Source organism: Gordionus sp. m RMFG-2023, chromosome 2, assembly GCF_954871325.1.
Source record: "Gordionus sp. m RMFG-2023 chromosome 2, tfGorSpeb1-WG-v2, whole genome shotgun sequence".
Lineage (NCBI taxonomy): Eukaryota > Metazoa > Nematomorpha > Gordioida > Chordodea > Parachordodidae > Gordionus > Gordionus sp. m RMFG-2023.
The window spans coordinates 26,763,599-26,835,687 of NC_088776.1; the positions used below are offsets into that span (position 1 = coordinate 26,763,599).

The window sequence follows — 72,089 nt, forward strand, 5'->3', positions numbered from 1 at the left end:
AAACTTTGTTTCAAGCTTAGTAAAAAGTATTAGATATTAGAATAAAATTCTAAAACTCTAGTATCTAGTATAAATTAATACTGCTATTATTTTTTATTCTTTTTTTTTAAAAAATTTTTGGTATTAGAAATGAGTGATATACGATTTATAGGAGATTGGTAATGAAAAGACTGGAGAAGTTGCTCAGTGGATCCTACATTAAAATTTAAGACGGTATATAAATTTATTCTAGAATAAATCTTTAAATGTCAATCTATATGCAAAAATATTTTGAAATATTTAATGATTATAAATTTTTTATATCAAATTTGGAAAATGTTTGTAAGACAAATAATTTTTAGCAAATTTTGAAAACTATCTTAATTTGTGATTTTTACAAACATTTATGATGTCTTGATATTATTTAAAACATGATTAGTAAAGCGAGTGTTACTGGAGCTTGCTAAACCCCAAAATACTTTCTACCACTAATTAAATTATAATTCAAATTTATATTTTATCTTTGATAATTGTGTAGATAACTTATCCGAGATTACTTAATATAATAAAAAATTACAAATAACTTATAATATCTGTCCTAAATGTTTAATAAATTTTTGAAATTTTATTTTGATTATTTATATTTTGTTAACATTTTATTGTAATTCAATAATAAATTTAAATATTTTGCTTCATTATAAGGCTGGTCTGTTTTATGAAACCGCATTAGATTGTTTGACTTACAAATTTATATTGGGCAATCAAGCTTGAACGTTTGACGAATAGCTTGTATATAAATATAGATCGACCAATATTTATTTTAAAACGTGTTTAATTTATTTTATCTAAAATGCATCCCACAACTGCCAAAAGCATAATATTCTTGCTTAAGAATATTATCGCAGATCAATGCCAAAACAAATGAAAAAAAAGTTACACGGATTACCAGGTTATGCAGATCCCAGATCCAAATCATTTAACAACTCTACAAAATCAAAATTTTGCGCACATATATTTTACCTAAAAATGCAAAGCTATTTAAATATTCAGGCAAAAATATCGAAAGAATTTTAAGTTATAACGTTTTTAAAATGACTGGTGTCTGCATAGTCCCACCTGTTCAACGAAGGGTTAAAATTAGTTATTATCATTTTCGAAAAGAAAAAGGTGAGAGGAGTTCATAAATATAAAATTTTTAACTCCTAATTAGTAGCATCTCTTAAAACTAAATGTTTTTAAAATTTTGTCTGATATTATTCTAATTTTATGCTTTCTTCAATTTTGGGATGTATATTAGATGATTTAAACACTTATAAATATTAATCGATCTATATTTATATACAAGCTATAATGTTTATCGTTACATTTTACGCATGTAGTTAAAAAGTAAAGGCATTAGTAATTTCTTACTAAAATGATAAGATAGGCGTGACTCAATTAGGACAAATTCGAAACTATAAATACTAGCAGGCGCGTACGCAGGAATTTGGTATGGGTAGGAGGGGGGATAATAATTAATGTGAATTATAAAAAAATTATATGTATAAACCGGCAAACTATAAAATAAATGTGAATTAAAAAATATTAAACGGATATAACTGGCAGTATATGAAACTATAAAAGAAATGTGAATTATAAAATATAAAGTGAATATAACCACTATAAGAATCACTTAAATGACCCAAAATAAAAATTTGAATTTTTTGAGCCTTTAAAATTTATATATAAAGTATAAAAAATTTTCTTAAAAATAATTGTATTTTGTATGTTATATATTTACAATGTAAAATCCAATCTTCGTTAGGATTGTGCTAATTTTTCAATTATCTCTTCCTTGCTTGTCAAATGCTTATGAATATTCAAAAGATCCAAACCTTTCAATCTACTTTCAGAGGATGTACTTTTTGGAATGTTTTTCAGAGACCTCCGAATTTTAATTTTTTTAAATATACCCGGAATGGGCCCGAATTTTTTTTTAAAAAACACACGGGCCGGGCCTAAGATTTTTTAAAAAAATATCCAGGCCCGTCTGTATATTTTAAAACAGCCTATATTTGAAATCGTTATTATTAGCTATAAAATTCAAAAATAAATATAATTTATTTTTAAAAAATCCGGGCCGGGCATAAAAATTTTATTTTAAAAACAGCCGGTCCGGGTCTGAAATTTTTTAAAAAAAACTCGGGCCGGGCCGTAAAATATTTTTAAAAAAATCCGGGCCGTGCCCTGAAATTACCTCTACATGGCTCTGTTATTCTTCTTTAAAAAGAGAATGTTCTTTAATTAGTTTATTAATGGGAAGAGTTGCTAAGATATATAAACCCTTTTAATATAATCTAAAATGTGTTTGAAATAATGCAGAGCATCCATAACATTTTTTGGGACTATATCATCCATAGCATTTTTTGGGATTATATCATCCATAGTTAATCATATAAACATAGTTATTCAACTAATAAGGCATCATAAGATACTTTAACATCTTGATGATAAAAATCTAACAAATATTTTTTTCTATCACCATCTGAAAAAGATTGCAAAGACTTTTGTGTAATATTTTCAGATTGGTAAGTCTTGCATGATGAATTAAAAACCATTCATTTATTTAGGTTATAAATATATTTAAGATATACTCTTCTACTGATCCTATATTAATGTTTTAACGATGAGCTTGCCTTGCTGCAAGTAGAGGGAGACAAATATTAAACACGTATAACTCTGCTTTTGACTCAACAATAATTTATAAAATATGAAATTTACATCAACATTAGCCCTAATATCCTTGAGTTCTAATTAAATGCTCTCCGCTATTCTCATCTTCTTAATCAAATCAAGGTCATGTTTTGGGAAAGTAATACATAAAATAGTTGTATAATTAAATAATATATTCTAATGAGAAAAAAATTTGGAATTAGCATTGAATCCAATAATTTTTTTGCTTCTGAGGAAATATTTCTTTCAGACCATTGTGATATTTCAGTAATAGCAAATAATCGGCTCTTCCAACTCCATAAAAGCTGTCACTGCTTGATGGCGGAGAGTCTATCTCGACAAGGTTGCAATTTTTTTCTCCCTGTTGGACAAGAAGTTTCAGAAATAATTATTATTTGACTAGAAATTTGAAAATGGTAGATAAATATTACGCGACTAAAAATTTGAAAATAAAGTAAATATTACCCTGGAAAACTTGAAATCGAAAGTAGATAAATGTGATAATAAATGTAATTAAATATATATTTAATATGAGATAGGAATAAATATTAACAAATATAAATTAATATAAACAATAATATTTTTGAAAAATATATCCGGCATCTGCATTTTTTGGCTTCCGCTGCGTACGCGCCTGAATTCTAGACTTTTTTTATTATTGATTTCCTTTAAAAGAAAATTGTTGATGCAAATTTAACTAGAAGATGCGCCATAGTTCAAAAATAATTATATTTATTCGCTTAAAAATTATATTTCTTTTAATATTTTGAGTCCATACAATATGTATTGATTTTTTTCCAAATAAATTTGCTTCATAGAAGGAAAAAAGTAAAAATTAAAAGAAGTGTTAGGATTCTAGAATATCGTATGTAATTGGGAAATTAATTTTTGGAAGTATAAGTGGTAATATTGTATTGTATGGATAAATCATCAACAAAAAATAATACTATATCATACTGACCAGGCAAATTTTTTTTATTTAATCATCTTTATTTCAGATTCTATTAACCTTAAATCTCAATATTGATAGCAATCATAAAGACTTACACTAAAGAATTTAAACTTAAAATCAGCCACCACCCACCTTTAAAGTAATTAACTTATTCTACAGTTCTTGGGCATAGGCTCTTTTTCTTAAAGCCTATGGACGTCTGTAACAATATTCGAAATGTTGCCCATACAATACGTGCGGCTTGCCCACACACGTGTAGAAGGCTCCTCATATTTTTTTTAACTTTAAACCCCAATTAACTTATGTTCCAATTAGATAAAAATAAGGAAAACCTAGCGTAGCTCTGTTGTTTATTCAACGTCAGAGGGCATATGCGTTATATATCACGGATCACGGAATATATTTTTTCTAAATTCTTTTTAGGAAACTATTTTGCAATATGCCTGATTTTATATGTACAATAAATGTTATTCGGTGCAATATGATACATTATTTTTAAACTTTTACAAAATTTAAACAAAAATATAACATAGAAATTATGACCATTATTGGTACTTTCAAAAATATTACAAATCGCTAATAAACCAGGTTATTGCCTATGGGGAGCTACCCCATCTAATTTTAAAAAATCAGCGTCCCCAATAATTTCTTTAAGAAAAAAATATGAGTACAGTATGTTTCTTAAATTTTTGATGGCGTTATTATTGGGTTACAAAATATTTACGATGCTTTCTAACTTGCATAATTTGAGCATTATTATGGATTAAGTAAAAGTCGTGTTTTTAGTATTTACAATAACATAAAATGGCAATCCTTATCTGGCAAAAGTTAAATTTAAGTAACAAATCCCAATTTTTAAAATATTTTTGTGGGTTGCTAAATTGATTGATTTGGTCAAATTAGCATAATTTTTGGTAGAAAATTTGAGCCAGATCCAACTCAAATGGGCAGATATGGTTGACAAATCTATCATCGATCCAAAACCAACTTCATGTAATATTTTACTGTGTATTTTTTGCTCAATTTGTCATTCATATTTTCATGACTCAATAATATCGTAATAATTAACTTGTATTAATAAATTTGAATATTTACTTTTTCAAAATGTTTAATTCTAATATTTATTTTTTACTTTACTCTACCAACTCGAGTCACGAAAACCTTTATTGTAAACTTGAGGAAATAGTTCAATATTAAGATCGAATTAATTATATTATATTAATAAATTTTGAATCCTTATTTTAACAGATTGTTCGCTTCTTAATCGGCAAATATAGTATATTTTTTACTTTACATTACCAACTCAGAAAGGACGAGCAATTCTTATCAATATTAACATCGAATTCGAATTAATTATAATACTTTATAATAGGGTCGGGAAAATAAATTAATAACCGAGAAAAATAGTCTGTTTCTGTTTAATAATTTTTATAAAATATAAGGAGAGGCAAAGATAGAAAATATATGGCATCCGGATATTATTTTTATTCAACTATTTTATATTAAAATGTTCATATACCTATTTTATATTATGAGGAAATTTTAAAAAGTCAAAATTTATTTAATAATTTTTAGGAAAAAATGAGATAAATTTAACCGATGTAATTATATTTTGTTTTTCTAGTAATTTTATACTTTTATAAACTCTTTTCCTTTATAATGTTGAATCTTTTTTTATTAAAAAATTAATATATTAAAAAAATTTTTTTAAAAAAAGAACAAATATATAAAATTTAAAAATAAATTAAAAAGGAGAATGCTAAGTGAATACGGGACAAGAATTTTTGAGCTTTAAATAATTGGAACGAATTATTGTGATAGCAATGTTTTGCTTGAGTTTATAAGAGATATATGTTTTTTTCTTATAAATTTGGAAACCGTGATGAAAAGATTTAAAGCAGCATGAAAATGAGCAGGATGACCTAGCTATGATAGGGACAAAGTAGTATCACCCATCAGGTAAAAATATTTTTGACATTTTAATGACTCAGTCCTGAGAAGAGAGTCATATACATTATTAGAGGGGGAAAGGGGGTCTATGCAGGTAAGATCCCAGACCAAATGATAATAAAATTTTTAACCGATTTGTTACGTTAAAAATATTTTCGGGTTCCTAGTCTCACATCTCACAAATTTAGGATTACCAGAAGTCCTCTTTGAAATGTCCTAAAATATGTCTGATATCTATTTTCATTACTTTAATTTGTACTCTTTTTTAAAATAAAATTATTTTTTATACATATTACAAGAAAAGTATTTTCACAATTGCCTATATCATAAGTTGCGTTTGTTTATATATTTTTCATCGTGTTTCCTCATCATATACTTTTCTGAATTCGTTGAGCTTGATTATAAACAACTTATTATCACTCAAGAATAAGATGACTTTTTTATTTCCTAATGTCCAACGATTTCTTAAAATTTAAGAATAAGAAACTTTAAAATCAAATTTTTTCAATAACAACCTACCAATTATTAGAAAATTTTTGAAATGGTTATTAAAATGATTTCTCAAAAAATTTTCCTATGGTACATCTTCATGAAATTTTAATTTGAAATTTTTACATTCCATTTAACCCATCTGGGTGAAACAAACATCAAATTTTTTTTAAATAAGGCTTACAATTGTCATTTATCTGTATATCTTCACCGAAGTTTTATTTTAACATGTTAGAAATACTTATTTTAGTCCATTTACATAAAAAAACTTAAATAATATTGACAATTTTCACTTATCTATGATACATCTTCATGAGATTTTAATTTAACATGTTTAGAATCTATATTTTTATCCATTTGCGTCAAAAAACTTAAAAAAAACGATTATGACAATTGTCACTTATCTGTGGTATATCTTCACTAAATTTTTATTTTACATGTTAGCAATACTTATTATTTACATCAAAATACTTAAATAACGATTATGATAATTGTCACTTTTCTATGATACATCTTCATGAAATTTTAATTTAACATATTTACAGTGTTATGATGATTTAATGAAACATACGATTAAATTAAAACCCATCTATATAAAATTATAATCTTTGCAAAAATAATTAAAATAACAAAAGGAATAATAAAAGAAATTTCAATAATGCTTGTCTATATTTTAATTATTTTTGCAAAGATTATAATTTTGTATAGATGGGTTTTAAATTAATCGTCAATATGTTTCATTAAATCATCACAGCACTGTACAATCTATAATTTTACCCATTTGCGTCACAAATATTCAAAAAACTTAAAAAATAACTAATATTTATATGGAAGGCACTGTCGTTTACTCTTTATTTTATTTTTCATTTATCTAACACTAAAAAAATTATATCTTTTTACAACTCCATATATATAATATTCTTTTAATAACATTTACATTATGTACAATTTAAGGTTAGCTAAGAAAAGTTATTTTAACAAGTTTTTACATATCAAAAAAAGAAAAATTCAATAAGTTTTTAAAGGTCATATAAATATATTTCAAAAAAAGAAAAAATACGAAAAGGTCGTCTGAATATTTTTATCATTCGAAATATATATTTAACAATAACGATTATGGCAATTGCCACTTATCTGTGGTATATCTTCACTTAATTTTTAATTTAACATGTTAGCAATACTTATTTTAGCCCATTTTCGTCAAAAAACCTTAATAACGATTATGACAATTGTCACTTTTTTTATGATAATCTTTCATGAAATTTTTATTTAACATGTTTACAATCTATATTTTTACCCATTTGCGTCAAAAAACTTTAAAAATAACGATTATGACAATTGTCACTTATCTGTGGACTAAATTTTTATTTTAACATGTTAGCAATACTTATTATTTACATCAAAAAACTTAAATAACGATTATGACAATTGTCACTTATCTATGATACATTATCATGAGATTTTAATTTAACATATCTACAGTCTTTATTTTTACCCATTTGCGTCAAAAAAACTTAAAAAATAACGATTATGACAATTATCACTTATCTATGGTATATATTCACTAAATTTTTAATTTAACATGTTAGCAATATTTTAACCCATTTAAATCAAAAAACTTAAATAACGATTATGACAATTGTCACTTTTCTATGATGCATCTTCATGAAATTTTAATTTAACATGTTAGCATTACTTATTTTAGCCCATTTACGTCAAAAAACTTAAATAATGATTATGACAATTGTCACTTTTCTATGATACAACTTCATGAAATTTTAATTTAACAGCAATACTTATTTTAGCCCATTTACGTCAAAAAAACCTAAATAACGATTATGACAATTGTCACTTATCTGTGCAACATCTTCACCAAATTTTTAACTTAACATGTTGTCAATACTTATTTTTGCCTATTGGGCCAAAAAAATTTAAAAATAACAATTATAATTGTAATTTATCTATGGTACATCTTCACTAAATTTTTAATTTAACATGTTAGCAATACTTATTTTTGCGCATTTGCGTAAATAAAATTCCAAAAACTTTAAAAATAACGAATGACAAATGTCACTTTTATATAGTACATCTTAATTAAAATTATAATTTAACATGTTAAAAATACATATTTTAGCCCATTTACGTCAAAAAAACTTTAAAAATATCTATTTGTCACTTATCGATGGTACATCCTCACTAAATTTTTAATTCAACATGTCAGCAATACTTATTTTGACCATTTGCATCAAAAAACTTTAAAAATAACGATTATGACAATTGTCACTTTTATATAATACAATAAATTGAAATTCTAATTTAACATGTTAAAAAAATATATTTTGCCAATTAGAGTCAAAAAATCTAATATGTTTAAAAATACCGATTATGATAATTGTCATTGTTCCAAGGAGCATCTTCATTGAATTAATAATTTAACATCATTACTATGGCTGTGCCGATATTAAATATCGGATCGGCACCGATATTTAGAGTTTTCCAAAAATATAAAAAACCGATTTAATCTTTTTACTTTTCTTTTTTTTGTTATTATAAGTTAGTATCTTTATTTTACATTATAATATTTTCTAAATAATTTTTTTTAAACAATGCTACAAATGCACAACACCCTCTAAATTTTATTTCTTTTTTAAAATAGATTTATAGTATTTTAAAAGTTTTTTATAAAAATAGAAAGGTTTATCTTCATTTAACATTATTATAATATTTTCCAAATAATTTTTTTTAAACAATGCAACAAATGCACAATACCCTCTAAATTTATTTCTTTTTTAATAGATTTATAGTATTATAAAAGTTTTTTTTATAAAAATAGAAAGGAACACCTAAACTTTTATTTATTTTAAATCTTTAATAATAACGCCAATTTTATTATTTATCCTTTAAATAAAAGAATTTTTTAAATATTGTTATGAATTATGTAAATATTTTACAAAAGACAAGGCGTTATCTGCGGAAACATCTGAGTCTTATTTCAGTACGACATGGGATATAGATAGTCCATATCGTAGAAGCTTTTTGCGAGAAAATCTTGAGGCTCTCATATTTATTTAAAAAAAATCTATATTATAATTTTATATATTAAATATTACAATTTTAAAATTCATACCAACATAAAATGGATATATTATTAAATATATATTTTTTTTAATTACTTAATTGTAGAAATAAAAAAAATTAAATGAAATGCATAATTATTTTTTGCATAAAATTATTGATTTCTTTACATTCGGTTCAATGGGGATTGGTGAAAAATCAGTATAAATATCGGATCGGTTTTGAAGCAATATCAGAAAATATTGGATCGGCACAACCCTTATCTTTACAATATAAATTATATTTTTACCGGCTTGTGTCAAAAAATTTCAAAAATGTTAAAAAATAACGCATATGACAATTGTCACAATACTATCTTAAAAAACATGTAAAATAACATAAAAAAGTTTAATATAAATATCAAAAAATAATAATTTAGAAAAAACCACTTCATTTAATATACTTAAAAAATAGATAATTTTACAAAAATGATAAAAAAAACTATAAAAGATTTCATCTAGATTGTTTATTTATAATATAATTCACAAATGAATTCCTCAAAAAAGATTTATTTACTAAGATTTATAATTCTTATCAAGAAAATACGTTAAAAATCTTTTTGATTTTCTAAAACATTTTTGCTTAAAGTTTTGGACGTAAAAATCAATAATAAATTTAATAAAAATACATAAGCAGCATATTAATTTTTTTTATTAAAAAAAAATCAAATAAATAAATCGATTTTCGTAATGTAATATAATCATATCATATGTTTTTTTGTTGATAATAATAAAATATTTTAAGGTAATTATAAAATATTTGTCCTCTAGTTCATAACTTGAGTTCAAAAGTCGAGTCGCGACTTAGTAGTTAAGCCGACTCGGCTGAGTCATTTAATAAAACTACAGGACACTAGTGTTGTTAAACGGCTCGTTTTGAGCCGATTTTTAAAAACGGCTAACCTATTTTATCCTAAATAATATAACTCAAGCCTGAAGATTTTGTTTGTAGAAGGAACAAAGGTTTGGACATCTAGTAGCCAATCTCAAGGCTTAGGTTATATTTTTCAGGCTAAAATATTGAGTTAGACCTTTTTAAAAATCGGCTCAAAATGAGCTGTTTAACAACACTACAGGACATTAATAATTATAGATTTTTGGTAAGTGTGTAGCTGTTGAACCTATTTTATTATAAATTTTTTCTTTTATTCGAACCCTGGTGGAATCATTATTTTTTTAAATTGACCCCTTCGACGAAGTTAGGATCAAAGTTAAAAAATCACAGAATCTGGATGAGGGTTAACATAAATATATTAAAAATAATGGCTCAATAGCTACCCACTTACCAATTTTTTCCCTTCTATTAATTAACAAAATTATAGGAGTTAATTATATCATAAAAATAGTTCCTGGATTAACACAACATAACATTTATAAAAATAAAATTTATATCCCAAAATAGTAAAATAAAATCTCTTCATTTTAAAACAATAACTACTAATTATTTAATATCATGATTTTTATTCAAAAATATCAATTTGATACAATCAAGTTTGGATTATCAAGGATTGTTCAAATATAAATATTTGGAAGAAATTTAAATTAAAAATTTAACACAATCAAAAACTATAAAATAAACATTTAATTACAATATAAATTAATTACAAATATTTTAATTAATCTTGTAATTAAATATTAAAATTATAAGTAATAAAAAAATTCAAGGGAAGGAAAAAGCTCTTTTATAATTGATTCATCATTACCACATTTTGAATTTACTTTCATAAAATAATTTTTAATCTCCATTTGATTATGATCCTTAGTTTTGAATTTTTTATTAGCACCATTACTACTAATACGAGTATTTGAATGAACAACTTTAGATCTTTTTTTTTCATTTATATTGTTATCATCTTCTTCTGTATCTTCCCTTAAAAATAGATAAATACTCAAAATTTTAAATCTTGATATTATAGAAACCACATAATTTTGCAACATAAAAGATGGGAATTCAAGATATTCATGGCAGTCGACCAACTAAATCGAACAAAAGTTGGATACCCAAACACTACATCTGGATTATTTTTCATATAATTCTTAGTTAATGGATCTGATATGACGAAAACATATAATGTGATGGTAAATAAATGGAAATATATAAAATCACCTGAAGGATAACCCGAGCCATACTGTAGGGGTGTAACACTTAACTGCAAGTTATCTTCAAAAAATTTCCATTGTTGTATAATCTTGTCTCTGACAACCTAATGGAAAATTTTATAAAAAAGAATGTAAATTTAATCGATTGATCACACTTATAATATTCTAAAAATAAAAAGTGTATTATCTATTGTGTTTGTTTTTTTAGAAAATGTCAAGGAATTGACTCTAGTCTATCGAAAATTATTAGATATTCGATTCGAATAATTCACTTGATTCCTATTAATTATTTAATTACTCGATTCGATTTTCTGAAGTCTTAATCCATCTTAAGTGAAAGCGCTACGTCCAAGACGGTCTCATTCCGTTCAAGATATTCTTTGGATGCGTTCCGTTCAAGATAAACGTACTACTAAAGATGGACCGGACTTTCAAAAATTTAAATTAATTTTTATATATTTAATTTCCAAAATTGACATTAGTCTTAATATCTGCCACAATAGACCCTTAAGGGAGGGGGATGCCAGCGTTGCCCTTCCCGCCCCCCGCCAAATTTATTTTTTATTTTTATGCTCTAGTCGGCTGACTAAGTATCATGAATTCATGTTATTTTTTTCTAGCATCTTTATGCACAATTTATATAGAAGATTTTTCTGAGAATAATTTATGACGTATGGGGAATAGAATCCATGGGGTTATGGAATCTCAATTTAAATCATATACCGAGGGCGATTTTTAAGATAGAAAAACATGATTTGACCGGAAATGCATTGCACATGAAAGTATCTGGAAGAAAGCTGTCTAAGGATTTAAATATCTAACCAACGGTGAGAGGCATATTGGATTGCAGTGAACTTTTGTACTAATTTTAATTCATTTTTACATAAATAAAAAAATGTTTATGGCGAAAAATTATAACACATGCTGGAATACATTTCCAATCAAATCCTTTTTTTCAAACTTAAAATGGCTTCCAATATATGATTTAAAATTGAGATTTTAAATCCTTATGAATTTCATGGTTACATATCAATTCCGCGAAATAATATTATAGCGAATATAATCCAATGCATTATAGTGAATATAATACAGCGAAAATATTATCGCGAATACATTATAGCGAATGAATTATCGCTAATGTATTACCGCGAAGGCATTATCGCGAATACATTGCAGCAAAAGTTTTACCTAGAATGTATAGCGAATGAATTATCGAAAAATATTAAAGCGAATCTAATATCAAATGCATTAGCTCAAATGAATGATCGCGAATGCATCATCTTAAATGAATTACATCAGTTGCAATATCAGGAATGGAGTATGAAGAAAATTACAATTTTATATTTATCGGTTTTTAAACAGATTGAATTGAACCTGAAAAAAGTTAAGGTTGGGCTTGGGTCTAAAACATTTTTTTTGAAAATAGGGCTAAGGCATTTTGTTGTTGACTCTTTTTACAGTAGGAAGCAAGGCCCTGTAAAATAATATATAGCAAAGTATTTCTCAGGAAGCGTAAGACATGAAAATCCTTATGATATGCTGGAAAATAAAAATATTGTTTAAACATGAAATTTTTTTTATTATGAAGCACTTATTTTCGGACCTACGATGATTTTGACAGAGATTGTTCCAGTCACCCCTGGTCTTCCTTGCCTATATTGTGAATTTTAGACAGTATTCAAGTGATCTTTTAACTAAACTTAATTTTGGTAAGGCGATAGTTTGATGGGTATTGTTTTATTTTTTATTACTATTTGCCTTTACAATCATTAATTGAGTGCGTTTTATTAAATTTAAAAATCTGATTTTGCCAGAAATGCACTAAGTCTAGAATATCCACCCTTAATGTTGCGTAATCGGTGAATTATAGACAATTCCAAAACAGCTTAGCTGAGTTTTTAGGTTAAAAATCGGCCAAGCCTAATTAGGCCTAGCATAAAAATAGGCGAAAACTAATTAACCAAAAATTAGTCATCGGCTAAGGAGCTCGGCTAATCGTCCGTCATTAATATATCGTTACATAATAAATATATATACAATTTTAATAAATATGAAATAATAATAATTAAGGCTTGGCTTAGTGTAGTATAACACTGACAGGTGATTAGCCGAGCTCCCATTCCCTACTTTTTGTCTAATTAGTTTTAGGCGATTTTTCGGTAAAGCCTAATTAGGTTTAGCCGTTTTGTAGGCTAATAACAACTTATAAATTTCAGACATTTTTATGACAAAAAAGAAAATTTATATTAACTTTTCCATAATTTTTCAAAATATTTTTAATGTAAATTAATTTCTTCAGAAGTTCAATATAATATCTTCTGAAATTTATAGGGTGGGTATTCTATTTTGGAATTCATTTCAGGCCAAATCAGATTTAAAATTTGATATTACGCCCTCAATTAATGATTTAAAATACAAAAAATAGAACAATATACCCATAAACTATAACTTTACCTTAATTTTTATTAATTTTATATATAGATTGTCATTATCATTATAAATTACTAAATAAAAAAAATTTTTGGCAAAATCGTATGAAATTCCAAGGATAGATTCTCTTCAGAATAGATTTGGTAAAATCAGATTTATCAGGGAAAAAACGAGCACTATAAATCAGATCAGAGACCTGCAGGCCCGGTTTTAAACCCGGCCCGGGTAGAAACCGGGCCTTATTTTAATTTTTTAAAATATACTTAGGCAGAAATTTTATTTTTTTTAAATACACGGGCCGGGTCAAAAAAATTTTTTTAAAAAATATCCGGGCCGGGCCATATACTTTAAATCACCATTATTATCTATGCAAATTAATAATATATTATTTGAAAGAAATTCGGGTAGGGCCGTGCAGATTAAAATAACGCACAAAGCACTAAATATTGATAAAATTTTCTAAAAAATTGGCGTAAGACTGGCTTTGTTGTAGTTTTTTAACTGGCTCCTCCACTAGTTAAAGCAAAGCATTAATAGAAACTGATAAAGAAGGAAACATTTTCATAATTTTAACATTACTACTTCTTGTTCAGCGTATTTTTAAAAAAATAACAACGGGAAACTAAAAAAATATTATCATATTTATTCATGAACAGCCCTCGACCGAGAAAATTAGAATTTGATCATGAGGTTTATAAAAATTTTGCTTTAAAAATATATTTATTAAAACAACAATGATACCTCTCCAGATCCCTGCTATAAATCACCTTAAATTCGCGAAACCTGAGTTGTCCAAGATTAGCTAAAAATTTATTTATCATAAAACAAATACAAATCATGATTTATATTTTTGGACAAGAAAAAACAATTTTCATTTTAAAAATTTTATAAGCTTAGCCAGTTTGGCGTTTACTGATCAAGAATTCTATCCATACCCTAGGATTACATATTTTGTGAATAATTATTGACATAAAAAGGCATAATTATAATTTGAATGAAAACTGTAGATAAAAATTTCGTTGAATAATTTATTTTAAGATTATTTTTCCCCTTTTTATTATTCAAGGATGTTCCGAGAATTTATATGAGGGCACCTGGCTAGTTTTTTTTAATAGAAAAGATTCGAAAATTTTTGTGATTTTATTTTACATCCCATTAATGGTCAAGATTTTTCTAGTGGATAAAAATGCTCAATTTTTTCAAATTATATTGATTAATGCTCAAATAAGATATTCTAAAAAAATCAGCCAAAAAAAATAATCCTAAATAGAAAATCTAGCCTGGTGCATATATGCATCGTTAACCATTAAGAGGTTAAAAAAGATTAAAATTTTATATAATACTATAAGATCAAAAAACAACAAAAATCTTTATTCATTTTTTGTAATTTATAATAAAAAACAAGAAAATGCTTATATATTATGTAAATTCTTGAAACATTTAATATGAAGTGCGATTTGACATGTTTGGCACATATATCTTGAGTGCGAATGGCAATATCTGCATCTTCATTTTTTTCCATCTATAATTTTGAATAAATAATGTCCAGATGAATCAGTTGAGTTTTCACTCTGTAATTCAAACTGGTTGGCGTGCCCTGTACTTAAATTTTTTTCAATTTTTACTGGTGTTCGAAGTAGGTAGTTAGTAATTTCTCGTCTAAATGTAAGCAAACTCTTCTTGTCATCTCGATTCAAAAATTTCCAGATTTTCCACAAATTTACCAAAGCTGCATCGATAAAATTGATGAATATTGGCTTTCTCTTATTCTTATTCTATAAGTAGATATGAGATTATCACACAGATCAACTCCATCCATGTGTTTGTTATAAGCAGTTATCATATTTGGCTTAGGAATTTTTATTTTAGAAGATATTTTCTTGGAATATCTTAAAACATTAGAAAGCAAAGAGATAGTGTGGCATGTGGATGCAACGGTCACCACCCAATTATCATTCTAACGAACTACAAATATTTCGTTTAATTTTTCAAACCTATAATTATAATATCCTCTTTCTTTTTTTTGCTACAACCTTTATAGATTCAACTGGGCAATGCTCTATTCTATTGTCCCTCACAGTTCCAGTTGCAAAATATCCCATTTGTTTTAAGTATGACAAGAGTTTAAATGATGTAAAGAAATTATCGAAATATATTTTATGGTAATTTGGTTTTTGCAATGCCTTTAATAATTTTATGATTACATTTCCACCTAATCCATATTCATATTTATTTTCGCTTTTTCCTTGATATATATCAAATGAGAATACGTAACCGTCGGAAGAAGCCAATATCCAAGACTTGTATCCGAATCTAATTGGTTTTCTTTTTATGAACATTTTGCAAGAATGTCTTCCTCTATATGGTATCATCTGTTCATCTATTGATAAATGATGTTTGAAAATTCCGAATTGCTGAAATTTATTATTCAATATATTAATGTAAGGCCTAACTTTATAAAATCTATCATGTATATCTATTTTAGTATTGTCTGCCAAATGGATATTATATTTCAAATTTCGAAATTGTAATTGGGTCATTGTATCCTGGATTATTGGAATAGAAATATCGCTATCATTAGACCAGTACATTCTTTCTTGTGGGAGAGAATGATATCCAGTAAATAATAGAATTCCAATAAATCTCTGAATATCTTGGATGGTTATGCATATGTTAGGTCTATTCATTTGTTTAGCATAAATATTACTTTGTTTTACAATTAGGGAATATAAGTTCTTCGTCGAAAATTAAAGAAAATATATCTGATGGACTTTTACCATGTAAATCATTTTCAAGTTTTATTACATCTTCCTTTTCTCCATTGAAAGGGCTTGAAGAATATATTGCATCCGTTTTTCTCCATTTTAAATTGTGAGAAATTCGAGAATAGCTTCTTGTAGAATATGGTTCTGGAAGGTCGTCATCAACTGAATTATGAATCTCCAATTCTCCAGCTGTATCTGAAGGCAAAACTCCGAAATTTGTTAAGTCATTTTCATCGAAATCTTCTTCATAACTAACTGCAGAGGGGTTTGGCGGAATTATAACCATATCTCTTTCTTCAATAGTTCCTCTTCAAAAAGTTGAGCAAGCGCTTGTGCAATTGTTAGAAAACGTTTCATTAAAATTTATTAAAAATTAAATATCTAGACAAATTATTTTCGTAGAATCTTGATGTTTTTATTAGTCATCTATTATTTTGATTGAATTAACAAAACAGGTGCATAATATTTTATATAAATAAAATAAAATCTTCAGAAAGGAAGAGGCTATAATTTTAAACTTTTGAATATTTATGAACCTAATAATTTCATATAATTTGATCGGGATAAAAAATTATAATAGGAACAATATATTATTTGATTTAATCTCAGGGGGCTAAAAAATTTTTTTTAATTATTTTCAAAAGGTCTTTTTTTGGGTATAAAATTTTTTAAAAAAAATTCTTAGGGGGCTCGAGCCACCCACCCCTCCTTCCCCCACCCTTAGTGACGGTAGTGGTTTTAAGTATAATATAAAAAATTATTGATTATGTTAAATTTCATTTGTTTGAATTTTTTTAAATAATTTATACTGCTAGATGGTTAACGGTGCATATATGCACCAGTCAACTTTATGTGGTTACCTATTAAAATTTTAATTATTTAAAAATTCAAAAATGATTGATAAATATTGATATATCTATAAAAAATATATACACATTAGTTTTCATCGAAATAATTTTATAATATGCTAGTGAGATCACTTAGAAAATTTTGCATTTTAGACCTCATAAATTCGCAAAGTTTGAGGGTTTCTTAGAGACACAAAAAAATATTTTTTTCATATTTTTCTTTTCCAGTTTTGAAGTACAATGTCTGAACTATATAAAAATCTTTTTTATTATTTTTTAAAATAAAAACTACTATGTTAAAATAAGGTATATAGGAGGTGGTGCATATATGCACCGTTAACCAGTAACGGGTTAAAACTATTTTTATTTTTTATAGAAACAAATTACAAATAATTATATCTTTTTATTTAAATAATTATGAATAAAAGTTATAAAGGTTTTGATCTAGAGATCTTTGATAACTTTTTATATAGACTTGACAAAAAAGTGTCCTACCTACTACTATAGGTGCGTAGAGAGAGATACTCACAAGTTTATGGCCAGACTCATATGACGAAATAATGAAAAAATTCCAAATAAATTCGAACATAATCATATTAGGGATTGTGCTCAAACAAAGTCACGAAAAATTATTAATGCAATTAAGCAAAAAGCGAAAACATCTATCGATACTCCCTGTAAGGAGATATCGGCAAATCTAGATGAATCTATCGTAATGAAGATTCCTAATTCCAACCTTATTAAGAGAATAATACACCGTACAAGAAACTCTCACAATCATCCGTCACCGTGCCCAACTTCTTGGGCCGCTACCCTACGAATATACTATTATCGAGAAAGGGGATAATTTTATTAATCATGATGATGAGGTAAAATTAAAAAATCTAGTTTATATTTCAACTTAAAGTCAAAATTTAGTCTATTTTATTTATTGGTATATTGCAAGTAATTATTTTTAAAATTTGTTAATTAAACTTTTAATACTACAATTTTTATATTATATATTAAGATAAATGAGCGAATTTTAATATTCTCGACTGAAAGAAATCTTGAATGTCCTTATGTGCGATGTAGTTAGCCGATGGTACTTGTAAATGTACACCACCTCTTTTCCATCAACTTTATACACTTCACGGGGTTTTCCCCCTAGTTTACATATTAATGACCGGTAAAAGATGTGAGGATTACAAGCGAGTATTTGAAATTATTCGATCGTATGTAACAATCTCCTGATTTTATAATGACCGATTTCGAGTTATCGACAATCAATGCATTCAAATCGGTCTTCTCATTAACGAAACAACGAGAATGTTTATTTCATTTTTGTTAAAGTTTTTGTAAAAAAATACATTAGTAATGATGGTATCTTTGGTTTACGCGTCAGAAACCGATGTCATAATGGCTTTTGAGACATTAATAATGTCTCCATTTTATCAAACAAATGATATTTTTCAGCCGATTATTGATTATATCGAAAATACATACATAGGGAAATCTTATGGGTGAGAAAGATTAATTCCAATTTATCCCATTCCCTTGTGGAATTTTTATGTTTCCACGCTTAACGGAGAAATTAATATTAATACAAATAATGCTGTGGAAGGACACCGTAGCTTACTCATTACTGACATCCTATTATCCGACGATATGGAAATTTATAGAAGGTATAATTAGGGCTGTGTCGATATTAAATATAGGATAGGATCGACACCGATATTAAACATTTTCCGAAAATATCGGATTGAGCCGATACCTGTAAAACCTCCGATCTGATCCGATCTTTTTACTTTACTTTTTTTTGTTATTTTATGTATATTTATTTTACATTAATATTATTATCTAAATAATTTTTTATTTACAACACCCCTTAAATTTTATTTATTTTTTAAAATAGATTTATAGTATTTTAGGTATTCTACAAATATTTTAAATTATGGATAACAAGAGAAATATCAGTCAAAAGTAGACTACAGCTGTTCAATTCGTTGATTATCCCGATTCTTTTATACGGACGCGATATCTGGGATGTTAATACTAAAAAACTTCAAGTTTTTATCAATAGATGTCTAAAACTTATCAATGGATATATATCCTAGAGTCATCACAAATGTTAGCCTATAGAAACTATCCAAGCATACTCCAGTCGCAATACAACTGAAGAAAAGAAGAAAGTTATTTGCGCATATTCTGAGAAACGCCGGAAATAATTTGGCCTATGAAGCCCTTGACTGGCTACCAATTTATAAAAACAAAAGGTATTGTAATTATAAAACGTACTGGCTAAATAAAACTGTATTCGACATTCTAAATTTGAATATAAGTCTAACTCAATTTACACATTTGAATAATAATAAAAGTTCAATTAATAAACTTCTTAAAATGAAAACCAACTACCTTATAGATCGATAGTTTTCTTATGTAATCATTCCATCCCTTTGGGAGGTTTCAATAATTTCCTTTTCCTCTTTAACCATTTTCAAGCTCATTCCAAAATTTACTACGTAACCTTTATATTCCTAAACCTAATACTGTACACTCATTGGATGGTTATTCGATTTATTGTTGCTCAACGTAAGTTTTAAACCTTATTTTTAATATATTATCCTAACATTATGTTATTATATTTATTTAAGCCGAGTTATATTATTTACTTCTCAATATTATTTCAAATAAAATTAATATAGCCAATATTATCCTTTCATAATCAAATTTTATTTTAATTGGGCATGGGCTTTTTACCTCTCTTTTATTTTCCCATGGGCGTTTAAGTAAGAGGCTTTGCCTCTTGCGCGCACAGGTAACTGCAGCCTGCCCAAAAAACGTGGATGGTCCTCTTATTTATTTAATTATTTCCCATTGTTTTATCCCAGTTAGATGGGCTCTTATGAGAGAACCAAGCGTTGCTCTGTTATATATATATCTTTGGTATATATATGACATTTTAGGGCTAGTGCGCTTAATATCACGAATCACGTAAAAGTTTTTTTATAAAAAAAGAAAGGAACACCCAAAGCTTTAATTTTTTTAAATCTTTTTAAATAATAACGCCTGTTTTATTATTTATACTTTAAATAAAAGATTTTTTTTAAATATGGTATCTGAATTATGGGAATATTTTACAAAATGCTTTATCTGCGGAATTCTAATTTCACGAGGAGGAATAATGAAGAATTCATTTAACTACCAATATCCGAAACTTTTTTAAATTATTGTAGAAATAAAAAATTAAATAAAATGCATAATCCAATTTTTTTTGTATAAAAAATATGAATTTCTTAATAACATTTGGTTCAAAGGGGGGTGGTGAAAAATCAATATAAATATCGGATCGGGTTTGAATCAATATCGGATCGGTGAAAAATATGTGGATCGGCACAGTCCTAGGTATAATATTCCAGGTAAAAATGCAAGAAAAAAATTTCATAGGATAATTTGCTGTTTTTTTAAATTAAAAAAGAAAAATTGATCAAACAAATAATTTTATATATATTGAATATTTATATCATTTTAAAGACTTAAAAAAACAATAGAATTTAACTGAGTTAAAGATTGTTCAACTACGAAGGTGATGATGAAACTTCCCTTCGAAAAAATATCGAAATCGAAAGACTAAAGAGAATAGTTTCGGATTATAGGAATACGCATATTTTATCGTACCTGAAGTAGGCCTATTCAAAAAAAATTCGAATATTCGATTCAAATAATTCGAATAGAAACGAATAATAAATTATTTGCTTTATCCGAATACGAATATTTATTTATTCGATTCGAATAAAACGAATTATTCGTAATATTTAATAAATTGCTTTTTTTAAAAATAAATCTAACATTTGTCATTTCTATTTGATAACCTGCCAATCTGACAGGTGATGTGTTTATAAAAAGACTAGGAAAAATTTTAATTTTCCGTATTTTTTCAAAATTAATTATATTAAAAATTACACAAATCAAAAGTATATAAAAATATATACAAACCTAAGGTATATAAAAATATATTATATCTTTATAATAAAATATTGTTAGCTAGCCTAATTATGTTAGAGGAGAATGATTCTGATGAAATAGTTATGGTTGATGTTAACAAAATTTCTTCACAAAAAAAGAGCGATTATATGGGATCAATATCAACTCAATGGTAAAAAGGCTGCTTGCAATCATTGCAAGAGCATTATTAAATTCAAAGGCAAAACAACATCGCCTCTTATTAATCATTATAATAGGTTTCATTCACATCTGTAAAAACAGTAATAAAATTGACACTTTTTTAAATCCTATATCACCTTTTTCTTTATCTAAAAAAATTAATTATAAAGATAACTCACTAAAATTATTTATTAATAATAATTTATCTTTTAAAAACCTGATTTTAAAAATTTTATAAATGATCTTGATTCTTCTATAAAATCAATATGCTCCAATACTCTTAAATTGCATATGTATAATACATTTGCAGAAAAAGAACAGTTGATAAAGGATATAATATCCAAAAATAAAAGTCAGATTAATTTTTCATCTGATATTTGGACTAGCCCAACTCAGGTTCCTTTTTTAGGGTTAACAGCCCATTTTATTGATAACTTTAAAATAAATAACATAATTTTGGATGTTGCTCCAATAAATGAACAACATTCAGGTGAAAACATATTTAAAGCCTTTATTAAAATAATTAAAAATTATAATTTAGAGAATTAAATTTTTTATATAACTCTAGATAATGCTACTAATAATAAAACATTTATTGATACATTTTCTTTAAAATATCCATCAATAAAAATAGGGCACATTAAAAATTTTAAATCCATCAATTTTAAAACTACGAAACATTATTAGGATGATACGTAATTCTCCTAAAAAATTAAATTTATTTATGTAGTTCACTACATCCTCCTATAAATTTTTTAAAACCCAAATTGGGTTGTGAAATAAGGTGGAATAGCACCTACCAAATGAATGAAAGGGGCTTATTGTTAAAGCTGCTATTTAAAATACATATCATTTTATTTTATAAGCTGCTGATAATTACAACTGCCAAAATAAGGATGAAAGTCAACAAAACAGGCTTGACATTGTTTTTAAACAAAGTTATGTTCAACTATGTGAAATCGATTTTTACCTGAGTAAACCAAGATCAAATAGTGATATTGATCCATTAATGTGGCGGAAGACAAATGCACATAGGATCCCCATACTCTCAAAAATGGCAAGAGATTATTTATCTATACAAGGAACATCAACTGCGTGTGAAAGACTTTTCTCAGTTGGCACTAATTTGTTGTCAAAAAACCGCATGTCGTATAAAGAAGAAAATATAAGAAAAACCCTTTGCCTTAAAAATTGGCTTAAAATTATAAATTAAATGAATAATATAATATTTTAATTTTGTTTACAACTTGATTATATTTATTTGTCATCGGATTATTATAATTTTTTCTGTTTGAAATCAAATTTGCAATAAAAAAATTTGTCAATATATTTGAGTATGATGAATTTTATTAAGAAAATTCATTTCAATTATTCGAATCGAATACAAATAGTAGATTTCATTATTCGTACGAAAAACGAATAGAATACGAATAATGCACTATTCGATTCGAATACGTTTTTGAATAGGCATAACCTGAAGGGTCTCGCATCTAATATTAATTTATCATAATGTATTCAATATATATATATACATAAAAAATAAAATTGCAAATTATTACAGATTAATTTTTATATTTTAAAGTATGAAAATATAAAACTAAGTAGCTAGCAGAATATAATTATATACTCAAATTATTATTAGATTTTTCGTTAGTAGGGAGACCGGGGTTATATTGTCCATAAAAAATTGAGAGGCTGTGAAAAGGAGGAGAAATAATTTATCAAAATAATTTTGATGTTATTTTATTCTTTATATAATTACAAAAATCATAGCAAACATATAATATTAACATACAACACATTTATTACATATAAAAAATGGATTAAAATCACAACATGATCCATGTGCCCATAAATGACAATTACGGCATTGGAACCAATCTTCATTATGGTGGTGAGTTTGATAGTTTTTGTGGCACACTAAACAAAATTCTTTTTTGCCAGCATTCATATTTAAACTTTTTTTATTATTGGTTTGATTTTTTTTTTCCAGATTATAGCCCTAGATCTGGCTATTTTTTTGTAAGGTGAAGAGGTTAAAATGGCTGAAGTCATTTGATTACGTGTTGTTTTTTTAAATATTGTTGGATGGGGACTAATAATTTCTGGAGCAAAATCTTTTTCCACGTGAGAAGATGATGGAACAGGACTATCACTGACAGATGGTTGCGAAATAATTTCAGATAAATTTAAATTCTCATTAGGATTGTTATTATTATAATATAAAGGATTAGAATTTTCGTCATTAAAAATTAAAGGATTTAGGGGCCATATACCTGAGGATTCGAAACCCTTTTGGATATTTGAAGCTGAGGTGGCTTTTGGAAGGACATCCTTTACTACTCCAGGGATATCATATATAGTAAAACTTTTCCCTGGATGCATTCTCATCCAAGCATCCAAGGCACTGTTGTAATATTTTTTTAGAGGTCCAAAAACAGTTCTATCCAATGGTTGGAGTTTGTGAGTGCAATGGGGAGGGGGAGTCAATAGAACTATACCACTGTCAGAGCACAGCTCAATGACTTCAATAGATTGGTGAGATTTATGATTATCTAATATAAGCAAAACTTTTTTATCTTGACTGGGCTTAGTGTATTTTATAAAATGATTTAAAAAATATATAAAATCTTCAGCCAGCATCCATCCAGAACCATTGGACACGCCAATGCATCCTACAGAACCATCTCTTAAATAATGATCATAAAATTTTTTCCTAGGATATATAAACATAGGTGGAATAGAATTTCCTAGAGCATTGACAGCAATTGCCAAGGTCATAAGTGTACCACGTTCTGATGTAGTAATTGCCCCAACCTGTTTATCGCCTTTCCTTGCAATAACATAATTAGACAGTTGAACTGTTGTTAATCCTATGAAAATATTAAAGATTTGCTATCATATATATTTTAATTTACCAGTTTCATCCAGATTATATATATCACATGGTAGAAAGTTATTTTCCCTTGTGACAGTCAAATAATTATTAAAAAATAAATCAACCATTTTCATATTGAAATTGGTAGCCCTGGCTATACTTGTAGCCTCTGTGTTTTCAAAGAAATAGTTGGATTTCTTTTAATAAATGCTCCAAACCAGTCTTCACCAGCTGATTGAGTTATTTCTCAAGATTTTGGTACTTGTAAACTATACCTCTTGGCCATTTGATAAGCTAAAACTCTAACCTAAATTTAAACATAAGACATTAAATTATTTATATATTAACCCTTCACTACATAGGTGAAAAAAACTCCCGCGGTTACATAGGTGGGGTCTATTTTACCCCAAATTTTAAATATCTATATTTCAGAAAATAATAAAATTTAAGAACTAAAATTTTATATACTTATTGTAAAAATATTAGAGATAATAAATACAAAATTTCTAGATTTACATTTATTTATAAATAAAGTTATGATATATTTACTAAAGCTGCTCAAAAAAAAATCTTTTTTTTGGAACTTTCCTTAATCATATGATATGACCAAAAATAAATGAATGGAAGCAAATTTGATTATATATTTTATTAATTCAATATTTTATAGTAATAATTAAATAAATTTTATAATAAAACATCAGATATTAAAAAAAATATTTGATATTAAAGTTCATGCATTTTTTTTAAAAAAACATTCACAACATGTTACATATATATGATCTTTGCATATAAATTTTGAACAAATAAATGAGGATTTCTTGTCCCTAACCCTTAGACAAGAGGGGCACCTTCCTTTTTGTTTGGTTGAAATAGGTTTTAATTCCTCTATATTTAGCATGTTCCCAATATTATCCCTTAGTAGTTTATTAACATGTGGATTTTCATATCTACTACTCATTAATAGAGTTATTAGCTCCATTGCTAATAATTTTATAAACTTTGATCTATTAATCTCCTTTAAATTATTGGATTTATAAATTATTAAAGAATTTATGCAAGATATATTCAACAAATTATAAAAAAATTGTCATGGCCATCTATTTGTTATTCTGGATATTGAATAATTTGAACATAGCTGATCCACAACATCAACACCAGCTTTGGTGAGATTGTAAAATGTGATAATTTCTGGTTTTTTCAAATCCCCAGTTGATGTATCAATATTGTTATCATAGTGAAGGGTAGAAAGCATCATGCTTATACTTTTTTGGTACATATGATACTAATGTCATATTATCTTAGCAGGCAAATAAACTTGAACAAATATCTTTTTTTTTAATTAAATGATGTTGGAAACTGCTATTTATTTTTTCTTAAAGTTCCTACTATTGTTAATGAATGGGAATTTAATAAATGTATAGCAAGTTCATAACTGGTAAGCCAGTTATCTGTGGTGACATTCCTATTACTCTTAAAATGGGCTGAATTAACTTTCCAACCACATCAAAAGGCTTATTTCTCAATTTATAAGGTCCTTCAGGCTGATTGCCAGCATATAATTCTATTTTCAAAGTATAAAATGTCACTAGAATAATTCAAATTAAAAATCATATGTTAAATTTATGATTTTTTACTCCACCGAAAAAATAAATAATATAAAATTTTCAAATTTAAAGTCATATATAACAATCAAAAAATAGATATAATTTTATTATTTTCAATTATATTTATTAACCTGACATACATAAATATAATTTGTAACAAAAAAAAATTGGATTTTAAAAAAAAATTACATCATTACATAGGTGGGGTATATTTTACCCCAAGCTCAACAAATAGCATATATCTCAAAAACTATCAAATCAATAATCATGAAATTTGGAAGTTGTATTCCTTGTTACAAAATATTAAACTACTGAAAAAATCAGGTTGGAATATCTTCTAGCTTTTGTATTACAAAGATTATAAAAGTTGTGGGGTCCTATTTACCCCACCTTTGTAGTGAAGGGTTAAGGCAATCTAATTAAAATCCTAATTCTTAAATTTTATTCTGAATTTATTTTATAATTAATATAATAAAATATATCATACATAATTAAACCTCTAATGTATAGGTAAGAACCAAAATATGTTTTAATGCATGATATAATTTAATGCTAAATCAATGAATAAATCATTTTAAAATTAATATACATGGCAGCATCATTTTATTTTAAATATATATCATACACATAATTAAATCTTTAATATATAGGTAAGATATGATTTAATGCATGATATAATATATATAATGCTACAATGAATAAATCATTTTAAAATTAATTAATACATGGCAGCATCATTTTAAAATTAATATATATACATGGCAGTATCATTTTAAAATTAATATATATACATGGCAGCATCATTTTATACATAAATGGCAGCATCATTTTATTTACATATATATCATACACACTTAAATAAATATCATTCTAATGTATAAGTTGAATTCTTACTTTAAAGTATTTTAAAATTAATAAAGATGTTTCATTAACATATAATGTAAATAATTTAAAAAAAATTTCTCAAGTTTATTATTATTTAACTAAGGAAATACCATGGCATAAATTTAAATATTATAAAAAAATTCATTTTACAGAGATATATGATATAACAAAGGATTATAATACTTGTTTAGGGCATAATCCTGAAAATAATCTTGATCCTTTAATTAAATAATCTGTTAATTTAGCTTCTTGAATAGGAGAAAATACTGATCTGTGAAGATATCGCTCTTGAAAATTTTCATTCCTTTTGAACAATTTATTATACCTCTTAATGCTTAGTTTCTTAAATATATACTAATTTAAATATATAAATATACCTCCCATAACTTAAATTCGTATTCATGGTTATAACTGTCAAAGGTATCTTATCTTTCAGCATTTAAAGAATACTTGCCTTTTGATTATCATTATTTTCTTTGTAGTTTTTCTAATATATGTTCGAACCATTTTACAAAATCAGAACCAATATTTTAATGAATGTATGTAAAAGGAAAAGACGCACCCCGCTAATACCTTTCCCAGGTCCACAGGATCATTTAAAAATTAATTTTTTTTTTCTCTTTAGCTTTCACCTTTTCTGGTGGTAAGCTCCTTCAACATCTCTCTCCACTTTATGTTATTCATACAATCTCTTTTATCTATTTTATACTTCTTTATATTGGCTCTAACTTTATGGCCCCATTGAAGTTTTGGCCTTCCTCTTTTACGTTTGCCCATCACTTCCAAACTTTCAACTTTATTTCCTATGTAGTTCATAGGCCTTCTCATTGTGTGCCCATACCACCTAAGTCTGTTTACCATTAACTTAGTCTTAATGGGCACTACCTTTAAACTATTTAGTATTCTTGTACTGCGCACCTTATCCTTTCTTGTTACCCCAGCAATCATCCTCAGCATTCTCATCTCCATAGTTTGTAGACTTCTCTCGTCTGATTCTTTGGTTGGCCATGTTTCCGAACTATATAGAATAGTTGGTTGTACTATGGAACTGTAGATTTTTCCCTTTAATTTGTGTGGGATTCTTTTGTCAAATAGCACTCCAGATAAAGATCTCCACTTTAACCACCCTTGATTAATCTTATTCTTTATCTCTTTTTCTATTGTGCCGTTTGTTTGTATAGTGGAGCCCAAATATTTGCAGCTTTTAATTGCGGATATCTGCCAATCATTTATATCAATACTCTCCGTTTCATCTCCTCCTATCATCATATACTCCGTCTTTTCTCTATTTACTTTTAATCCGTGCGTTTCTAGGATATTTATCCAATTCACTAACCTTTCTTTCATTTCATCCTTGGATTCGGCAAGTATCACAATATCATCTGCAAATATCATATTCCACGGGACTGTTTGAGGTATAGACTGTACATCTATTACTGTAATGAAGAGAAGTGGGCTGAGAGCCGACCCTTGATGAACTCCTTCGGCTATTGTGAAGCCTGCTGAAGTACCTGTTGTGCTACGGACCATTGTTGTATGTCCCATATACATATCCTGTATTATTCTTATATATTTTTCGGGAACATTTTTGTGGCGTAGCGCCCACCAGATAAGTTTTCTTGGGATTCTATCGAAGGCCTTTTCTAGATCGAGAAAGACCATGTGTAGCTTTTTTTTTCATTCATTTGCCTAATTGCATGGATAGCATCGGTTGTTGATCTTCCAGGCATAAAGCCAAACTGTGTCTCTCCTATTTCGATTATATCTCTTAATCTTTTTTCTATTATTTTTTCGTATAGTTTTAGACAGTGTGACATTAGTTTTATGCCCCTGTAATTTTGACAATTGTGTGGATCCCCTTTATTTTTGAAAATAGGAACTAGATAGCTCTTCCTCCATTTTTGGGGAACTTCTTCATTTCCAAGTATTTTATTGTACAGATTTGTGAGGAGATGTATTCCATCATCTCCTAGTGCTTTAAGGCTTTCTATTGGAATATCGTCTGGACCCCTAGCTTTGTTGTTTTTCATATGCTTGAGGCATGTGATTATTTCTTGTTCCGTTATAGGTTGTACAAGGTTTTGACAAGGGGAGTGTTCATCGAGATGCAATATGTGGGAATTAAAGTTGAGAAGCTCCTGAAAATATTCTTTCCATCTATTCATTATTTCTTTTCCCTTTATTATCAATTTCCCATCTTTATTTTTGATTACTTTCGGAGCTCCGTTTATATCCCTGAGTTCTTTTCTCGCTGTTTGGCTAATCTGTATATTTTATTTTGCCCTTCTTTGGTATGTAGATCTTCGTACATGTCATCGTATGCCATAGATTTGGCCCTAGCCACCGCCTTTGTAGCTAATCTCTTGGATTTTTTGTATCTTGACTTGTCATCTGCATTTTTGGATTTGTACCATAGGGCTTTTTTCTCCTGTGGTTTGTACCTCTTGATTCCACCACCATAGTTCTTTGTGTGATTTGTTGCCTCCTCTTGTCAAGCCTAGCGTCGATTTTGCAGTGTCTATTAATCTGGATGAAAGGTCTGTCCAGATTTTTTCACTGACTTGTGAGCAATTTATTGTTTCAATGTTTGCATTGATTGCAAAGGCATCTGTCATTGTTTTTAATTTGTGCGGCGATATCTTCTCCTGGGATGACTTTGCAGTCTATTACATCTTTTAATCTTCTGCGAGAGATTAGCATGTAATCTATCTGTGTTTTCCTAGTACCACTTTTATATGTTATTTGACTGTCTTTTTTCCTATAGTAGGTGTTGGTTAAGGCAAGGTCGAAGGCTTGCGCAAATTTCAGTACGTGCTCTCCTTCATCATTTCTTTCTCCGTATCCAAAACCACCATGCTGCCTTTTGTAGCTATCTCTTGCTTTCCCCACATGCGCATTTAAGTCACCACCAATTATGACTAGGTCATCCTTAGGGATTTCCATTACAGCTTCATCAAAAGTCATCTTTCTCTTCTTCCTTGCAACCCGTTTGAGGAGCATATACTGATAGGATGTGTAGTATATTGATTGACAAATGCAGAGTTTTATCTTCATTAGTCTATCAGAGATCCTGTTGACTTCTACTACTGAAGAGGTTAGGTCTTGGCTGAGGATGATGCCGACACCGTTCCTATTGCTAACAAGTCCATTATAGTACAATTTATACCCATCTCCAATCATCAAAGTTTTCTGTCCTTTCCATTTCGTCTCTTGTATACACGCTATATCAACTTTTCTATTGTTCAACATTGATGCCAATTCTCTCGTCTTACCTTTAAGCGTCCCAATATTCAAACTTGCCAGTCTTGTCTTCCACATCAGTCATCGAAGAAAAACTTGAAAGTTTTTATGGTTCTTACCAGGATTGAACCCGCGTCCTTGTTCATACTCGTGTTTCCAAGCCTACATCTTACCCATTAGGCCACCCCGGCGATATTTAAGAAATTAAATTTAGAATATTAAATTAACATAATGATTGTCAATATTTTTATATATGATAAAATGAAGATTTTTTTATCATTTAGAATTTATATTAAGTCAAAATGTAAAATTTAAAAAAGTTACTTTGGGTATGTTGAAACTTAAATTTGCATTTAAAATTTTTCATCAGCAATTTTGTCCGAAACAATTTTGGACCTACTTAAGCACCTTATTATAATACATATTTGGCTTAAATTTCAAATCTTAAACTTTATTAATTTTTAAATTATTTGAGAAGGAAATACCTACCCCGGGAACACACTTATCCCCGGTCTCCCCTATTCGAATCGAATTGATTATCATTTATAATATATGATTTTGGCCAGTATAAGTGTTGAATATTTCTGCAATAATAGACACTTGAATAATTTTAGTTAGATTAATTTATTGCTGTAATATAGTCAATTAATTTTTGATAATATATGAAGAGTTTTAATGAAACGCGAAAGTGAGAATAAAATAAATTACGAATCAAAAATATTGAGGATTGTAAACATGAATAAATTAAAATGAAACGAGTTAGATTTCAGGCACCAGTATTGAACTCAAGTTCTTTAGGATTCAAGAATTTAAAATTTTTTTTTAGAAATGATAAAATATAACAAAAAACGAGTTGATAAACAAGTCATGAATCGATTTATAAATTTTATTTCGATGTAACTAATATCTTAAAAAAAATTTAATCTAAAAACTTATTGCACTTTTCCTCGTTTAAAATGCCAGAAGTAAATTTTTGGTAATAATCTTATTATTACCCAATTATTTAATTCTTTAACGTCTAAAGTCTTTTTGCAGAGGCTGTTGGGGTTTTTTTTGAAAAGATATCACAATCAACGCGAAAAAAATTATACTTTTATTAATGATTAGCTATTTTATACGGCACCGACATAAATTGAATCGTAGCAAATTTTAATGTCGTAATTAGTAATAAATAAATAATAGATGTCGTAAATGAATATACCTGTGTAACCTGGCCTGGATTTTTTAGCTTTGATTATTTAAGGCACCCTAAATTTTCAGAATTTCGTTATTTTGAATAATTTTGGCTATATTTTATTAATTGTTTTATACGGAATTTATGAGCAGTAAATTAATATTAAATGCTTCATGATTTTACAGCGGATTAAAATATAATTATTCTTAAAAATCATCTAGGATTTTGTAAAAAAAAATATATTTAGGCCTGGTGTACCATTTGAAACTGTTGTTTAATATTGACTGCTGCCCTTCTACTAAGGGCAGTTATTTAATAACATGCGCAACCGTTATAAAACGAGCTGCCATAATTTTTTGAATTCAAAACCATTGGTGATCCCTTATTTGATCGAAAATCGATGTTTAAAAATATGGATAAATTGATTTCGATTGTTAATAATATCCATTTTTCGCTTCAAAAACATTGACGGCCATTTTCTATAAAAATTAATGTTTGAAAATGACTTGGATTAATATGACTGCGATTAATATATGATTGGTAATAAATTAAGTTCTTGTTTCGAAAATATTGGAGGTCATTTTTAAATACAAATTGATGTTTTTGGAATTAAAATGAGTGTGATTAATGCCAGGAAATTTCAGAAGCAATAAATCCTATCCCTCCTTCAATTAGGTGTTATTTTATAATACAATTCAAATAATAAAAAAAATAAATCCTTAATATCAAAGTAAAATAAATGTAGTAAAATTGTTATAAGGATAAATTATGATAAGGGGGGTAAAATAAATGGGGGGGGGGGCAGGGCTATTCGCAAGGAGCTGTTTAGAAATGCAAATTTAATAATGTAATAGCATTCTATTTGAGGCAAAAAATATTTTATTCCCTTATTTATTTATGAGAAAATGTGATTTTTAGGTAAAAATTAAAATGTTTTTAGACCATAAAAATATGAAGAGCTTAAAAATAATTAAATTGACATTATATGATATTAAAAAATTTCTTTTCACATTTCAGAAAGTAGTCACAGTGGCGTAACTAAGAATTTTCCTTAGAGGGGATCCATACATATAAAAGCCTGGGGGGCGTCTTACAAATCATAAGCATATCTTCGATAATATATAATAAATATTCCAAAATATATCAATAGTAATATAATATCCTTCCACAAACATCAAAACCAGAAAAATATAAATATTAATGGTATTTATTTGATATAAAGTCACTTTTAAGTCTTTTGAACGTATAATCTAAAAAAATTTTTGCTCTGGGAGGGGTCCAAACCCGAAAATCACCCCCGTAGCTACGCCACTGCATAGTCATCTGTTTAAAAATATTTTTTGGAACAACTTACAAAATATTAAATTTGAACTTAATACACATATCATCTCTATTGAAACAGGAGTTCTTTTAATATGGCATTTATTATTTTTAAATTTAGCAATGTTAAAATTTAAAAAGGATATGATTTTATGTTTTAAAGCTATAAAATTAATAATTTTGACGATTACAACAGATTTAATAAGATGGATGTTTAACCAATGCAATGTTCCCCTTCACATTTAATCTTATTTATAAATTTATATGCCTCCAGATATGGCTGCAGGGGGGGGGGAGGAGTTGTATCTATATGATTGCACTTATTTTTTTTAAAATATTTATGAAAAATTAAAATTATATTATATTTATTATAGATAAAAATATAACTTTTTACTATATTAAAAAGAAAAAATTATCAACTTGTTTCTTTTTGCGCAGGAAAGGGTTAATCATATTAATAATTAGATGCTTAGTAGAATAAAGGCTAGTCGAATCAATTAAATTATGCTTAAAATATGATATAATAAGTATTCATTGGCTACTATAATGGTTTAAATTAATAATATATGATAAACAATAGAAGAAAAAAATAAAAAAAATTCATTAAAAATTTAAACATTTTTTAAAATTAATAAAATGTCATATTTTGACATTTTTATATGAATTATTTATATTCAAATGGTGTATTATATCAATAAAAGATAGTTCATAAAAAATGGAATAATAATTATCTTATAGGAGACTTAATAAACCAATGGAATCTACAAGCCCCTGGTTTGGGGCTTGTTGGGGAAAAAATTAACTTTTACTAGAATCAATCTTGAGAAAAAATATAAAATATTTATTAGTGTATAACTTTAGGAAAGCGTTTGTTCGACTATCTCATGGTATTATAAATTCAAATACAACAATTATTTTGAGGCGTATGATGATTTTGACAAAAACGCCGACTAGCCCTAATCCCTACTATTAGAAGAAAGTTGATATGAGATCAAAAATTAATTATTTACCGGGTGGCTAAAAAACGTCGCGTTTTGAAATCTTTACCCTAAAACGCGACATTCGTTTTTTTAATGATTGTGTCTACTTAATATTCTCAAAAATTTAAATGTCTTTTTAGAAAATTAAAATAAAAAAAAACACTCATCTTTTTAAAAATTTCTCTAGATCATAAACTATAACACAAAATATTTTGGTATTATCAGAATCTCATTATTAAATGCCACTAACAATATAAACATACGATAATTTTGTAAATTAAGTATTTTATCAAGAGAAAAGAAAAATTGGAGTGAAGTTTAATTCCTGAATTCTAGGAAAAAGTGGAATATTCGTCCAGTTCAACAAGCTTTAAAGTGACTTCAAATTACGGCATATAGAGGAAAATTATCAAGGTTACAACCTTTTGTATCTTACAAATTTGAAAGGTATGGCCCTTAATTTCGCCATAAATAATCTAATTGGCGTTTATTGTTAAGTGTGATACAAGAAAAAAAAAGGATAGATTAATTACATTAATTATATTTATTATTTTATAATTATATGGATCTCAAAGTATGCTTTGTATTTAGCATTATAATTTAAAATTAAGAAAAAAAAGACGTCCGCTATAGATCAACATAATGGGAAAACGTCTAGCCCATTTTTAAATAAATAAAAATAAATGAAGGTCTTAGTTATTTTTTGTCAAATATTATTTAATTTTATAAATTTGACTTAATCTAATTAATAAAAAAAATTGTGGATACTAAATTCAATATATTTTTTAATAAAATACGAAATTTCATAAATAGCAAGTAACATGTTTTAGTTATAAAAATTTAAAAAGTCTACCTTGAATAAATAACTCAATTAGGCTGGTTCTCCGATTTTTTGAAAAAGGTTTGAACTTTCTAAATGAGTTACAATATAATTTAGAGTCTAAATAATTTCCTTAATGAAATAGAGATCCGGTGGAAAAATATTATCGGCCAGGAACTTACAAAAGGTAACAAATTTAAGGTTTCCGATATATTTGAAAAATAATAACATTAATGATGAACTATTTATTAGAAAGTAAGCGGATAAGTAGCAGAGAATTTTAATACTTTATTTTAATTATATCAACTATTTATCAAATATAATTGCATACGTAAAAAAGCATTGCTGTAATGCATTACGATATTGCATTCGCGATAATACATTAGCTGTAGTGCATTCGCGATAATAATTTTACGGTAATGCATTCGCGAATAGATTCACTATGAGGCATTCGCGGTAATGCATTCGCGATAATATTTTCGCTATAATTCATTCGCTCCAATGCCTTCGCGATAATGTTTTCGCGGTAATGCATTTGCTATAACGCATTCGCGTTACTGTTTTCGCTATGATGCATTCGCTATAATATCTTTTCGCGGTATTGACGTGATACGGAATTTTATAACCCAATAAAGATATTTTTGATGTTAATATTAAGAAAAACAAAATTATAATAATTTACTTTAGCACAAACACTTGCAACACTTACTATCACATAAATGTCATCAGCTTTCTTAGATACAACTATTTTACCAATTTTTGTTTTAGGAAAGATTTTTCGTAATTTTTGCTGCAATTTTTCGGGAGGGCCTATGGTATCCACATATAACTAGATGAATTAAATAAAAAAATATGAAAGATTTTATCAATATTTATTATTATTCAAAAACGAATATGAATCAAATAATTGATTATTCCTATTAGATTCCAATTATTTAAACAATTCTTTTTTATGTAAAAATATATTGATAGAATTTTTATTTTCTATTGCACTAATTATGTTATTAAGTTTAAATCTGAGTTGTACGCCCTAAAATGGAATCTAAGTTTATCTGGTCCAAATATCAGATAAGAAATGAACCAAATATGCATCGATACTGATAACAACATGGTATCAACCGATACCAGGTATCAATACCCAATATCAACGAAAAACTTAATATAATCTATTTATTGAAAAAAAAGAAAAGGTATAACATCAATACTCATTTTTTATTTATTTATATATACAACTAATTAATTTTTTATAGATTCACTGCATAATGTAGACTAATTTTATTTATATTCCTATTGCGTATTCTGTTGTATTTTTCTTTTCAAACCCGCAATTAGAGGAAATCATAATTGACTATCAATGGCTAGACACTCCTAGTCAAAATCTTGGCACATATCTATCCCCAAAATATTGATCTAGCCCAAAGCAGAGCCATATAGAAGGATAGGATATGTTTTAAAGGCCCAACTAGTTTTAGGATTAACATGCTGAAGAAGATATAATTAAAGTTTTTAATTTCAATGGATAATCATGTTACCAATTTAGAGATGAATGATTATCTAGACATTCTAATTTATGTCAAGACCATTACACACCCATAAAAGATAATAATTTTCAGAATGTGTTAATCAAATCAATGAATAAAAATTGTATATTACTAAAATAAAAATTAGCTATAGAAACACATTCAATATTCCAAAATTGGAACAGAACCAGGAATGCAAAATGTATCTGTTCCAGGTCCCTGTTTTATATATTCTACTATTCTAGGTAAATAAAATAGTTATAAGTTATTATATTTTTAGTCAATCAAGCATAAAATTACAAAATAAACTTTTGCCAAAAATAACAACAAATTTACTCTTTCTGGTATTAAATATAAAAAAATCTTTATTTTAGAAAAAAGAACATAATCTATAAGCTATTAAATGATTCTATATTAGGGTCATTCCATGTCAAATCAATCACTTTTCGGCCGATCCCTTTCGATTTCGATGAAAAATCGTAGGCTGGTTATATATGTTCCCATTAGATTATAAACAAAATTTTAGCGGATTGGCAACTATATTAGCGGAGATATTCGGGGTTAAAGGTCTAAAAAACGTCTTTTTTTGCTTTTTACTGATGTTAAATAACTAGTTTTTAATTTTAAACTAAATATGATCAAATATTGAATATAATATCAATAGCTAAGTTAATAATTTATGATTATGGCGAAAACATCAAAATTAATTTTTGATAAAATATGGGTCATCTTATGGTCAGTTGAAAACTTGAAATTAATATTTCGAAATGTATATAATCTCCGATTTTTAATTTTTTTAAGAAATATTATCTGTTTACTATTTTTTTAATAATTTCTTCAACAATTAGCATGGCTGGATATTTATTTTAAAAAATATTGCGCTTTTAAAAAAATAGATGGCGCTATATATAATAGTTTTAATATGTTAAAATTCATTTTTTTTATTGAAATATTTTAATGTATATATATCATACTAAATCGATTACAATGTCCATTATATATATTTATTTGTAATTCAGATCATAAATTTTTAAAATCTTCACAAATTTAGCCTAATTAAGATAGTTATAAATTAATTAAATCTTACTTCATCTAAAGGAATACAAAGCCCGGCTAGCTTGTGAGATTTATTCAGGAGATAATATATATGTTTGACTGGTGGGAGTAGAAGGATTGACCAGCGAGAGAATATGAGATTTAGGCAACACAAAAATATCATCTTTCAGAGGAAATTTAAATGAGGCTGAAGGTCCACAAGGCTATAAAAATCGGATTTTTACTTCTTCATTTATATCATTTTTATCGATTATATATCCTAACCACCATTATATACACATGTTATATATCCATTAATATTTTAAAAATTAATTTTCTCATTTAAAAACTAAACTTGTTTTATATTATATTTTTTGGAATTGGAATATATTTTGGTTTTTAGTCTATTTTGATCAATGGGAATAACCCCGTGATTTTTTTGGGTCCCATGTATAAGCAGTGCATTAAATCTTTTACGAAGGGCTAATTCCTCTTCGATATATTCTTGATTGGATACATATTCAAATTGAATTCCATTAATATTTTCTTTAGCATAATTATATAATTCTAATGAGGTTAGGATTTGATTTTTATTTGGCCTTTGAAGACTAGCTCTGGCAACTAATCTTTTGATAGTTCCTCCGATACAGTCACTTGCATTTTTGCCGTGAGCAGTGGCAAAGAAATGCCATTCGGCAGGAATATTAAAATCGTATTTATGAAGGCATATGTTCAGAAAAATTTTGCGATTCTTGTATTGAGATGCGGCTTCATCTGAAAAATATATTATTTTTTCTGGTTTAGAATTAAATTTGGATAAAATAACAAAATTTATATTTTTTAATTCTTCTCCAGATTTATATGCTACAAATGGATGTATAGTGGCTTGCACGTTGTTCCAATGAAATCCCTGAACTTCATCTTGTAAAATGAAGGAATAATTCTCAGAATAATCTAGAATTGTTAAAAATTCCCCATCTTTTAAATTTTTCTACATTTGTCATTAATTTCACATTCTGATGAATGGCGCAAACACAAACAGTGTGTATGCCACTAGCTCCAACTAAAATACAGTTTTTTGGTCTAAGTTCGGCAAATTTAGAGAATCCAATTGATATATTTGGGTATTCTTCCTTAAACAACTTGAATATTTATTTAAGCTTATTTAATATAAGTCTTTGGACTGATTCTTTCTCGCCTTTAACAGATCACAATCTTTTATTCCAGGCATGAGTCGGCTTATTTCATCAGAACTATAATTTTGTTTATTTTTATTGCTTAAAATTTTTTTCAAAATCTTCGAAATTTTCTTTATCTCTGGTTATTTTAATAATTTAAGATAATGACAATTTCATAACATTCTTGATCTTGATGGGTATGACTTAGTCTGGGGGGTGGAGGGTTGGGGGTAGGCCTGGTAATTAATGTGATTTTCGATTTTTCCCTTAATAATTTTCCTGCACACCTTTAATCCTGCTTTTTTGTTAGTGTGCTAGTCGGATTTTTCAATTATTTTTAATTTACATTGAAATATTAAAAAAATTATTAAAATTTTATATCCTCCGAATATCTCAGGGTAATAAGGTTTACAAAGTTATATAATAGAATTTTATGATATATTATACATTAAAATATTTTTAATCAATAAGAAAAATGAATTTTAACATATTATAACTATTATATATAGCGCCATCTATTTTTTTTAAATAATAAAAATCGCAATATTTTTTTAAATAAATATCCAGCCATGCTAATTGTTGAAGAAATTATTAAAAAAATAGTAAACGGATAATATTTCTTAAAAAAATTAAAAATCGGAGATCATATACATTTCTAAATATTAATTTCAAGTTTTCAACTGACCATAAGATGACCCATATTTTATCAAAAATTAATTTTGATGTTTTAGCCATAATTCTCAATTATTAACTTAGCTATTGATATTAGATTCAATATTTGATCATATTTAGTTTTAAATTAAAAACTAATTATTTGACATCAGTAAAAAGCAAAAAAAGACGTTTTTTGGACCTTTAACCCCGATTATCTCCGCTAATATAGTTGCTAATGCGCTAAAATTTTGTTTATAATCTAATGGGAACATATATAACCAGTCTACAACTTTTTATCGAAATTGAAAGGGGTCGGCCGAAAATCTTGATTTTTTTGCTCATTTGACATGGAATAACCCATTAACCAAAAACAAACTATATTGTAAAGTAATGAATTGGTATATTTTAACCAGGCTGAAAATGATTTTTTTATAATTCAGGAATTTTTTTAAAACCTTGTCCAGGCTAAAAAAAATTTAAAAAAAATAATATAGGGAGGCTTGAAAATATAATACCTGGGCTGGGCAAGGTGGTCATTCATATCTCTGCAAGTCTCTAAATAATATATTTAGTTAAATTTGATAATTAAAGCAGAAGTAAGCAAATAATAATCGGAGTCCATTAAATTTTAAAAATATATATCCATCCTCTTATATATCGTCACTGATGAGATCTGACATAATTTTAGTAATAATATCAATTTAGTACACATGAAAGAATTAAGAAGAATTTATCTCTTTTTTTTATTAACATGAGTAAGATTTTATTATTAAAAAATTATGTATAACATAAATTTTATACATTTCTATAATATTTAGTAAAATCATGTTAATAATAATACTATTAAAACTAATAAAATTGTAAAAATTATTTACTTCATATATAAAATTTTTTGATACAAAGGAGTTTAAAAGGCTGATAATTGCATCATGTGATAAATCATTCAAGTTATATTTTGTTCTACAAAGATTATATTAAAAAGCAATATAAATACAAACCTTTTAAGCATTGAATTTGATATAAAATTTGGTGATATAATATTAACAGCCCATGATACATCATTTAAAAGCTTCTTATTCATATGATTAAATAATTTAGTCCTAGTCTCAGCAGTTAATTTTTTAGAATCTATAAATAATAATTCTTCATTAATATTCAAATATATATTAAATAATTACCTTTAAATCCTATACTAGATAAATTATCCAAATAAATAACAGGAGTAGTTGCTAAAGAATACACTAAGGGACCTTATAATATTTTTTATTTATTAATCAAAAATATGTCATACCAAGAACAGGGCCCCTGCCAGCCTCATCAATTCCAGCAATAATATTATTTTGGTTGTTTTTTTGAATATATTGATCAAATAGACAATTATTTAAATTATTCAAAAAGAAAGATTCTAAAAATTGAAATACCATCTCATGATTTTAGTAGTTTACAACAATGACGTCATTGGTTTACAAATCGAAATTATTTGGAAATAGCGGGTCAAGCTAATCGTAAGTAAGACACTTGGTAGAAAAGTTTCGTCCATTTCTTATCTTATATAATCATAAATATAAAAATTCAAAAGGTGTCACACAACATCTCAATCCAAATATTGTTTAAAGTAAACATTATCAATCTATGAAATTTTTAGACATACTAATTTTATCAGTTTTTTTTTATTATAACGGATATGTTAAAAACCTTTTCTTTCAATATATTTTAAATCAAAAATGGCATATATCAATTAATAGTATTTTCTTTAAGATAAAATGAATAAAAATCAAGAAATACTTAATATTTACAATCTCAGGAATATCAATTATTTGAAAATAATTTATTAAAGAGTAAAGTATGGGATAATTTTAGTATAATAATTGATAAACATAATCAAGAAATTGGATTTGTTTAGTGTAAAAAATGTTACCTAATCATGGATAGGGTCTTTATATTTATCTAGACATAAATGCAAATCAAATCGATAATAAAATTTTCTTCTTCTTATTCAATTAAAAATGATAAAGTTAAAAATAATAATTGTTGATAATATTATTTTTATATAATAATTTAAAATTATAGATTAAATTTTATTTATATCATTTTTGTTTATTATATAATAACAATAAAATATTATATTTCTATTAGTATTACTCCAGCTTAAGTTATTATTTTGACTAAAATCGACATAACTCGGGCTTTTTAACAATACTAACTTTGACCGGGCTTGGGGATTTTTTTATAAACTTATAGCGGGTTTGAGGAATTTTTTTTTAAAATATTAAATGCAAGTCAGGCTGGGCTAAAAAAAATTTTACGGTGGGCCTGCCAAGCCTGATAAAATAAAGGCCCATGCAGGTCTCTGATTCACATATATAATAAATATTTTTATCTTATTATAGATACTTTAAGACAACATATGTTACTTAAGCTTAAATCATTATAACGTCTACTACTCCCATATGCATTCATTATAAACCGCAAATTTAGTGAGATACTTGGATACATAAATCCCAACATTAAGGTTATTTCACAAATATTTAAAACAATTACAAATTATCTCAATAAAAAAGACATCTTATATTCAGGCTGACTAAATTGTCAAGAAAACTGATCATAACAGATTTATACAATTCTGCTCAAAAACCATATATATCTCTATAAGTAGTCACAATGAATCTAGGAAAATAATAAAACGTATTAATTATATATTTAATGAACACCAATGATATACATAACTGTAGATTGGCGATCATGCATAAAAAAATGTCCACACATTGAAATCAGCTGTAGCGCCATTTTGTAGCTTGTACGTTGATCGAATGCTTCAATAATAATAATATATTTTTAAAAATTTAACAATTTTATATCTAATAATTTGATTGATGAACACTTATTATTACACAAATACTTATTATATTTTTACTTATTTAATCTTGAGAAAATATAAAACCTAGTTATTGTTTTAATATGCATAAAAGATTTTTGGTTAAAGTTTTTTTGTTTATATAGTTAAAATTTGAATAATTATTTGGGTTCATTGTATAATAAAGTTTTAATTAAAATTTGATCAGACGATAGTTATATAATCAGACAATGATATGATGCAATTTATAATTTTTGTAATCAGACGATTGTTATTAAACAATTTATAATTTTTGTAATCAGACGATTGTTATTAAACAATTTATAATTTTTGTAATTGTTGTGATGACCAAATTGATCGCTATCTATTAACTAATCGCGATCTATTAAATAAGGATTTATTTTTTTTATTCTTTATATTAAATTAACTTTAACCTCGCGGACTCGTTTTATAAAATTAACTCAATAATTCGACATAAATTACTTGATAGATTTTGTAAACTATATAAACTTAGAAAATTATTATACTTACCAGTTAAAAAATATTTTTAAAATAAATTTATTAAATAAAGTTAAATGTCTGTTTCTCATTTTTTGCCAACCATAATATGATGGCAACAGCTATCTTTGTAAATTAAAATTTTATTAAAATATTTTCTAAAAATAAATTAATTAAATTATAAAAAAAAACAAGAATAAAATTTTTTTAAAATTAATTAAATATGATGGAAGATAAAAAAATTAATGCTTCTAATGATACTATGTCATATAAATACGAATTTCCTAAATATATAGGAAACATCGATATATATTTAACCAAAATTGAACTTATTTTTTTAAAAAATAACAGCACAGATGAGGATAACGCCACGACCTTACTTCATAATTTACCTGATGACGTATTTTCAAAATTACAATCGATATGCACTGAATCCGATCTCAAGAAATTGTCGATACTCATCAACAAACTTAGATTATTAGAGCCTTCCAAGATTCAAAACAAAAAAATTAGCGAATTCAATACAGCGGTTCAAAAAGAGAGAGAAAGTTTTTAAGATTGGGTTACCCGTATATGTCAACTCAGTATGGACTGCAACTTTATCGGTTACGACAGGGTTTTAGAAAAAATAAAGGTATCAAGCTCTTCTAAGGCAATTAAATACAGAATTAAAGATTTACTCATTTTAGACGACATTATAAAGGTAGGCAAAGAATTAGACGAAACTGACATCGAAACATCTATACATAAGATTGTTATCAAAGAAAATACACACTCCGATCTAAAACATTTGGAAGGAGCAAGACAAGGTAAGAAAGTTTATGAACTAAAACCAACTAATATTAGTTATGACAACTCCCAGATGATGCCATATGTTGAGAGCAACAGATATCATGATAATAATTACAGCCATCAGTTTAGACAACCATGGCAGACTCGACCATATTATGGCAATATAAGATTAAACAACCAAAATAACTATCATTTTCCAAGACGAAATTATGATAGATTTTGTGATCAAAATAGATGGGAAACTTCTTATATTCCTTTCAATAATCACGACACAAGAGATAACAATAATAATAGATTTAATATTAACAACAAAGGACATAATAATAATTATAAGCCTTTTAATGATTTCAAAAACTACAACAGATTTGACAACACCAGACAACTGTTTCAAAATTTTAGAGATTATAATTGATCTAACGTGCATCAAATTTTACGAAAATTACATGAATCATAATCCTAGACACCAAGTACCTTATTCAAATAAAATTAATACAGTTGATATAGAAGAGATCGAAGACGACAAAATCATATCAATCGATAAGAAAGATTATGATTTGTTAAATATTGATATAAATAACGTAGAAAACGAAGTACTAAATGTTTAAGATGACGCATACATGGTGAACATCAAAATTAATAACATCTTGACTTCACTACAAGTGGATACGGGCACGAAATTCACAATTCTACCAAAATATATGATTGAGAAAGTGGGCACAAAAAACATTACGAAGTCCAACATTCAGTTATCTGGTTACGACGGCAAGACCATACAAGTGATAGGCTCAACACGATTAAATGTAGAATACGAAGGAAGTTCTCAAATTTTAGATGCATTGATAGTAAACAGTAACAAGATGTTTTTATTAGGAAGATCTTGGTTAAAACATTTTAAAAACATACTTGAAAAATTTATAGGCTTAATTGACACGGATCATAAAGATGATCTGGCGGAATTAATATCCAATTGTAAGTCTAAATTAAATAATAAACCTGTCATAAAAACGCAAGTCAGATTACGACTAAAGTCAAATGCTAAACCAAAAATTATATCACCGAGAAGGGTACCTTATTCTAAAGTAGATATTATAACTAAAGAATTAAATACCTAGCTGGAAAACAAGATCATCGAGCCGGTAAAAGATGTTAGATGGGCGAGTCCACTCACACCAGTTTTTAAAAACAATGGGAGTCTCAGATTGTGCGCCGGCTTTAAAAACACAGTTAACCCAGCGTTTGAAGATTTCAAATACCCCATACCTAGAATTAACGATTTGATCGCCAAGTTAGCTTGAGGAAAAAGATTTAGTAAAATTGATTTAAACAAGCCTTCCTGCAAATTCCTATTCACAAAGACTCTAGAGATTTGCTAACTATATCCACGCATAAAGGATACTTCAGATTCACGAGACTTCCGTTCGGACTGAAAACATCTTCAGCCATATTCCAACATACTATGGAACAGGTTTTCATAGATTTAAAAGATGTTATATTCTACATTGACGACTTGTTAATTACAGGTGATAACGATGAGATACATTTAGAGAATATTAAAAAAGTATTCGAAATGATCATCAAGTATAAATTAACCCCCAATTTCGATAAAAGTTTATTCCTGCAAGATAAAATACGCTTTTTGGGACATGATATAGACAAACATGGTATACATCCCAACGATGATAAAATAAAAGCAATTATAGATACCGGAACCAAAAAATTCAGAAGAATTATCTACCTTCTTAGGCATGGCGAGCTATTACCGTAAATTTTTAAACAGTTTTGCGGATCTGGCAGATCCACTATATAAAATAATCAACAAAGATAAATGGTCTTGGGATACCCAAGAATGCTATAAATGATTAAAAACTTTAATCATCTAACCTCCCACATTGAACTTTTTTAATCCTGATTTACCCATAGGTATAGCCGCGGATGCATCTAAACGCGGTTTGGGAGCTATTTTATTTCACTTAGAATGGAACGGCAAAGAAAAGCCGATAGCTTTTGCCTCAAGAACCTTACTTAAATCCGAAAGAAATTACACTAACATTGAACGCGAAGCGTTGGCAATTATTTTTGCGATAAAAAGATTTTTAATATCTTATCGGAACTAAATTTACAATCATAACCGATCACAAGCCGTTGATTTATATATTTTCCAAAGGTTTAAAAGAAAATTCATCTATGTCGATGAGGTTGCAGAAGTGGAATATTGTAATGGGAGCTTACGACTTCGAAATACGACATAGAGCGGGTAAACACAACACGGTGCCAGATTGTTTCTCCAGATTTTCATTAACACCTTTAGAAGAAGAAATACACATTATGGATGATATAAAAGAAAATAATGATTTATGGGACGTACCAATTAACTTTAAAATGATCGAAAAAGAAACTTCTAACGACAGAGAATTAATGGAAATAATGAACGACATTAGAAACGGTGACACGATAAAAAATAAAACATATAACAATATGGTGACGGAATTATGTATTATGGGAAATTGTCTATTTAAAGAAAATAAAATCATCATACCTAAAGTTTTAAGAAAATCAATACTACAACATTTACACGAAGGACACTTGGATGCTGGCAAAACCAAACATTTAGCTAAAGAATACCTTTAGTGGCCTGGAATTAACAATGATATTGATAACGAAGTAAAAGAATGCAAATCATGTAACATTTGGGCCGATAATCTCATTAACACACAGCATCCTTGGATGTTAACGACAAAGCCATTCGAAAGAATACACATTGATTACGCTGGGCCATTTTTTAACAAGTACTGGTTGCTTATAAGTAAGTTTCCTATAATCACGCCGGTAAAATCAATAACCTCAGAATTTACAATAAACGAATTGATGAAAACAATTAGCTTATTTGGTATTCCAGAACAAATAGTTTCTGATAATGGCTCAAACTTTACAAGTCAACTGTTCAAAAAATTTTGTAGAGACCATGATATACATCACTTTCAGACTTCAGCTCACCATCAACAGTTAAACGGGCAAGTTGAAAGGATGGTAAGAACCTTTAAATCACATATGAAGAAGTGCATGGAACAAAATAATATGGACATAGATATCGCTTTGGAGAAATTTTTGTTCAATTACAGAAACACGCCAAACAGTACGACTGGCATCCCACCAAGAAAACTCATGTTCAATCATGATATGAGAACAAAATAGGATTTATTAAAATATAAGAAAGAGGACGACAACACTTCGTTCACAGTTTTACCAAAAAATAAAACGATGAATATTGGAGAAAAAATTTGGTATAGAAATTTTGGAGTAAACAAGTGGGATGAAGGCGTTATAATAAAAAAAGAAAGTAACATGTTATTTCAAATTTAAACGAAAAATGGTATATTAAGGAGGAACTTAAGAAAAGATTTACCACTGACGAAGTATTAATTCATCACTCAAATACTTTGCCAACGATTACATTTTACAAGGAGAGAGATGTTACTGAACAAGAAAAAGATTGTACAGCCGACGTTTTGAGGCCTAGCCGGAATAGAACATTACCCGTACGATATCAAGATTATATTTTAAACATAAGAGATTCACGTCCAAAAAGAATTTGAGCGGAGTTTGTTTCTTAAGGGGTGAAATGTTGTGATGACCAAATTGATCGCTCTCTATTAACTAATCGCGATCTATTAAATAAAAGATTTATTTTTTTTATTCTTTATATTAAATTAACTTTAACCTCGAGGACTCATTTTATAAAATTAACTCAATAATTCGACGTAAATTACTTGATAGATTTTGTAAACTATATAAACTTAGAAAATTATTATACTTACCAGTTAAAAAATATTTTTAAAATAAATTTATTAAATAAAGTTAAATGTCTGTTTCTCATTTTTTGCCAACCTTAATAATAATCAAACGATTGTTATTATGCAATTTATAATTTTTGTATAAATATACTTTTTTTTGTAATATAATGATGATTTCAGTTTTTAAATTTTTCGTTACATTTCAATTTTTGGAAAGAATTCTTTTTTAATTTTTATGTTCGCTACAACCCTTTCTTTTAATTTTTATATCTTATTATTTTATTATGTTGGATAAAGTAATAAAGTGATAGTAAAATTATTTATTCATATTTTTATATATATGCTGTTTATTATTTTCAGTTCTTTCTATTTCAATCTATTCTCCAATTTTTACCTAAATTTTACTTATTATAGTGGTGCAGTAGAGAGGATGCGTTCCTGGGCCTCTTTAGGAAAATTTAAGTCCAATGCAAGGAAATGGTTACATGGGGATAAGGAATAGTGTCAAACTACATTCTATTGCAAAGATTTTAAAAATAAAAAGGTAAGAAAAAATATTTAGGCAAATGTTATTAAAATTTAAAGAACGTATTTTTTTAAAATGAAAAGATAGAAATTTATCTTTTAAAATGAAATTTACTTTGGTTCAAAGATATTTAGAGTTATTTAAATAAAATTTTAAAGATGTATGTTCAAAAAGAAAGAAATTATTTTATGGTAGCTCATTTAGCTATCGGACTATTTTTAAGGTTAAAATACAAAAAATGAAAAAAAAGAGAATTATAAAATTATCATTCATAGTAGATGGGATATAAAGAAGTTTGTGTTATAGTTATTTCAGGGCCGTAGCTACGGGGGGGGGCACAAAAAATAAATTTTTTGTCCCCCAAACCTGGCCCCCAGAAAAATCTTTGTCCCCCAAAAATAGCCCCCATAAATTTCGGCCCTCCAAATTTAAAAAAATTTTTGTAATTGATTATTTTTATATTTTTAAAATAAATTTTAAATATTTTTTCAAAAAAAATGTCTTGTTTGTAAATTTCTTCCTAACCTGTTATATTTTAATCCAGTAATAAATCATCATTCATTCATATTTTATCATTTTCATGTGTGTTTGTGTATAACATTATATAAACGCTTAATTATAAGGTTTAAATTGTACTTATTTCAATGATAATTATTTTATATTATGGTTCAATCACAATATTATTATCTTTTGAAGGTCTCTGATATAGATCTGGATGCAAATCATAAAAAACTGGGATTTTCTGAAGCTAATCAAGTGGTTACTTAAGGCTTGATATATATATATATCAAATCTAAGGAAACAGATTGATACCGTTCCGTAAATATTTATTAAAGTAAAAAAGGTTCTTATTAAATTTTTATAAAATTTGGTAATTATTGTGCAGTGTTGCTAAACAGCTCGATTTGGGCCGATTTTTAAAAATGGTCCAATTAAGATCAACAGCGGTGAATATTTCAGCATTATAAAGAAAATAGTGAGATGACAACAATTTTGGCAAGCCAATAAATTAACCATAATCTCTACGATCTTAAATCAAGATTTCATGATGTTTCTTGACATATAGGAGCTACCTTTCCATGTGATTGGTTCAACAAAAATTACGGATGCTGCAAATGTAGAAAACATAATTTATTCTTACTGGACTATTTATAGCAAAGTTTTCATACACCATCCAAAAAGATCCTGTATTAATAAAATTACGAAATTTATATACAAAAATATACGATATTCATCACCCAGATTCAAAACGAAATAATATCTATTATGGTAGATATGGTGCTTGATTATATTTCAGATAAATATAACAAAAGTGAGATTTCTTTTTTTTGTCTTAAGGCTGATGTGGAAAAAGATGCATCAGGTTGTGATAACCTGATCATAATTATTTTTATTTTGTCTGGAGAAGTCCAAGAAAATTTAATAGGGATTATTAATTTACAGTGTTTTTCAGAGGCGTCGATAGCCCTTACAATCTTAGGGGGCTCAACTAAAAAATATGAGGGGCTTCGCTTCCCATGCCCTCCAATTTTGCTCGGCCTTCGGCCGGGTTTTATATTAATATATTAAACTTTTTTAAAATTTGCTAACTCTAAACAATATTCTGAATTTCATATTTTGTCATTTATTATATTTTGCAACAAAATAAACTAGCATATAAATAATTAAAACAATACAAGACATTTTTAAAAATTATATTTTTTAATACTAAATCTATTTATTACATTATATATTTTCGATTGCTGATATAAAAACAAGTGATAAAAAAGATTTATTTATTCATATATATATGCCTCAATTGATAATAGTTTTTAAAAACCACATAATGCAATAATATAATTCTTAGCAACTTACATTGACAAATGTTATCAAACTAATATAACTCTCTGTTACCATTTTAGACAATGTTTTATAGAATGGACTAATAAGGAAAAATTTATAGGCCTAGACCAAATCAACAATTCTTGAAGAAGAGAGTATATACGACCAATCCAAATCATAAAACTATCAGGTGGTTAGAGCTTCCTTTTAGATGACATGATGGAAGCTAGATAAGTAATCGAGAAAACTATTGTCAGATATTAAGTTTCTAAAAGATTATCTTCCATTTTAAATGATATATAAACGACTACACATTGACCATTATTGTTTATCTAAATTATTCTATCATATGCTCTCAGCAGTTATATTAATAATCTTAAATTACATAGAAACACAAATAATAGATGTTGGTTAAATTGCAGTAATAGCCATGATACTAACGATGCAAACTAATATCAGTACTTATTATGTTTGTTAAATTGATAAAATAAAAACACTAAAAATCTTTGGAAGTAGTGTTGTTAAACGGCTCATTTTGAGCCGATTTTTTAAAACGGCTAACTCAATATTTTAGCCAGAAAAATATTGTCTAAGTCTCGAGATTTCGATAATATATGCCTAGACCTTTGTTCCTTCTATGAGCAAAATCTTGAAGTAATATTTTTCTGGACGAAATATTGAGTTAGCCGTTTTTAAAAATCGGCTTAAAACGAGGCATTTAACAACACTATTTGGAAGAAATAATTATGAAAATATATTGAAGCCTGGAGTTATTTACACGGCAAGGATGCCATATTAGAATGAAATATTTACAAACTATAAAATATGGACCAGAATGATATGATGATACAATTAAGATTTTATATATTGTCGCTGGTATATTATATCTTAAAATAATAGTAGTTTTTAATAATATCAAAAATATACTTGTTTAAAATAACTCAAAACTGTTTTTCGAAAAAGAAAAAAAGAGCTTTCCTAAAACACGTAAAAAAAGAGAAGAAAAGTTATCAAATTTATTATATCTATTGTAGGATGAATAATAAATTGTTTAATTTTTGAAATTATTTATAACTAAATAGATGGCGTTAAATACTTACAAATTATTACTATATATATTATCAAAGGTATTTATTAGTAAAATTCATTATAATATTAATTGTAATATATTTAATGAAAGAGAAATATTAGGCATAAGGATTTAATCTAGAACGGTTATTAGGATGGTCGCACAGGATAAAAATTAGACAGAAAAAAGACACTTTATTAAATTCAATCGAAGAAAAATGATAGTCTTTATTGATTATATTATTGGAATATTAACGTTGATGTGGTCTTTTTATTTTATAATATCGTTATACAAAAGAAAACAAGTGGTGTTCGAAAATGAAAATATATATCAATATATATATATTTAATCGCCTTGAGATGTATTTATATACATGTTAATTTCATTGAAAAAAAGATAATATAAACATATTTAAATATACAATTACAACAAATTGAATAAGCGAAATATTTAAGAAGTATTTAAATATACAATGAATTACAACAAATTAAGCGAACATGTAACATGCACCACCTCAAAAAAAAATATATAAAAAAAATTAAAGTCTTGAAAACACAACATGGTACAAAAAATAGGGAAGGAAAGAACTCATTTGGCATGCGGGAGGTAACTCTTATAATGTTAAATTAGTAATAGGGTTAATATTTAATGTTACAATAATGGTTTCATTATTAAAATAATACCCAATACTTACATTAAGATTAACAAGGAATTATATAAAAAATAATATATATATGGGGATAGTAGGAACTACAATTGGGAAGGGGGAATTATTGTCATTATTTCCTTTTGGAATATAATAAACAATTACATTTGGGAGGGGAATTATTGTCATTATTTCCTTTTTTTTTGGAATATAATAAACACGGGGTATATATGATACATATATTATCAAAAATTTAAAAGAAAATATTTGGAAGAAATAGTTAAATAACATTAACAGTTAAATAACAATGATTAGTATACCAACAAATCAAATAAATTGGGAGGGGAGTGGGGAGGGGTCAAACTAGCAATACAATATAGTTTTTTTTTCGTAATTATACCCTTGACTTTGACATATATAAGAAAGGTATAATTTACACTATAATTGTGCTAGTAGTTATCCATAATAGTTTTTTTTCGTAATTATAAATAAATTACACTATATATGGTTAATGGAGAGGGGTCAACCTATAAATAGCATATAGATTTTTTTCGTAGTTATACCCTTGACTTAGATCTATAAGAAAGATATAACTTACTATATAAATTGGAATAATATAATAATAATAACCAATACTGGTCTTAATTTAATTATTATTATATTACCACATTCCAGAAATTGTATTACTTTAAATACTAATCCTTGTTATTAAACAAAAAAAAATTAAATTTACAAGTTAAAAAAAAATAAATTTAAGGATGTTTTAATTGTAAAACAAAAAAAATGCTTACAAAATCTTTAGCAATTATGAGAATGTAAAAAAAAAATTTTTTTTTTATAACGATTAAATTGAATCATTCTAACAACGGTCTCTTCATCTTCAAACCCATACCTACCATGCAAAGGATGTAACCAGTCTCTTTAACACGTCTCTTCAACTTCAGACCCATACCAGGTGCACATATGTTGAATTCAGTCTCCGCACCAGCTTCCAATAAGCTGGTGCCCCTATCCACCACCATATTGAACACGAATAAATACTATAGAATAAATTGTGTGTGATTGTATTGTTTAATTAAGGAGGAATATTGAACAAGAATAAATACTATAGAATAAATTGTGTGTGATTGTATTTCATAATTAAGGAGGAATGATATGATAGTCTTTATTGATTATATTATTAGAATATTGACGTTGATGTGGTCTTTTTATTTGATAATATGGTTAATCAAAAGAAAACAAGTGGTCTTTTTATTTAATAATATGGTTAAAACAAGTGGTCTTTTTTATTTAATAATATGGTTATACAAAAGAAAACAAGTGGTCTTTTTTATTTAATAATATGGTTATACAAAAGAAAACAAGTGGTCTTTTTTATTTAATAATATGGTTATACAAAAGAAAACAAGTGGTATTAGAAAATGAAAATATATATCAATATATATATGTTTAATCGCCTTGAGATGTATTTATATACATGTTAATTTCATTGAATAAAAAGATAATATGAACATATTTAAATATACAATTACAACAATTTGAATAAGCGAAATATTTAAGAAGTATTTGAATATACAATGAATTACAACAAATTAAGCGAACATGCAACAATATAACTGACAAATATGTCTAAAAAGTGGCATTTTATCTAATATTTTGTAAACAACTGTATATAATAGAGGAACTATATGTCTAATTACTTACTTTTTATAAAGAAAAATTTTATACTTATTTGGACCTTGAAAATATTTTTAGGAATAGGTATTATAATAAAATTTAAAAATAAATATATTGATTAGTCATTTTGAACTCGGCTAATTATAATATTCAATTTTTTAGTTTTCAATTAATAAATGATTTTATTTATTTAATTAGGGTTATATAATAATTTAAATAAATATAGTCAATTAAGCTTCAACTGTTAATGGTAAATTAATATCTAGTGAGTGATACTGATATTCTATTAACACAAAATTTGATTGCAAGCTGACATAATAAAAATATAATTTATATGTATTAATCTAATCTAATATGTGAAATAGTATTCATTTAATAAATATTTAGACAGTCTTATTAATTTTTAAATAATAAAATTAAATCTATATATTACTTAATAGAATTATAAAAGAAATCATTCAGGGGGCAATCAAAAACATTTATTTTTAGTTCAAGGGGTTAAGATTCCAATAAAAAAAAATTTTTTTTGCTTCAGGGGGCTATTCAAATTTTTCAGAGGGCTGAGCCCTTGCGTTCTCTCCCACCTAGCGACGCCACTGGTGTCTTTCTGCTGAAAGCATTATTAATTGCATCTTAAAGCAACTTAATGAGTTAAATATTAATTCAACGAATATGATAAACCAGGCATATGGTGGTGCAAACATTATGTCTGGCCAAAATGGAGGAATGAAAAACCCTACTTCAAAAAAAAATTAATAAAAAAGTTCCTTTTATACATTGCTACAACCATATGTTGCATCTTGTGGTTCAAAATTGGTATAATAATATTGTTATTATTTCTATTTTTTTTAAATTTATTCAATGCATTGCATAATTTTTTAGGCGGTTTAACTTATCCTGTAAATATACAGGTCATACTCTTAAGAGACTTTTCAGAGGTGGACTGGTCATTTAGAAACATATCGCATCATTTATGTTAATTTTAAGGCTATTGGTGAAGTATTAGTTTACTTTTCTAATGGAACTCTTAATTAAGAGGTTTCCACTCATGATTCTGTCAAAGCCTCTGGTCTTTTATCTCAATACGTTAATATAAATTATGTTATATTAGCCATTATAATTTATGAGATATTAATAACAATAGATCCACTATATAATTATCTACAGTCAGTAGGTACTTATCAAGTGGATGATAAAATTGTATTGATTCCACTATCAATATATTTAAAAAATATAAGCAATAATTCTATTGATTTGATTAGAATAAAGGCTGAAACACTTTTAGCAAAATTTAATATCACTCCCCACAAGTCATCAAGCGTACGTAAAACGCCTATAAATTTCCAAGATTTTTTAGTCGAAACCAAATTACAATTTGATTTGCCAAAAAGACTCCAATTAGAGTTCTTTAAAATGGAATTATTGTGAAATTATTGATTACTTTGTTGATAATTTTTTAGATACACAAGACGATTATAACCTTCTATCAAGTTTTAATACATTGTCCCCCTTTGATAGTGATTGTTTTATGGATAAAATGGCCCGATTAGAATAATTATTAAACTTAAATATGGAAACTTTACAGCATGAAGTGAAAATAGCTAAAGGATTATTATAGCTGTAGAAGTTAAAGAAACACATAATTTTGAAAATATCCTAAAATTATGTATATGTATATAAAAATTATCATCATGCATTTAAAGAATTATATAAATGCTACTCAGCTGCCATCATCAATGGGGTAACAACGGCTTCTTGGGTGGCTTCTTTCTCTATAATAAAGAGAATTCTATCGAGCACTGAGGGTCGATGAAAGATCAAAGTAAGCAAAATTTAGTATTGATGGCTTATGAAAAAAAAATAAACACAAAATTTATGCATTAATTTATTTATGCTAAAATTTAAAAATAAAAATCGTCGTATTATATTATAGTATTATTTTGTATGTTCATATTATAGTATTATTTTGTATTCATATAACATTAATAATTTTTTATAAAAATAGCAAAAAATCTCTATGAATGCTTAATTATAGGTTTTATTTAAAAAAATAGTTCCCCCCCCCCTAAGTAAGCAGCTGGCTTGCCTAACTAAAATTCCTGGCTACGGCCCTGAGTTATTTGAAGGTGATATTTTATGAAATTAACAGAGAAGTTACTGGTTAACATATAAACTATCCGAATCAAATTGAGACTATAAGTTATTTTAGATTTAAAAATATTATAAGTTATTTTGATCACTAGAGCTAACTATGACAAATAAAAAGGAGCATAACATAACATGAATAAATAAATTTATTTGTAAAAATATAATATAATTTAAAAGGCAAAGATTAAGATTAAAGACTGAAACGAATACAAATAATTTGGCTTAAAGATATTATAATTTAAAAGATTTGGAGAATAAGATTAGAGACTTAAGACGGATTTACATTTATTGTTGGATAATATATTGATGATGTAATTAAATTTTTATTAAAGATTTACGTCTATCTTTTATTTTAAGGGCTGCGAGAGATAAAACAACCTCAATGAGCTGATATGTGAATAAGATAAGCATATGTTGATATCAAAATTGTGGTCAAAGAGATTTAGTAATAAATATTACTTTATTATTAAATAAAGTTAATATAAAAATTCTAAAGTAAAAAAACAATAATAATCATATTTTTCTATATAAATTCATATTATATAATCTCATTATTTGCAAGATCATTATACTCGAATTACTAAAAATATTAGATATCTCTCTATTATACTATAATTATTCAAATTTATATAAAAAAAACTAATTTAACATACAAGTATATAACAAAATATATTACAGACGAATATTTATCAACTCATAATTTATGAATAATATAAAATTCTCCAAATTATAAAATTTAGAATAATAAAAACTACGATTACAACACCCCTTTGCTTGAGATTGATCTTTATTCTAATTGTTCATTTACGTGGGATGCCCCTTTCCTTGCACTCTTCTTCCTGCACTGCTAACAAGGTATTATTATTTGTTAATATAGTTGTTGGACATGCTACATTACTTGATCACCCCCTAACGACCACACACGATATTTTTCGTCTTTTATCCCAGTCTGGCTCCCTTCTTCGGTCATGGAAAGAACGTGTTGGCCTGTCTTGCATGGTTTCTCCATACCTTAATTGTGCTTCCTATCTAGCTGCCTTCATCTATTTTCTTGACTCTGCCGATCCATCCACTTCCAGGATCTCTATCTTTATTACTTTGTTGCCTACTCTAAAATAGGAAGCCATCTGCAAAAGAATTAATCTATATATCTATATATATATATCCTTTTCCTTACTTCTATACTCTTACCCAACATACGTTGTTAAACCCTTGACTCTTATAATTCTAATACAACTAGTTTCATAACAAATTATGATTCTCATAATTCTATCCGACTAGTTACAAAACAAATCAATTGTGTCTATCATCAAGTTTTAAGCACCCAAAAATTATGATTCTCATAACTCTCACTTGTTAAGAAACAATACAATTATGTCTATCATCAATTTCCAATTCTCATAATTCTACCCAACTTGTTAAAAAAACAATATCTTGTTACATTATCTTCTATCTTATCTCTATATCTTCTCAATTCTGGTGTTCGATTTTTAAGTTTATCGAGAACTAAATCTTGTAACTTCTATACTAGGTAACTTAATCTTATCAATATCACTATTTATTATTTCGTTATTTATTATTTCGCTATTTATTTCAGAGACAGTTTCAAAAAAATTCTAACTATAGACAGGAACTATCATCTTTATGTCACACCAATCTAAAATTGGCTCAATCTTCAACGTAGTTATCCATAAAGCTATACACAATTCCAGGTATCCTTATCCTATAATAAGCTAAAATTTTTACAATGCTACCATCTAATTGTTTGGCTCTTATTTTTTTTTGCAACAAATTCTTCTTCTGGCCAAAATATAATCTTTTAAACTCATCAGGCTAATTTCAGTTCCTGTATCTAATAAAAAACATATTTCTGCTTCCTCTATCTTTATCTTAATTCTTGGAAATCTATTCTTCTTTAAAAAAAATTCTAATTCAATCTTTTGCTCATCTTCACAAATTGAATTATTTGTTCTATATATTTCTAAATTCCTACTTTCAATATTTATATCTCTTGCTTTATCTGTACTTCTATTAATATCACTTGATATATAATTAACAAAATTCAAAATTTATTATTATCAAAAAAATTATCATTAAAATTAAATTTCCTTTCTCCTAGTCAATTCTTAAACCTTTCTTGTGCGCATCCCTCTTGACCACATGTATTATACCTCAATACAAAATTGTTTACTCGATATCTTATTGCTACATGGCCATTATTGCCACATCTCGCGAATTTTAAATCAACTCACATTGACGCGACATGTGACCCGCTTTCTATCAACTTAACTGTCTCCTGTTTGTATCTTGTCTTACATTATTATTTATTATCAATTTTTTAACTTCCTCGATAATATTTCTATCTATTCTTACACATGACGCATTTCTTCCTATATTTAAACCTAAAGCATAACTTAAGAAAATGATCACTATTAAAATCAAAATATTATTAACTAAAATATCTACCAAATTAAATTGATTTATGTACATTATAACGAGTTAACTAACCAAGGGATTAACATTAATTTAACTATTTTACGAAATTAATTGAATACAAGAAAATTACTACCAATAATAATATTATATATATATAATAAATAATTATTGTTTTTTACCCTAATATCCTATTATTTATCAAGAATTCTAAAGGTCCCTGCTATAATTTTTTAATTTCCTCACTCCAACACCACTTTTCAAAATCGTGGTCTAAAAGACTGAGTAATAAATATAATTTACTTTATTATTAAATAAAACTAATATAAAAATTTAAAAGTAAAAAAAACAATAATAGTGATATTTTTCTATATGTCATATTACATAATCTCATTATTTACATAATCATTTTCCTCGAATTACTAACATTTATTAGATATTTTCTATTATACTATAAGTATTCAAATTTATATAAAAATATCGATTTTAACATACAAGTATATAACAAAATATATTACAGACCAATATTAACTCATAATTTATGAATAACATAAAATTATCATAACCAAGTATCAAATTATAAAATTTAGAATAATAAAAACTAACTATTACAATAAAATTTAGTAAAATATAATGTTGTTGATTTACCAAAAACTTCATAAAGAAAAACGGCTTTCATCATTAGAAAATTCATGCCGCAATCGAGCTCAATTAGAGATCGGATTTTTATTTTGGATCATTAATAAAGACCAATTATGCATCATTTTTCTAATAATAGAAAAAAAGGAAGATTTACCAAAGAAGAAATGAAAGGCTATGTTAAATTGTTTTAATGAGGTTTTAGATATGAAAATAGAAAAAAGAGTTTACATTACCATAGAGCTTGTAGATAAAAGATCCAAACAGAATGAAGAAATTGGTATTCTTTTGAATAATGTTGATATGGATACGAAATACTTCCGAAGAGAAAAAGAAAGGGTTGTTTTAAAATTATGAGAATCATAATTTTACGTGTTTTAAAATTGGTGATAGACATAATTGATTGTGCTATAATTATGAGAATCATTTACGTGTTTTAAAATTGATGATAGACATAATTGACTGTGCTATAATTATGAGAATCATAATTTTATGTGTTTTAAAATTAATGAGAGACATAATTGATTTTGCTATAATTATGAGAATCATAATTTGGTGTGAGAATTGTTAAACATAATTGAGTTGTTTTTAACAACGGGTGCGAGACTTACGAGAAGATAAGTCAGTTGTTTTTCAACAACGAGAGTGAACGAAAAAGAAGAATAAGTTTTTGAACAATGAGTATGAGCCGCATAAAGGAGAAGAAAAGAAATAGATATTTTATTTTTTCTTTAAAGAACATGCGCATAAAAGGATTTATTAAGTGAAACTAAATAAATGCGTAATGCCACAAGAAGAAAAAAAATTTTTTGGGGGTAAAAATTTAGAATTAAGAAATTTAAAATAAAAAATAAAAAAAATCAAGAGAATTTTAGGTTCGAATATCATCTTTAGACATAGTTGACAAGAGATGTGGATTGATAGCTAAAGGACGACTACATGCAAAGGGTTCAATCAAGATATGGGTCTAGGCTTCACTGAGGGTAAAGGGGTGGTAGAATTTGACATAATTATGTAATTTAATATATTTTGACTAATTTTAAATTTATGAATGAATGTAAGAAAAAGGGATAAAATTTTCAGAAATTATGAATGTTTAAATAGAATATTTTAGGTAGAAATTTAGGAAACGACTTAGACATTAAGACTAAAGACTAAAACCAAGTTAGGATAGACAAACAACAGAGTCGATAATCGTTAATCGCTGGCCAATATGGCCAATTGTTTACCGAAACTTTAGTATATGATACGGAAGTAAACGATCAAAGGAGAAAGAATTCTTGAAAACAATCATTAATCGCAGACCAATTATCATCAATCGTTTACCGAGATAAAGTGCTAATCATTTTATTACAAGAGAATGTTAGAAACAAGCGACTAGCTAAGATAAATTGTCAATAAATTCAGATGGTTAATAGAAGAAACAAGAATGGAAAGAGACTAGAGTTAATAGATTTAAAAGAAAACAATTGTAATCAATTACAAGTTATAGTCAATCACACCGCGATAAATAGCTATTAGTTACAAGAGAACGTTAGAAACAAGCAAAAGACTAGAATAATTTATCAAGAGAATTTAAAAGATGGTAAAGAAAGAATAGTATCAATCGATAATTGTCGAATAACAATCGTGGATTGTTGAAAAGCATGCGTTAATCATGTCAATCGCCTACAGTGATAAAGAACTAATCAGTACCAGAGGTAGACAGGAAACAGAATCTGTGGATATTTAAAGATTAAGAAGATTAGCTTTGGTGAAGATACAAGATCAGTAAAACAGAAAGCGAAAGAAAAATTGATCATTTGCAGAATGATTGGTCCAATTTAAGTAATTTTTGGTTAAAGTTTTTTTTTATATAATTAAAATTTGAATAATTATTTAGAGTTCATTGTATAATAAAGTTTTAATTTAAATTTGAATAATGAGAATCAGACGATAGTTATGATGAAATTTATAAATAATCAAAACGATGGTATGATGCAATTTATAATTTTTGTAATCAGATTGTTATTATACAATTTATAATTTTTATAATCAAACGATTGTTATTATGCAATCTATAATTTTTATAATCAAACGATTCTTATTATGCAATTTATAATTTTTGCATAAATAGACTTTTTTTTGTAATATAATGATAATTTTAATTTTTCGCTACTTATCAATTTTTGGAAAGAATTCTTTTTTATTTTATTTTTTATTTTCGCGGTAACCCTTTGCTTTTTAATTGTTATGTCTAATTATTTTATAATTAAGTTGGATCATGTAATAAAGTGATAGTAAAATTATATATTCATATTTATATAATATGCTGTTTATTATTTTTAGTTCTTACTATTTCAATCTATTCTCCAATTTTTATTTCAATCATGCTTATTATAGTTATTATTCAAATAATTCTTATCTAATAAACTGTTTCACTTTTATTTTGTTCTTATTATTTTATTCAAGTGATGATTTTATATTGTTATATAAGGAAAAGTATTAATATACATGTAAATATTTTAAAATATAGTGATTATAGCAGCATTGATAAAAGGTGTATATTTTTGAATAACTTTATTGCAGATTACCCTGTTTACATGATAATATCATTGCTATAGATGCATAGCCAAGAATTTTCTACGAGGAGGGGGAAGGGGGTTTAGGGAGGGTGATAATTTTTTTTATATTGAAATGATTTTTTTGGAGCATTAAAAATTTATTAGAACTAAATCTTATAAAATTTATTAGAAACAAAACAATCATAAATATATGATAATTTTGAACACAAATAATAAAATATTGGAAATTACAAAATATTAAAAGCGAATATAATATGGTTAAAAATATTATTTCTTTATAAATCGGTATATAAATCACAATAAAATATTATATAAAATATTTATCATTCATAAATAAAAATTTAATATTCTTTGCAAGCCAATTTTTTAATTATTTTTTCTTTGTTGGGGATTTTATCTCGATGAATAACGCTATATTCAATCACTTTTAAGATGTGGTACTTTTGACTTGGATTTTTATTCCCTGTAATGAAGAAAAGGTCCTCTCATTTGTTCCTATACTAATTGATATCATTGCCAAATTATGCAGTAATTTTAATATATTTAGAAAACTTAAATATATTTTAAAGTAGGGGAAATTTGCCCTGAATGGCCATGTTTTAGCTTTTTTGAAAACAAGGTATTGATATTTGGGTTTAAACAAACAAATTTTATAAGCCTAATTATTAATCTTTAAAATAAAATTTGAATCAAAGCTCTATAGTTATGTGAAATAATGTTGTTAAACGGCTAAACCAGATTAATATTATGCAAGCCAGAGGATTTTGCTCATAGATGGCACAAAGGTTCTAAACATCTGTTTAGGCAATATTTTTCTGGTTAAATTATTAAGTTAGCCGTTTTTAAAAATTGGCTCAAAACGAGCCGTTTAAATACACTAATATGAAAGTTGTTTTCCTGGCCAGTCAAAACATAGTATATGTGTTAACTAGCCATTATAAATTATTTAAGAATTTTATTATAAATATAAAAATACAATATGTAATACTTGCAAAAGGTCTTATATATTTTTTCATTTTTTAGGTATATAAAAATTTAATTAGTAGTAACATATAAATTTATCATCATCCATTTATTTTACAGAGAAACTTTTATAGAGAAAACAAAAATAGAGAATGCACTTATATAGAAAATAATTATAGCGAATGTCGTTTATAGAGAAAATTTTATAGAGAAAGTTTTATATAAAGAATGATCTAGAGAATAATTTTATAGAAAATAATTTTATAGAGAATAATTTTATAGAGAATAATTTTATAGAGAATAATTTTATAGAGAATAATTTCATAGAGAATAATTTTATAGAGAATAATTTTATAGAGAATAATTTTATAGAGGATAATTTTATAGAGAATAATTTTATAGAGAATAGTTTTATAGAGAATAATTTTATAGAGAATAATTTTATAGAGAATAATTTTATAGAGAATAATTTTATAGAGAATAATTTTATAGAGAATAATTTTATAGAGAATAATTTTATAGAGAATAATTTTATAGAGAATAATTTTATAGAGAATAATTTTATAGAGAATAATTTTATAGAGAATAATTTTATAGAGAATAATTTTATAGAGAATAATTTTATAGAGAATAATTTTATAGAGAATAATTTTATAGAGAATAATTTTATAGAGAATAATTTTATAGAGAATGATTTTATAGAAAATGTTTTACAGAGAATGATTTTATAGAGAATGATTTTATAGAGAATGATTTTATAGAGAATGATTTTATAGAGAATGATTTTATAGAGAATGATTTTATAGAGAATGATTTTATAGAGAATGATTTTATAGAGAATGATTTTATAGAGAATGATTTTATAGAGAATGATTTTATAGAGAATGATTTTATAGAGAATGATTTTATAGAGAATGATTTTATAGAGAATGATTTTATAGAGAATGATTTTATAGAGAATGATTTTATAGAGAATGATTTTATAGAGAATGATTTTATAGAGAATGATTTTATAGAGAATGATTTTATAGAGAATGATTTTATAGAGAATGATTTTATAGAGAATGATTTTATAGAGAATGATTTTATAGAGAATGATTTTATAGAGAATGATTTTATAGAGAATGATTTTATAGAGAATGATTTTATAATGAATGATTTTCTAGAGAAGGATTTTATAGAGAATGTATTTTATAGAGAATGATTTTATAGAGAATATAAAAAATTTTGTTTAAATAATATCATTATTTTATGAAAAACGTTAAAAATTTTTATGTAAATTTGTGTAGTTATTACTTATAGGGAAAAATAATTACAGTATTTGAAATAATAATAAATATTAGAATTACCTTATATAAGCGAGTAATTTGGTAGTTTTTATGTAAGAAAATTATTACTACAATAGAAAATTGATTATTAGAAGTTTACTTATTTCAAAAAGGAAATACAACCTAGTTGAGATATATTCAATTACATGTAGATGAATGCAGTGGGCGCGCTAGAACCAAGAAAGGAATACCTATATTCCTCAATCAAAAGCATAACCATGTACTAGAGAGCATAAAAAAGGAGGCTTCTAGTTCCCAATTTCTGCCCAATAATATAATGGCCGATATATCTAGCAATATATTTATAGCCGCCACTGGGAGAATGCCCAGTTGTTCCTTAATTAAAAGGAAAATTCAGAGGAAAAATGCCAAGTAGGAAAATTGATTGCCGTTCCCGTGAGCCCATTGACTTGGTCATACCAAATGAATATCAATTCAATAATAATGAGCAATTTATGTTACATGATAGTGGTCATCAAGATCACCTATGCATCATATTTTCAACCATCATGCGATAAATGGTATGCAGATGGCATATTTAAGACATGTTCTCCTCTCTTCCAGCAAATATATACCAACCACGAGATGAAACATAAAACCATTATCCCCGCTATTTATTCTCTGATGAGATCACGTCCCCAACAAAATTATGTTAATATTTTTAATCAAATAAAAAAAATTCCAATTTTTTTAAATTCTAAATTCTATGATCGACCTTGAATTAGCAGCTTATCTGCTTTTAAACAGTCGTTTTCACCGACTGCAATGCACGGGTGCTTGTTTCATTTGTTGCATTGCATATGGCGCACGGTTCAAAAAAAATCCGCTAATTTGCAATGCATAAAAAACAAACAAATTTTTGCTATAAACATAAAATGTAAATGTCACTGGCATATGTACCAGTTGAGGATGTAATTCATGGATTCGAGGAATTAGGTGCCTCTGAATTCTATCAAGAAAATAGGAATATTCTTGCACCCTTGATAGAATATTTTGAAGATGTACCTATGTATTGAGATTATATTTGACGGACATATTTCTAATTCGAATTTTTTTCAAATATAAAACCTATCTGTATCTATCCCAGTAAGTAATCTGTAAAATTTTCCTACTAAGTATTTAGAAATTTCAGGAATGCGTCCCCAAAATTACTAAGAGTAATGCTAATAAAATTATGGTTTGATAAAGAGATATATTTTAATATTTTATTAGATTCCGCGGTCTATGAAATAACTATTATCAGATGCATAGCGAGTGGGGGGAGGGGAGAGAACGCTCCCCACTCGCCCTCGTACCAAAATTTTTTTTGAAAATATAAAATGGCTGCATGAATTGTGAATTGCAAAGTATTCTATTTTAAATAGGTTATATACTATACTAAATATTATCAAAAGGTTAAAATTAATTTAAATATTTATTTCTTGTATGTTAATATTTTATTTCACGAAAATTTAAAGTTTATTTTCATACATTTTTTTAAACCTAAACACTGATGGATATAAGAAATTTTATCAACCAAAAATCCATTTAATTTATCTTTACCAATAACATTGATTAGAAAATTTCTAGAGTGTATGAAATGTTCAGATATCCAAATAGACAGAATTTGCTGAGTATTATTTCTGAGACTCTTGTGCTACAGAAAAAAAGAAACAGCAAAAAGCCTTCACGACATAATGGAACCTTCGACATCAAGCTGTTACAGCATTTTTTGGATATAGAAGAAACTATTTTGTATGCCCTGGAGAAATATCAGAATCACCTGAAACAAATATCTTACCAGCAGCTGATACATTATTCGATTTTATATAACTGCTGATTTTTTTCATTGGATGTATTAATATTATTTATTACAGAACAATGTTATACAATATTTTTTAGAAAAATGGATTTAGCTGAAGTTATGAGAATCGCGAATATTATTATATTACAACTTAAAAGACCAAGAGATCATGTGAATGTTGAGGTGAAAGTAAATTTATATGAATTTGAGATTCACAAATATTAACGTTACCGACAAACAAATCATTCCAATATTAACGTGGAATCACTCGAGGATCAATAAAATAACCGTTTTTATTGGATTTAATTTGGACTCAAATCAATGAACGATTTGTGATTTATCAAATGGCTCTATCCAATTTACAAATACTATCTTATAACTCCCTCTCTGAGGATATATCAAATCTTGATATTGAAAAGTCAAATATTTAGCTAAATTTTATTCAGAGGATAAATGTATCTGAAGGCCAATTAATGTCAGAATTTAAATGGTATCCATGAAGCATTGCATACTTTAAAATATATTTTATAGGTTTTCCGAATATATACTAAAATTATTTTATATTTTGGCAATTATACCAATTAGTATAAGCACAAATGAGAGGGCCTTTTCTTCATTACAGAGAATAAAAACATATATCAAAAGATGATATATTAAAATTGATTGAATAAACTAGCTTTACTCATCGGGATCTAATCCCCAACACAAAACAAATAATAATTGGCGCAATAGCAAAGAAGATTAAATTTTCATTTATGAACGATATTTTGACTAACTTTTTAAATCATTATAAAATGTTTAATTTTATTTATTGTGATTTTTACATACCGTTTTATATAACTATAATATTTTTTAACCTTATTATATTCGCTCTTAATATTTTGTATTTTCCAATATTTTTTTATTTGTGTTCGAAATTATCATATTTTAAACTATGATTGGTTCTAATAAATTTTATTTGATGATTAGTTTAATAAATTTTATATGATGATTAGTTCTAATAAATTTTTAATGCTCAATAAAAATCATTTCAATATAAAAAAAATTATACCCCCCCCCCCCCCCCCCCAAAGAAAATTCTTGGTTATGTGCCTGACTGTTATTATTAGATATAGCAAATATTTCGATTCTTTAATAGTCCCATGCTAGGGCCCGATATATTTTCCAAGAGATGATGAATTCAATCTATTTTTTTCACCAATAGATAATGAAAATAAAATTATACTAAAATACCCACAAGATGATTAGTTTTATCATTAATATTTTTTGTGCGCTTTGTTTTTTTTTATAAATATATATATTATATTTTTGTGATATCTTTATATTCTAAATTAAATAGTTTTAATATATATTTTTTAAACGTTTTTATATTTAAAATTGAAATTTATATATTATAAGAGTTATTTTAGTAATTTAATCGTATAAACAAGAGTGCTAATGCTCAAGTTCAACTGATGCAGAGGATGGGAGGGCTGTATTTTATTTAATAAATAAAATTTTAATTAGGAAGTTTATTAAAAATATTTAAAGAATTATCTTTATTTTCAAATAAACTTATTAGATCATCTTCACAAGAATCTTTATTCAGATCGTCATCGATTATCTTTATCAGAATTAAATCTGAATTCATATTTTTGCTTTCATATGTTTTTTTAGATTTGAGCAGCTGGACATCAAGGTTGAAATATTTAAATTAGGGCACATTTTACACGTGTAAAGTGTCGATTTAAAGCCCTTTCTTTGTAAAAAATGTTTCATACTAGGTCAATGGCAGAATTAAACCATCTTAATCTGAAGAAATAATTATTGACAGAACATATATTTACCTAACTCGATTGTTCATTATTAATTAGATTAACAAGTTTAATTGTCATAAAATAAAACAATAAAATGTAATAAATAAAAAACGAAGAACTTTGATGGTTGATCTGAAATAAAAACTCGGCTTAAATTATTTAAAAAAATTTTTTTAAATATAATATATAATAAAATGTAATTTTTCCATATTTTCTATGGAATAATTTAATTAACAGGTAAAGTGCGTTACCATTACTCAAAAAAATAAACGTGTTATTCGTTACTAGTTATCTTTTAAAAATAGTAAAGAATGGCATTCCTTTTCCTCAAAAAAGGTCGACGTTACTTTACAGCAATAGTTATTTATGATATGATCCAATTACTACACAATTAGATATCATACATAATTGATTTACGTTTTTTATAGAAATAGATAGGTATAGAGGAGAGATATAGGAGCCTTAATTGACATTGGGTAATAATTAGACATAAGATATTAAAAATGTGATGACCGAAAATTTTTTTTTTAAATAATAAAGGACGGGGCAAAAATATTAACTCTCCGGGCAACTTGTGAAAATGTTCTAACGGGCTGAACCAGGTCGGGCCATGTTTTGCAAATCTCTAATATATACTATTTAGTCTGGTTCAAAAATAAAATTGAAAATTTAATTATCAGTCTAATGGTAAAAAATGATTGCGAAATTATTAGGCATAATTTTATATTATGTTATTTTACTTAAATATTTTTATAATACCAAAATTTAAAAATGCTACCAGAAATGGAAACGTTGAAGTTTGCTGGGAACTTTTTAAGAAAGAACTAGCGGAATCTTATGAGAGACTGCCAAACGTAAATCTTGCAACTAGGAAAGAATGGATGTCCGATGAAACTCTTGAGAAGATATATCAACTCAGAATGACGAACAGCTCTAACATTGATCTATGGAAAGACATTAAAAGATTACTACGGAAAGATAGGAGAATTTTTATTGCTAAAAGGGCGGCTGACATTGACAAAGATATGAAAGAGAATAGGATCTACGATGCATATAGAAAATTAAAGTACTTCTGCAAATCCAGTTGCTTTGTGAAACTTCCTATGATTGTCTTAGCAAATGGGAAAACCAAAACGGACCAAGATGAGCAAATGGCACTGTGGCTGGATCATTATATGTCGATTTTTGACTCCCGCAAGGCTACTCCTTTAACTACGGTAAATTCTCACACTATTATATCCCCGGCTGGTTTCTCTTCAAATGAAATTTCGAATATCGTAAAGAAACTACGGAACAATAGAGCTCCGGGTTTGGATAACATTACTGCTGAATATTTAAAAATATCCCCGAACCTAGTCTCTTCTTTTCTCCTTGCTCTCTTTAACAAAATTTGGGAAAGTGGGAATACTCCGACAGAATGGAATAAATCTCTTCTGTGCAACTTCCCGAAAATTAAGGAACCAAAGAAATTTGCGGACTATCGGGCAGTAGCTCTGACCTCCTGCGTATCGAAAGTCTTTATGACACTAATCAAGAATAGGATCTTAACTTCTACACCCCTTCTTCTTTCTAAATATATCTGTGCATATAGGCCAAATAAAAACATTTTGGAACCTATTTTATCGCTGAAAATAATTATGCAAAAGTGCTGGAAATATAGGATTCCGTCTTATTACACTTTTATTGATTTCAGTAGGGCCTTTGATAATGTAGACCATAACGCCTTATGGGTAGCACTATCAGAGTGTGGTATCGAACAAAATATTATCTCCATCTTAAGGAATCATTATTCCAAATTAACTTCATGTTTTAAAACAAACGATAAAATATCACCCTTCTTCAATATAAAAAAGGGAGTAAAACAAGGTTGTACTTTATCACCACTTCTCTTTAACATCATAATAAATAAAGTCATAAAGGAGGTAAATGCTGCTGCAGACTTGGCTGACTTTGGGTCTAATGAAAATTTTCACTTTGCTAATAAGATCGTTTCGTATGCCGACGATATTGTTGTAATATCAAAGAATATTGAAGAGACTGAATGTCTGATATACCTTATCGAAACCATAAGCCTCAGAGTTGGTTTAAAAATTAATTTCAATAAAACGGTTATTCTTTCCTCGCCAAATACACCACCGCTCCAAAATCTTTTGGTAGGCGGGAACGTTATCAAAAAAGTAGATAATATCAAATACCTGGGAGTGATGCTCAATAATAAGGGGGAATGTAAAGAGGAAATGAAGATTAGAACGCAAAAAGCCAAAAGAGCGTTCTATATGTACATGAAAATCTGGAAGTCTAAGGAAATATCGGTTTTTACGAGGTTGAGGCTTTTTAACTCTACAATTATCCCCATTTTATTATATGGAAGTGACATATGGGAAGTTAACAAGACGGACTTAAGACGTATCCAATCCTTTATAAATAACTGTCTGAGAACTATAAATGGTATTTTTTATCCCAGAGTCATCTCTAACTCTAACCTCTGGAGGAAATCTAGCCACACTCCGATAAATATTACGTTAAAAAACGTCGGATACAGTTCCTAGCCCATATAATAAGAAATTCAGATCACAACCTTGTACATGATGCTATCGTTTGGCTATATACACATAAAGGGAAACAGTATACTAAATATAAATCGTTATGGTATTACAAAGCTATAAAAGACGTGATGGAGCTGAATGTAAACATGAAACAATTTATAAAGCTTAATAATTGCAAAAGGTCTATCAGAAAACTCTTTCGCATCAAAGATAGATATTTTAGATGAAAATTAAATCTGTTCCTAGAGATCTCTAGTTCAAATACCTTTTTCTTACTTTCTTCCTTGATTTCTCTTGTGGATTTATTCCTCTTGAAAGTATATTTCTTTTTTCCTCTAAAATAAATAAACTTACAATAAAGCTTTTTAAGTTAAATTTTCCACCTCCCACCTTTAAAGTAATTAATTTTAAAAGCAGTTCTTGGGTGTAGGCTATTTTTTGGTCCCTCTCTTTTCCTCTAAGCCTATAGACGTTTTAACAACATTTCTTCGGAATTGTTGTGCGTACAAGTACGTGCGGCTTGCCCACAAACGTGTGGAGGGCTCCTCATATTTTTTTCCCCCCTTAAATTAATAAATTCCAATTAGATGGAAATGAGGAAAACCTAGCGTTGCTCTGATGTATATTCAACGTTAGAGGGCGAATGCGCTATATATCACGTATCACGTAAAATATAAATTTTATTATGGAAAGTAATTTATCAAATTAATAAAATCATATCAGGTAATGTAATAAATAATAATATGATAAAAATGAAAATGGGGGAAAATCATAAAAAATTTTGTTTTATATTATTTTAATGTTTAAACATAAAAAAATAATAAAATATCTCGTAAAATATAATTGTTATAATGATTAAAATCATTTATTGATATGTCTTAAAAAAACAGATATAATTATAAATTATGTTAAGCCATCAGGAAATCAAAGTAGACAGTGTAGTGGGCATATACAATCTCTATTTCTATCTACTCTATAATCAAACCACTAAATGTCTGGTATTAAAAAAAATTATTGAATTCTATATGTAAATTAATATAAAGGAAATTTTATATATTGTTTATTATAGTGTTGCAAAACAACGATAATAAAAGTAACGTCGTTACTAACGGGCTTAAATTTTTGAGAAAAAGGAACGCCATTCGCTTCCTCTTTTAAAAAGTAATAAGCAATGCGTTTCTTTTTTTTTAAGTAACTTATACTTTCATTTTTTTTCTTAAAATATATTTTATTTTATTATATATTTTTTAAATTTATAAATTTTATTTATAACATTTTTGTTGTTGAATTTATACAGTATATTGAATCAATCACGTTATGATAATTTCTTTAATATTATCATTTATTTTATAAGTAATATGTCAATAGCACTTATTTATTCAGATGAAGATGATTTAACTTTGCCCTGACCCCAGTATGAAACATTTTTTGCACCATTAAGGGAAATTAAGGGCACTAAGTCTGCACTTTGTAAGTGTAGAATTTTCCCTAATTCAAATATTTCGACCTCGATGTCCAGCAGCTCAAATCTAAAAAGACATATCAAGGTAAAAATATGAATATAAATTAAATTCTGATAGACATAAAAAAAATTGATGAGTAATGCAGAGTTGTTAACGCTCTTCTTAAGAGGATTTGTCTCCCGCATCTATCATTTCAAACGGAGCTAGCTCCAGCTACTAAGGTTTTAAAAGGAGCACGTTCCACTTCAAATTAAAAAAAAAGAAGCCCTGCTGCTTCTTTAATTTTAATTTTTTTTAATATAGAGTATACAAAACCAAATTATATTTTTTTAAATATATTTTAAATCAAAGAAAATGATGCATCAAAAAAAATTAGATTCTTTCAACAGAGCACTTTTTTAAATTTGCATATGGCAAGCAGCCACGCCTCTCGCCTAATCTGTTTAGCAATATTAAACAAGTAATTAATAGGAGTAATGAAATATTAATTCTTATTATTTGTTATAAAATTTTGTCTAGTATATTAACTTCTGATAATAAATTTGATTAAATCCAAAAAAATCTTCTAAATAATTGTAGGGTATTTTCGGTGTAATTGTAGGGTATTTTGTGTTAGGAATTTGTTTACTAAAATTTATTTCTTTATTTTTAATTTCTCTATTTTTATCCCTGATTATCCATTCTGCATTCAATAGCAATGCAGACGAGTAGCTAGTGGGGGATTGAGGGGGGTCTCCTCCTCGTTGCCAGATTTTTTTAAAAATATAAATGGGCATCATGAATTGTGAATTGCAAAATATTCTTCAAATAGGTTATATTCTCTAAATATTAGCAAAAAGTTCAAATTAATTTAAATATTTATTTATTGTATATTAATATTTTCTTAGACCTCTCTTTTCTTACTCCAATTCTTAAAAATAAAAACTTTTTATTTTAAATTCTAACAAATTTTTTTCTTAAAATAATAATCACTAAACGATTTTCCAATTCTTTTATTTTCAATATAAAAATAATCATTAAATTTTACATAAAAATTTTTCCAAAATCAAAAACTAATAATTCCTATTAAAACAAAAATATATTTTCTAAGAAATTTGTTATAATATTATTTTTTCTCCGACCAATCAACAATAAGCAATATTATTGATTGACGGTTATATTTATATTGCAAATTTATAAAAAATGGGACATGCAACTCCTTTATGGGCACGAGGCATTCACCCAGAATTTTTTTTATATATTATGTTATACATAAGATATTACAAAATATTTTAAATAAAACTTAGAGAATTCTTCACGATCATATCTATGTTCATGAGTAGTATTGATATTAGGGGAATAATTGCTGTGGTATCGGCATTCGGCGCCAATGAAATATTTATCGAGTTATCATCAATAAAGTCAGATGAAAAGGTCAATGATTATAATATATTGTTTCCAAATAGTCTGGCTAAACGGTTATGATACATTGGAATATTCGTTGGAATAGACACTGAATCATCAATTTAATTATTAATTCACAGCTTGAGAAGACGGTCATATTATATTTATTGAAATCTCAAATGGAATGGGTTTTGTTTGGTGTATCCATTTTAAAAAATCTTTAAAAACACAAAAAAATAAAATTTTTTTAAAAAAATAATTTCTAACTAAATTTTATACAAGTAAAATACGATATTCCGTGATTACAGAGAAAACAATTATAAGGAAACTTTTAAACAAATATAGAGAATGTGGTTTATAGTGAATTATTTTATAGAGAATGTGGTTTATAGTGAATTATTTTATAGAGAATTATTTTATAGAGAATTATTTTATAGAGAATTATTTTATAGAGAATTATTTTATAGAGAATTATTTTATAGAGAATTATTTTATAGAGAATTATTTTATAGAGAATTATTTTATAGAGAATTATTTTATAGAGAATTATTTTATAGAGAATTATTTTATAGAGAATTATTTTATAGAGAATTATTTTAT

General features: G+C 26.7%; 2 protein-coding genes and 1 long non-coding RNA gene across 9 annotated transcripts in view; 1 reads left to right on the forward strand and 2 right to left on the reverse strand.

Annotated features, from left to right (window-relative positions):
- The window catches only part of LOC135923392 (uncharacterized), a 6,452-nt gene extending 6,184 nt beyond the window's left edge, over nucleotides 1-268 (forward strand). For both annotated transcript variants that reach the window (XR_010571205.1, XR_010571206.1), the window contains exon 4: nucleotides 128-268. This is a non-coding gene — a long non-coding RNA (uncharacterized LOC135923392). The remainder of the gene's footprint in view (nucleotides 1-127) is intronic.
- A 10,435-nt stretch (nucleotides 269-10,703) lies between these two features.
- LOC135923390 (ribonuclease H2 subunit A-like) lies at nucleotides 10,704-40,239 on the reverse strand. Of its 6 annotated transcripts, XM_065458107.1 has the most exons (9): nucleotides 40,061-40,239; nucleotides 39,948-40,019; nucleotides 39,768-39,897; nucleotides 39,645-39,729; nucleotides 35,136-35,211; nucleotides 35,065-35,090; nucleotides 11,303-11,399; nucleotides 11,116-11,245; nucleotides 10,704-11,065 (listed from the first exon to the last, which is right to left on the reverse strand). In XM_065458107.1, the coding sequence occupies exons 1-9, from the start codon at nucleotides 40,191-40,193 to the stop codon at nucleotides 10,837-10,839; spliced, it is 978 nt and encodes a 325-aa protein (XP_065314179.1). In that variant the 5' UTR covers nucleotides 40,194-40,239; the 3' UTR covers nucleotides 10,704-10,836. The 6 variants fall into 6 exon arrangements, with proteins under 6 accessions (XP_065314179.1, XP_065314177.1, XP_065314178.1 ...); XM_065458105.1 differs by having other exon boundaries at nucleotides 35,065-35,211; nucleotides 39,948-40,010; XM_065458106.1 differs by having other exon boundaries at nucleotides 11,116-11,209; nucleotides 35,065-35,211.
- LOC135925401 (uncharacterized) lies at nucleotides 22,882-24,600 on the reverse strand. Its single transcript, XM_065460696.1, has 3 exons — nucleotides 24,400-24,600; nucleotides 23,441-24,354; nucleotides 22,882-22,971 (listed from the first exon to the last, which is right to left on the reverse strand). Exons 1-3 carry the CDS (start codon nucleotides 24,491-24,493, stop codon nucleotides 22,882-22,884), a joined length of 1,098 nt encoding a protein of 365 aa, XP_065316768.1. The 5' UTR covers nucleotides 24,494-24,600.
- Nucleotides 40,240-72,089: the final 31,850 nt, after the last annotated feature.

Excerpts from the sequence above, each read along its gene's own strand:
- LOC135925401 (XM_065460696.1), bottom strand. The coding sequence starts at position 24,493 with ATGAAAATGGTTGATTTATTTTTTAATAATTATTTGACTGTCACAAGG. Across the intron at positions 24,355-24,399 it reads ATATAATCTGGATGAAACTG|GATTAACAACAGTTCAACTG; the intron begins GTAAATTAAAAT and ends ATATTTTCATAG. Across the intron at positions 22,972-23,440 it reads TCAAACCAATAATAAAAAAA|ATGCGAGACCCTTCAGGTTA; the intron begins GTTTAAATATGA and ends AATTAATATTAG.
- LOC135923390 (XM_065458103.1), bottom strand. The coding sequence starts at position 40,193 with ATGGTATTTCAATTTTTAGAATCTTTCTTTTTGAATAATTTAAATAAT. Across the intron at positions 40,020-40,060 it reads TGGCAGGGGCCCTGTTCTTG|GTCCCTTAGTGTATTCTTTA; the intron begins GTATGACATATT and ends AAATATTATAAG. Across the intron at positions 35,212-39,644 it reads CAAAAAATTTTATATATGAA|TTATATGTGGATACCATAGG; the intron begins GTAAATAATTTT and ends TAATTCATCTAG.